The sequence below is a fragment of the Centroberyx affinis genome, unplaced genomic scaffold, assembly GCF_046629955.1.
Source record: "Centroberyx affinis isolate AG114_WGS23_722 - 3 ecotype Tasmania unplaced genomic scaffold, CSIRO-AGI_Caff_v1 ptg000063l_1, whole genome shotgun sequence".
Classification (NCBI taxonomy): domain Eukaryota; kingdom Metazoa; phylum Chordata; class Actinopteri; order Beryciformes; family Berycidae; genus Centroberyx; species Centroberyx affinis.
Window position 1 is genome coordinate 20,765 of NW_027278774.1, and position 64,678 is coordinate 85,442.

Here is a 64,678-nt window from a genome sequence, read left to right on the forward strand (position 1 = left end):
GATCCTCACGTGAGGAATAGTTTGATCTCCGTATAATTCAATGGAAATTATCCCAATTAGAGAATGTCTAAGAAATACTATTTGAATTACTATTATCTCCCCAGGTTACAATTCCCTATGGAAGCCCATTTCCGCCAGTGTGATGAAAAAAAAGAGATCCTGTAATTCATTATTATGAGAAACTTTCTCAAAATAATGAGTTAGTATCTCAAAATAATGAGAAACTTTCTCAAAATAATGACTTAGCATCTCAAAATAATGACTTAGCATCTCAAAATAATGACTTAGTATCTCAAAGATACTAACTCATTATTTTGGGAAAGTTTCTCATTGTTTTGAGATACAAAGTCATTATTTTGAGAAAGTTTCTCATTGTTTTGAGAAGGTTTCTCATTATTTGGAGATACTAACTCATTGTTTTGAGATATAAGTCATTATTTTCAGAAAGTTTCTCACTATTTTGAGATAAGTCAAAATATTGAGAACGTTTCTCATTATTTTGAGATACTAACTCATTATTTTGAGAAAGTTTCTCATTATTTTGAGATACTAACTCATTATTTTGATAAAGTTTATCATTATTTTGAGATACTAAGTCATTATTTTGAGAAAGTTTCTCATTATAATGATTTACAGGACCGTTTTTTTCATCACACTGGCGGAAATGGGCTTCCATACTATTCAGTACAAAAACAAACAACTAAAATCTTCCCATCTCTGCATAAGTTCTATTGCACAATGGATAAAATCAATTCTGTTATGCCACTAGAAGTAACAAACATGATCTGAGGGGATGTTCACAGCTTTTCATTTAACTTTGCAGCCCTGGAGAGATTACACATACTCTCTTAAGAATGAGGAAATTCCAAAAGTTGTTTCAACAACATGTAAATCTATAAGGTATGAGAGGATCGGTGAGGGGTGACAGGAAAAGTTTGTGAGGTCAAGGAGGGAGATAAATAATATATATTTGTTCTCTGCTGTGCTTGGGTTGAAAGTCTATCCACAGCTGAGTGGATGAGTTTGCATTTTTGTAGGTAGACTTGGTTTCTGCCGACTATATATTGTATGTATGATGTCATGTATGGATTCATCCCTGATAGACAGAAATATGGCTTTGTTTCATCTAGTCTCATGAACATTTTAATAAACAGATTTTTTTTAAGAAAATATCGAGCAAATTCATAGTTTTCTTATTGGAAAAAGTGTAGGATATATAAAGGGGCGTGACTAGAAAATGTTGGGATAAAAATAAAGTCTGAATAGCACCTTCTTACTGTGTGCATACATGCATGATAATCTTAGGTCACAGGGTAATATTGAATTGTTCTTGGTAGAAAGGACAAGATGGGTTTTGATATAACTTAATTTTAAGATACATTTATTTACATTTATTCCCTAAAATCTGTCGGTCTGTCTGTCTGTCTGTCTGCATAGTCTGTTTCTTCAAAGCCCCTACCAGGGACTTTGATATGTACCTTGATATTTTGTTATCTAGTCTGATGGACACATAAGCATATCTTGTGTTCATTCAAAGAGCCAGTTGGAATATAAGCTAAAGCTCGTATAACAAGTATAACAATATTTTTCACTATTATTGAGTTATTCCATTTAACACACAGGGAGGTTGCCAGAACCTTCTCCAAAACAACTGAAGTCATTGGGGTCCGGTTCTTTAAAGTTCTAAAAAGGACAAAAATTACCATAAAATTACTAATTATACTGCTCGTGCAACATAATCTAAGTTTTCTGAAGGCAAACGACCGCACGGTGAGTGGGAAAGACCGATATTTACACCATTATTTAGTGCAAATCCTCACAACTGCTGTTTTCAAAAATGTTCATGCGCACCCAGATCTCACGCGTTCATGTGAATCTTCCACACGTGTGTTTACACAGCTAATGCATACAGGTCCACGTCACACAAACTGAAGTAGCTCTGCTGAGAGTGGCTTACTTATCAGACTTTCAAACAAAGAAGAAAATGTCCAGTGACTTCAATATAGAAGAGAAACAACGGTTCTTTGCCTAGCCTTATTTATTTGAACCAGAATACACATACAAGGAACTCGGACAGATGGATGAAGCAGTAGCAATAGCAGCTCAGCCAGATCAAACCAGCTGGCTCTGTCCAGACAGTGTTATTGTGCTTTAATCGCTTTTTGATTCAACTGTTGGAGATGACCAGTTGGCCCTGTGTGTGTGTGTGTGTATTGGACAGCAGCGCTCCTGGCGACCTCAAAGTATGTAAAGCTCTACAGTGAGGTGATGTCATTTTGAACACAATCAGCAGTCATGATGGCAAAAAACTAGGAAAATACGGCCCAGGTTGCAAATAACCAAAATGATCTTTTATCGCCTATCGGTCTGATGACGAATAGACAGATATCTGCATATGAGACGTTGTCTTGGCCCGGATGTCCGCTGGCTACACCGGAAACCCCGAAATATTGGCCGTCGCCCCCAGAGTCTAATCGTCGTCAGACCGATAGACGCTGGGTTCCGAGATTGTGTTGAGGCGAGGAGAGAGAAATTCCCAATGAACACAAAAGTTTTGGGTGGCACCCAGGGTGGCCAATACAATTAGGCTCCAACTATTGTATCGCCCCCCACTAGTGAGTCACACAGACCATTGTCTGCCATGTCTTCTCAGTCCATGGTATCAACCCATCAAAGCTCTGAATGTTCATGGAATTCATCGGAGAGGCTATACCTGAGACTCCCATGTGCAAGACTCCTGTCAGCAGAACTACAGTCATTGTTCATTCTTGTCATTGAAGTTATGACAACATGCAGGCTATCACTGACACATGCTGGCAGTCTTTTGGAAGAGATATATTCCAGCCAGAGGATGGAAAGCTGGGAGCACAAACACACAGCTGTGCATCATCTTTCTGCAAAAGGCTGGAGAACGTCATCTCCAATGGTGAGCTCAGCAATGTTCACAGGAGCTCACCGATAACATCTACTATCTCTTGATGAGTGGATGGACCTATCAGATTCGTGGACACTGATCTCCTTGATGTCTGTTGCCTTAACTGACATCGAGGAGTTGTCCTCAAAGATGCTGATCAATTAAGTAAATAATAACTTGTCAGCAAGTTTAGAGGACAGTTCTGAGGACTTTGAGAGTTGAGGAATTATTCCCAGTGTTCTGCAACTGATAGCTGTGAATCTGGAAGTTCAGGGTTCCCAGTTTCTCAGCCTAGTCTTGTAGAGTCTGCTGCCAATTCGGCTTCACTATCATACTATAAAGCAAGCAAGTCCGTATGTGTGTCCTTTGCATATCTTGAGAACCGTTCGTGCAATCTACTTCACACTTGGCGGGTGTATTGCTGGGGACCCAAGGACATGCAGTGTCGGATTGGACACGCGACACGTTCAATATTAATAAACTTTGGATAAACAAGCGAACGGCGCTCTGTGCAGCAGCAGGGCTCAAAGCAGTGTCGAGTGTGAAGTTGTTTGGATGAGCGGTTCTTGAGAAAGCTGCAAGCAGCAATACCGGAGGCCAAGCAATCGGCCCGTTCCAAACAGACATGTTTGGAACGGGCACTGCACTAGTTTGAAGTTAATTTTTTTCTCTTGGTGGTGAACCTGTGGTCTGCTGTTGTTAAGCCAACTAAACACTGGGTGACACTAGGGTTGTTGCGGTGGGCGGTGTTCCCGGTGGCATACATTCTTGGAGTTGACAGTGGTCTTATTACCCCACACCGGGAACACAGTTATTTTGTAATTAATAAAATAAAAGCACATAGTCAGCGCTTCCATGTTCAAGATAGGCTTGTAAATGATGAACAGACATACTAACAACATACTGATCATTAATATGATGGTGGTTGTTGGTGGGGGTTAATTGTTCTTAGCTACAGTGACAGCAGTGTCCAGTAGAATCCAATGGTAAACAGGGGCAAAATGCCAGTCTTTGCACTGCACTCATGCTAACTCTCCGAGTGTTAGGCAGTTTTACACATCTCCATGGCATCTCAGGATCTGGCTTTCGATAATGCTGTTGTCAAGGCCTTGACAACTAAGCTGCAGATGGATACTTCTCCCATGGCTTATTGCTACAAGACTGATGGAACAACCTTCACTTTCCTGACTGGACTGAGAAAGCTCTGCTGCAAATCAAAGAAGGCCAGAAAAAGCAGCAGTGATGCTCCAACCTGTGGCCATGAGAAATTGGTCTTTGATAATGAAGCGGTCAGTCACAGAGAATGGCTCACCTCCCCTGCCTCCAAAGAAGCCTAAACAGCCTGTTATCAGGTTCTTCACGTCTGTGGCCAAAGCTTTCACCAAGCCCTTGGAAAAGGCTTGCAAGGTTGAAGCAGGTTTCTGATTCTTAGCCTCTTATTTGCAAGTCAAGGAAATTGAAGTGAAAGCCTAAATGTGTTTTTACCTTTGTAAAACATGCAAGGACACATTTTCTTTCACACTGTTCAGTCACTATAATCTTATCAGTATTATTAGTCCAGGATTTTGTCATTATTTGAGCCACAGATACAACCACAGGACTGCAATGATTAGAATAGCCATATTTAATCAAATCAGCACTCTTGCATTGGTTTGGTGCATGAGACCCAGGCTACATCATGTATCAATGGCCATGGCCTCGTTTTTGCTCAAGGATAGCCAAGCATGTGCCACAGAGAGCAAAGAGTCTACAGGTTTTCATTCCAACCAAAGACAAGAGTGGGTGATTTCACTTATTAAATTACCCACTGCAAACCTGCAGACTTGGCACTCCATGGCACATGCATTTCCATGACTACAACACAAAAATTCTATAGCAGGGCCATCCATCAGAAAGTGGCCAGTCTGTTTATAACACAGAACATCTGACATATTGGTGGTGCAATTGTGAGCACAATATGACATAACGTTGACGGTGTAAAAAAATAATTGGAATTTTCATTCCAATTCATTTTCCAGTACAGCACGAAATCTGCATTATGCCCAAGTCTATCTCCTAGGAAAGCAGACATCCCTTTTGACACCAAAGAATTGCAGTTTGCCATACCCCAAAACATTTAACTCTTAAAAAGCCTCTGTCAGATTGTTCACAGCACCATTATATGCCCCTGATTTGAGATAGAAAACTTTATCAGGCCAGGCTGGAACCAATACCCTATTGCCCTTTAATTTTTCCCCTTCACTTCTGGATGAGAAGCTACTAATTAGAAACCAACTTCAACCTTGTGATCGTGATCCTTTCCTCAACACAGCGAAAAGTTATTGTTATAACAACAATAACTGGACAATGTAATGTCTGGTGAGAATATGACACTACACGTTTTAGAAAGAGTCCATAATAAAATAAAGTTTTTATCCTGGAAATCCAGGTTTTTAGATGTATCAACCATGAAGATATTGGCAAATGCTCTGGTCCAATGCAACTTTGATTATGCATGCACAAGCCATAGCATCTCTAAAAATCTATGCAATAGATTACAAACAGTCCAGAACAAGCTTATCAGAGTGGTGCTGAAACTCTCCTTACGCACCCACCTGATGGCCCAACATTTTAAAGAGCTTGGATGGCTCACTGTAGAGGATAGAGTGGCCATGTTGAAGTTGAGTCTGGTTCACAGTGTCATTTTTGACACTGCGTCCAATTATTTTAGAGGCTACTTCACACGAGTCAGTGACTCCCATAATTATAGGACCAGAGCCAATGACACTGATGTGATAACCCACAGTTTTAGGACATTGATAGGAAAAAGCATGTTTGCTTACTCTGGAGCTGTTACTTGGAATGGTCTACCAGTGTCAATAAAAACCACAGAATCAAAACAGTTCAAATCGTCAGTAAAAAAAATATTTTTTGGAAAAACTGGTGCGATAATCTGCATTTGTACACAGGTGTTTTTTTTTCTCTAATATATGCATTGTTATGTAATGTATGCATTGTTTATGTATTGTTCGTAAGAGGACCACAGTGGAATTAAGTCGTTGACTTTACTGTGTTTTTATCCTCAATTGTTATTTAAATGTATGTGCTGGGCTTCATCTGGAGCAAAATGTGCATGTATTTATTTTTACTTTCAAATAAGATCAAAAGATCTCGTCATAATTTTCATTTTCAAGATGAATGCAATAGGGGCAGCACGGTGGCTCAGTGGTTAGCGCTGTCACCTGGAGTTTTGCATGTTCTCCCCATGTTTGCGTGGGTTTCCTCCCACATTCCAAAAACGTGCAGGTAGATTGGAGACTCTAAATTGCCCATAGATCTGAATGTGAGTGTTTATCTGTGCTTCAATCAAATTGTTTGCGCTAACTTTTTCCTGTGTCTTTCATTATCATTTGCAGAGTAATATTTGTGCAAGTCAAGTAAGGTAAAGGAGTCTGTCACCAGTCTGTCGCCACTGAGTCTGATTCAACCACTAGGTGGCAACAAATCACCATCACTGTTTTTGCAAACTCTTGGGCATTCCTTTGTAACCTATAAATACAGTCATTCACAACAGTGTATTTAGCTGGACACACACACAAAGCACAGATACAGACACCTGTGAACTTGCTGATATTGCTATTAGTAGCTTAGACCAGGGGCTGCTTTCGTGGACCTGGATTAAGCAAAGTCCTAGACTAAGATAATTGTCTCAGTGGAGACTTTGGCAGAAAGGAACATTGCACTAAGGGGGTTTCGTGTTGTCCAATTGCTTTGACTCTGTTTTCACAACAGAGGTTCAAAGTGCAAAACTCTTAATGCAAAGTTTGATAGTCGTAACTGTGGGCTCACAATCACACAGCATACAGGGATACATCAGAACTTCGGGTTTGCTCCTTGCTGAATTTTTGTCCTTGCAGCATTTTAAAATACAATGTTCATTAAATCATGCCATCAAGCAAAAAAAAAAAAAAAAAAATTCTCAAAATTTTTTTTTTTCAAAATAGCGATGAGCAAAAGGTTTTCAACCTCAGCAACAATAATTTGAACACATTTCAGATGGTTTTTATTTTGCTATTTTTGAAATCAATAAATCAGATTGATAAAAAAAAGAGTGTCAGAGTAGGTATGAGATGTATGAGATGCATAACGCTTGCTGATCTATATGTATTTACTTACACTATTAAAATCATTCCATTGTCGTTTAGGCCACAAAGGCCATTACATTCTTTACAATCTGATGAAGGCCTTTGCGGGCCGAAACGTCAGTGGATTGTGGAATGATTTTAATATTGCAGAACAAGTAAATATATTTAAATTTAGAGCAAGAGTGACACCTCTTCACTTGATTTATGCAGCTTTGTTTTCGGCTGCAGTACCAGTATGTGAGCGGAGCAATGCCTTCAGTCTGTAACATGGATGGTCTGTACTGTCACCGATTAAATGAAGCCCTGTCAAGTCTATTTGTAATGGGCGCACTTTTATCATATGGACATACTCTTCATTCAACTTCATTCCACAATGCTCTGCCACGAAGCCAACGGCTTTTCAAAATAAAAGTCGCGCGGTGAATTTTTAAATGCGGATCGAGGCAGAATAACACAATTCGGTGGTTTAGTTTTGGAGGGGGACATTTTAAGAACCTATATTGGAGAGGACATGCCCTCCCCCCGTCCCCGACGCCCATGAGTATCATACGTACAGAGAAGTGTCTAGAGAACCCAGATATTTGTAGCTGTGCGCAGAGAACGAAGCGTTCTCTGTTTACATGTCAGCCATGCTGGACTGCTCTGTCATGTGACCGCTGTGTAGTCCATGGGACAGGCTGACGTTGCCCATACTTGTGATTCTTCTTACAAGGGAATGGGCCGGAAAGAAGGTTGAGTTTCACACAAAACCCGTCCCATTTACCAAATAAATGTATTCGCAAAGGTAAACCATCTTGCACTTTATGTTAAAGATGAAAATTGCCAGGCGCAGACACGGTGAATGGTTGTTAATCAAAAACGGACGCAGTCGCTGTCCGATTTTTCCGTTTCTGCAGCGGCACTAGTCAGCTAGCGGCGTTAGCTTGTTGGCTAACGTTAGCATCGTAGCTAGCAAGCGTCAGTAGATGAGTTAGCTTTACCAGGCTAGCAAGCTGCCCAGACCAGATAATGACAACACTAATAGCGTCAGCAGTATAGGGTCTGAAAGTCATTCTCCGTGCGCATTTAGCTACTTTATGAGACGTTGGCAATTTGGCTACTGTTGATATATTGAGTATTGACTTCAGCTTGCAAGGCAATAATTATATCGAACGTTAATTGAGTATCCAGAGGTTTTAAATAGTCTCTATGCTTGCGGCATTACCTTCAGTGCGAGCATTAAACTAACCAGCTGGATATAGTAGCCTGCGTTAGCCTACGATAGCTAGCAAACAAACAGCTGTAAATCTTACAATCACTTGAAATGAGATTATAACATCACTCATTCAAACAGCACTGGATTAACTGTAACTGACTGGTCACTGACAAGACATATGAATGTTTATAAATGTGCAGTTCAATGCAAATTATGTTAGCTAACATAGCTAGTTAACAAAGTTAGCACTCTATAACATTAGGTATCCAGTTATCTTGACGGACAGTCAAGATAGTTTATTCTGTAGAGTGTACACAATGACAAAGATGTTACTCTTGTCAAAGAGGAACTTTGTGACAGTTGGATAACCCGAATGGACTCACAGTGTCGCTTTTATTCAGTTGTATGTACTAACACCTCTGAACAGAGTTTATGTAGCCAGGAGCCATTTGTCCTGTGTCAGTATTTAGGCTTTCACACCCTTTAACCACTAGAGGGCATTATACACTGGCTGATGGGTGAGATGGTCAGGTGTTTTAAGGTCACAGGTGACAGGAAATGAATCAATGATAAGTCGGGCTTTAGAATTTCAGATTCAAGAACTAAGTAGCTTGGCCTATATGATTTTTTTTTGTTTTTGCTATCGGATCTAGGGTTGACAGTGTCCAGATCTGCTTTAGAGAGAATTAAAGATTTGGCTTGGTGAAAAATGTCTTGGAGAGTCCACATTGAGAAAGTGAGTTGCAAATGTGAGAAAGTGATTAATACTCTTTTGAAGCTTGGCTCATGATCTACGAAGCAGGGATCAGATGTGCATTAGACTATGGATGCTAGTGATGGCATTGCTGTATGGGCCAGGAAAAGACCAGACAATAACTGACATTAAGCAGGCTTGGCTGCATGTCCAACATGAAACTGAAAGGTTTGACTCTGTGTTATGTGCTGCATGAGTAACTGTCCATCACACGACAAGTAGCCTATGTAGCTTACACAAATGAACAATAGATGCATGCTTTTAAAACTGCCTTGACATTCATCAGTGCAAAATGTATAGACGTATTATTAATCCCACCAGAGCTGGGTGGTAATATGTTACTCAGTAATGTGTTACAATAATAATTAAAGATGAGAAATGGTTGAAAAGTTCTCATGGTAGTATTCCCACAACTCTGATGAGAAATTATATAAAAGTTGACTTTCTGTGGGTGGAAGTATTCCCACTACTTAGATCTTATTGTGCAAAAGGAGGACAAGAACATTATATACCCAGCGCTGTTTGATTTCCCTTCATAATTTCATAATTATCTTTGTCATTTCTGAGGAAAAGAGGACGCAGTTTTGAGGGTGTAACGTAAAAGTAAGGAATAGTGTAACAAATTACTGTTTATTACTGGGAGTAATAAATCAAGTAATAATGACTTTTGAAATGAATAGGTGACTAATATATCATTATTTTAAAGACAAGCCGAACCCATTAAATTGCTTAATGCCTTATAAGCGATGTGTGCTTTTTTTTTTTGTGGGTTTCATGTGTGAAAGGGCCTTAGAAGTCAAGACAAGCAAAAATTAAATCCTTCATTCTATCTTTTTTGGTGATGTGATATTTTTGCCAACCATTCTGAAATCACACGGAATTGCAAATTTATCAAGATTATTTGCAATCCCACCTATTCACTCAGAATTGCTACTATTCTAGGCTTATTTCTGCCTGTAGTTGTCAGCCAATTTTAAGAAGCGTTCCTATGCCTTCTGGTACTCTGCATGTCACTTCCCATTCAGTACACAGCCTCTCTGCTTTTATTTTAGTGTCTGTTTAGTGTCTTTAGAGCAGCGGATTCCAAAACCCAGACCCACATTTTCAAAGGAATTTTTCTTGCCGTCCAAACGGATGTTGTGGCCACTGCCAGTTGGTGCACATAATATATACCAATATACTAATTGATTGTGTCATATAGCATGCCATTTGGTGGAGGCCTATATCCTAAGGCTAATGAGTCTCAATCTTTTTCGTATCAAGGACCCTAATTTAGTCCACATTAGAGCCACAGACCCCCATTTGATGAGATTTTGTCTCTCAGACCCAAATCTGAGAATATTTTAATTGTTAGATATGTTTTTGTCCAGAATTCCATGACTATCTGTACTGTAGTTAGAGAGATAACCGTGAAACTATGATGAAAACAGTCATTCTTCTACATTCTCTAATTGTGTTAACTCCTTGTAAATGAAATAATGGTGAAGTTTAACACTTTATCAATTTGCTGGGGACCCCCTGGAACCCCCTCAAGGACCCCTGGTGGTCCCCGGACCCCACATTGAGAACCACTGTCCTAAGGGCCTTGCAGTACTATGGACCTAGGAAATAAACTCTAAACCCTAGCAGTCTTAGTGCAGTGATATGGTTTGTATGCCCTTGGTTCCAATTTAGACAGCATACGTTTTAGGTTGCAATATTCTATTAAACTTAGCTTGCATTGCAAGGACTTGGGAATGATGCAGATGCATTCAGCACAATGTACTGTACTTGGTAGCGCCACATAAATTATACTTTTCCACTCAAAAGCCATCATTCTGGGTAAGAATCTGGGGCGGTAGGCAGAATGTTTCTGCAAAAATACACCTGGAATTTTATCTGCTCTATGGCCGCTAGCCTCACCTTGATGGCCACAACCAGCTCACAGCTGGCCACGCAACACGGCCCCAGCAACATTTTTTTATTTTTTATTTATTTATTTATTTTTAATTAGAGTCTTCAAATATACAACAAATTGCCAATGACAGTTCTTTCTATATCACCAGAGAAAGCTGAGTACAGTACATATGTGTCAAAGACAATAATCAAAAGGAAATAGAGAAAACAAAAACAAAACAAAGAGAAAATAAATAATAAATTAAAGGGGAAAAAAAACAAAAACAAAGAACAATGTATACATTCCAGGGGTTAAATTACTTTATACTGTGCAAATACAAAGTGTAATTTTTGGGCATTCATACTTTTCATACATTTTAGAGATTTGGAAAATGTTTCGAATTCGTTTTTAAAGGCTGTTAAACAGGGTTGTGCCTGTTGTGTTGGTTGCCCCCAGCAAATAGTATGCCCCAAAAATATCGCCAACATCATTGAAAAGCCAATTTCAGGCAAATGTAGGGATCTAAGCATGAACATGCAGGGTCACAGACAGACACAGACTGACATGGTATAATATATCCTGTAAAATCATTGCATATTGTAGCTTTAATATTGGGATTACTCAACTCTGGGTCACAGCTTATTCTAAAAAAAATACTATTGTAGCCCGTTAGCCAAAACTGTCATTTCACAGTCATATAAATCAGCTCTTTAGCAATATTAAAATTTTTTCTTCTGTTTTAGCTTCACTCGGAGATGTGGGCAATCCTGAACCAGACAGGATGAGTAACAAACCTCCTACCAGACCTGGCATCAGCTTTGAAGTGGGGGCCAAAGTAGAGGCCCAGGACTACTTGAAGAAGTGGTATGGCAACATTATTGCAATGTTATCACAATATTATAAATAGCATAACAATATAATCAGACATGGCATTTGGCAATGGTGCAAACAATGTTATCTCAATGTCACAATCTTATCACAACATAAGAAATAGAATGGTACAATTGGTATCGATCTCAGTATTTCTCACAGGCTGAGTTTACTTGGGTGCAGAGTGTTCGGGGGGGGGGGGGGGGGGTCTATATTCAGTTGGTTATATAAACATAAACATATGCAGTTTCCACATAGGCTAGGGCTGGGCAATATGGTTGAAATCAATATCATGATAATCTTAAGGATTTTTCTCGATATCAGTATATATCACGATATGGTTCATGTATGCAAAATCACGTTAAATAAGCAAATTAATGTTCATCTCATTGAACCGAATGGTAATGTTAGGTGTGATGTCAAACAAAACAGAAATATTCAAATAATATTCCTACCATTCCTCATTTTATGAGAGTTGTTAAGTAAAATTTGCTTGTCATCATCAATTCAGACAGCAGAAATGTGTGTCACGATATCAAAATATCTTCATATCATCACGATATGATTCCACTGAAAGACGATAAACGATAATATTGAATTATCGCCCAGCCCTAACATAGACTAAGACTGAGAAGTGTAAGAGTATGGATTATTATCATCGATTGATTTACTTACAGTTGCTTACAATTGTTGTTATTGCTACAGTTGTTAGTTGCTTACAGTTGTTGTTGTTGTTGTTGTTGTATATTGTGTAGGTACCCAGCACGTATAGAACAGCTGGAGCCTGAGGAGGGGAGGCTGCTGGTCCACTTTGACCGCTGGAGTCATCGCTATGATGAGTGGATATCCTGGGACAGCGGCCGACTTCGCCCGCTGGAAAGACCCGCCATCTGCAGAGAGCCACTGCAGGAGGAGGACCACAGTGCTGTACGACACACACACACACACACACACACACACACACACACACACACACTCCAGTGTATCCCAGTGAGAATTCATCTTTGCTCGAAAACCCCCAGGCAGCCATCGCTAAGCAAGACCCACACACTCAGAGCATATAGAGCCACGGACACACTCGTAAACCAAGGGTGAATTTTGAGGCCGATAAGGAAGTGGCTGAAAGTCTGCTAAATGCTGACTCCAAAAACACTCCAAATCCAGTCCAACTCCATGCAAGTCAATGGGACCACAACCCAACTTCTCACTCAAAATATAAAGTCAATAACATTTTTTTTTTTTAACATAAATATAAAATAAAAGCCATTGTTTTCATAGTTCACAACCAGCAAAAAGTGGCCCTGTTACAGGATATCTGAACACTTTATTTACACAGTTGACAACCAGAGGCAGAACATTTCAGCCTCCTATTTTTCATTTTATAGATTTTATAGATTTTATAGAACTGCTTCAGGCGCTCCTTGCAGTCCAAGGACTCCTGGTCCGGTCCATTAATTGCCACCTTGCAACACACATCCAAGTGCCTCTCCTACAGTCTATTGTGCAGGGGTGTCTTAACCTTTAAAAAAACAATGAATGCATTAAGAAACTTTGTATTAATCTGAAACAGAAATGAATAATAATAGTGTTCTCAATCATACATTACCATCTTTAGTGGTGAAAATAGGCTGTCCACATCTGTAGTCTGAACTGAGGCTGTGAGGGCGATTGCAGCTGCAAGGCTCAGGGTGGGATAGAGCTCAGAGGGCTCTGGAGATACAACCTTAAGACTGCTGGTCCTATTGCTGGTAGAACCAGAAAATTGTTCTAACAGTCCTGGGCCCTCATTTATCAAGATTGCGTAAGTACAAATATGTGTGTAAACCATGCGTACGATAATTATTAATATAAAATTCCATAGGCTTCAGTAGTTGAGAGTAAAAGTGCATGTTATACCACTCATATACAATTTCGACAGTGCATATTGTTCAACTATATTATCTAGTCCATTTAAGCATACTGAATTAAATCGATTAATCGTGATTTTAATTATTAGTATGGGTGATGAAATTCAGGGTATAGGCAATCATAAAAGGCAACAATAAGACATTGATAGCTGTGTGCGTAAAATGGCTCATCTTGCTTTGATGGATGATTTGGAGCATTATGCATTATGCGCATGGAGCGTTCTCAGAGAGCGCACCAACTTTTTAACTGAAAGCGATGAGGGGCGACTCAGTAGATTTAGTTTTATTGGACCTCTGCCCCACCTTCTCCTTCAGGGAGGACCTGCAGGCTGAGAGAAATATATTCAAATGAAAATGATCCGGTGTCCGGAGTATCCGGTCCACATGAGACAGGCTGGTCTCAGTCTGTCCTCCGCCTGTTGCAGCAATGTCCCTGTTGTTGACTATGATTATTTTGGATTCAGGTCAAAACTTTTTTTTTTTTCTGCCACTGCTCTGCTGATAAAAATGTTTAATGCCACCGCTCTCACCTGCTGACAGGCTGGATGTTTTCACTTGTTTATCAGTCTACCATCGAGTGTTCCAGAAAGTACTTTGTGGTGCCACAACCTCGGTTATTTTTAATAATTTTAATAATTCAATGTCTGCATCTGTAAATTCTTCCTCCTGCGTTCTTTGTCTGAGCCGTGTTCAGCACAGAAGAGATATCAATGACATTTCCTGCTGCATTTAAAGGGAAGGTTGTCACCATATATGGTCAGTTGGGGGCGTAAATTTATGTTAATGAGTGGCTGTGCACGAGCATGATGGTGGTTTAGAACGTGTGGTATTTATCAAGGCAGGTTACTTACAGGTGTGCGTACGCACGTTTGATAAATACCAATTTTTTTGTACTTATGCACATTCTAAATTGTATTCGTAAGAGAGAATTTAGAACCTTTTCTACGCAATGTTGATAAATGAGGGCCCTGGCATATTTGGTGAGGTATGGTACTCCCCTCTGCTCCTTAAAGGATAAGGCTGGGGTTTTTTAATGCATTTCTTACCGTCAACAAATCCTATGAAAATAACAAAATCAGCAATGAATTTGTTTTGCTAACAAGTCTCGTCCATGTAGCCGGTGCCCAATAAAGCCATGTCTCTAGCCATAGAACTCCATTATATTAAAAAACGATTAAAAAGACGTCACAAGGCCATGCCGTTGCTCTGGCAGCATATTTCATCATCACCATGCTGGCCGACTTTTTCCTCAAACAACTTAATAAGTCGGCTGTAAACACGTTTTCCATCTCAGGAAAGTAGTTCTGTAGCACCGAAAATAGTCCCTGGTGTAATGAAGAATTTGTTCCATTTGAATTTGATTTGGTAATAACTATAGCCTGACTTTTCATGGTAACAGTTAGCGATTTTTAAAATGTAAACTATGTCTTTGTGAGTTGTATTTAAAGGTATTTAGCTTATAATTGGAGCCAATGACTTCCGGTTTGGAGGCTAAAAAGGGAATGTGGGAAGTCGGAAAGTAATGAGAGTAGAGCAAACGCATTGTTGATTTTGTTATTGTCATAGGATTTGTTGACGATAAGAAATGTATTTAAAAACACCAGCCGTATCCTTTAATACAGTCAGACACTGATAGATTGAGGCAGTGTGCCACACATTGCACGGTTATCGGGCCAGGGAATGAGCCCTGGAGTCTCTTTCCAACTCCATCTTTTCTCCCTAGGAAAATGAAATTATCACTATGACAATCTCACCAAATAACTAAACTAAAGGTAAAAGCAAAAGCGACAACTCACCAATCATTACTGAGGTTGCTGCATCCCCAGTGGACACTTCACCCAAATACAGCACTTTGTTTGTTTTTAGTACAGTGCTTCCTGTCAGGTCAGGTTCCAAATAACTATTTTAAAAGAAACAATATTCAGTCAAATTAATTTTAATCACAACATACACATCAGTTTTATTTAATTATAGAAAGTAATCTCACCTCACTAGAAGACCCAGCTGCTTGGTGACAGAGATGTCAGTGGGCTCATCAACCATTAATCCCCACACTGGGATTTTGACACTTTATGACACTTCTGCCACCAGCTGGTCATCCAAAATCCACGATCTCACCATTTCATCAATGATGTGGCTGCTTGTGTATTTGGTGTTGGTACTTGACAGTAATGTGGAGATGTTCAATTTACAATCATATAAGTTTAGCAGGGAGAGGGTAGAGTAGGCAGGTCATATGTTTAGACTAGAGGTATGTACTTATTTGGGAGGAGACTCTTTCAGAATGCATGGAGTATGCAGGTGTTCTCCAAGGCTTCAGGTGCGCGTTCCAATGAGGGATCAATACCCTCATTAAGTAGTAAACTAATAATTTTGTCTCTAATGTGGCCCAATTTGTGATTTTTGTGTTCCTGTGTCAAATAGGAACTTAGGGTTGTTTTTATTGCCATTGATTAGCTCAGAGAATGAAGTAGCCAAGAGCATATGTTTGTAATCCAGCAGGCTCATCATCATTCCATGCAAGACGAAAAACCTTACATTTGGACGAGCACCATTTATGTAAGTGATTGTGTGTGTTTGTTTGTTTGTTGTGTGTGTGTAGGAGTTGCAGGATGGTGAAGAGGTTCTGGCTCGCTGGACAGACTGTCGCTACTACCCTGCTAAGATCGAAGCTGTTAACAAAGAGGGTGAGTACAGCTATACCCACAAATAGTGCTATCAAAAAGCATTTTCCGGATTATTATCAGATCATCAGGCAAATATTGTAAGTTAAATGATATGACAAGTTTCAAATTCATGGGGTTGATGTTCATAGACAGTTTAAAAACAATGTTCTTCTTATTCCTCTTTATTTGGTTTATTTGCAATGTGAAATGTGACCAATTTTGGAAGCCAGTACATATCGACCACATTAATATATTTCAAAACACCAAACTGCATGGCTATAAAACAGAGCCCCAATCCATGTGAGGATACTGCATATGTTTCACATCATAACGGGGTTCCTACGCAGGTCTGGAAAGTCTGGAAAAGTATTAAAAATGAATTTGAACATTCCCGGGTCTTGAATAGTTTGGGAATTTGAAAAAATGTCTGGGAAAAGTATGGAAAATGTTGCGGCTCAGGTCCGATACACACGTAATTCTAGCTTTTATGTTGTTGTAGAGCCACTTTGAGTCCACAGTTTTTGTTGATGTGAAGAATAATGTTCAGATAGAGGGACGCTCTTATTACCAGCCGCTGTCAGCATGCATTATATCAAATACCCACCAAAATCAAATCCGGTCAAGAACATAGGGTCTGGGAAAAATATGGAATTTTAGAATGGAAAGCGTGTAGGAACCCTGCCAATCATCTCACATATTCTGATATTTGTCGCTGTGAAGAACAATCTTCATCTATACAGTGATATGACCTAGTTAGCAGGGGCAAGATGTCTATCTGCGTAAATCATATTGAACACCAGACAAAATTTTCAAAACAAATCAAGGTAAAAAAGTATGGAATTTTTTAATTGAAAATGTGTAGGAACCCTGTCATAATGCTCAAAGACCTGCAAACCTCAAGAGCATGTTTGCTGAAATTTCTCAAATGAGTGCTACACAGCTTCTTGGAACAGACATTTTGACTTTCAAAGAAACTACCACAGAATTAAAGACCACAGTGGTTGCCAGTCAGGAAAGGCTTTGGGGAAGCAGAAATGCATATTGCCCTCCTAAAGGAGAAATGACTGCAGAGACAAACAGATGGATATTCTATAGGACTGCATTCAAACTCCAGAAAATCCTTGTAACTTTCAATAAAAAAAAATTAGATTGGATTGAAAGAAATTTATGGAACCAGTGGAATGATGGTGATGTGTGTGTTAAGCGAGTTTTATCTGAGGCACTTATTATTATGATTATTATTATTATGGAGGGGGAGTTAGAGATTCAGGGTGCAGGGTGCAGGTCAGGGTGCAGATTCTTGCTAGTAGAGTTTTATATTAATTTGTCACACAAGTAATTGCGATCAAAGCTTTAATCTGATTTTATCTGAATAGTGCAATTCTGTTCTGTCCGTTTGTGTCGGAAGGGTCGGGTCAGATACGCAGCCATTTATTTCAATGCAGCTGCTCCACTGGCTGCTCATCTAGCTATCTATCAACTAGCCGTCTAGTTTGCCCAAAAAGCGTCAATCTATGTTGGTGGACATTACATCCTCGACCCCAACGTGGCCTATCTAATCTAAGTGTGTGTGTGTGTGTGTGTTTGTGCGTGCATATGCAGGTACTTATCGGGTGCAGTTCTATGACGGCGTGGTGCGCTGTGTGAAAAGGATCCACATCAAGTCAATGCCAGAGGATGCCAAAGGACAGGTCAGGGTTTGATTTGTCTAATCTCACTTGGATCTTTTTTTTTTTTCTATAAGGGACCAAGCTCAAAACTACTTTGCGTCGGCTATGTGAATGTGCAAGTTATTCAGGGGGAAGTTTATTCGTTTGTTGCACAAAGTTGGCAGTTTCCTTTATTTACTGTGTATCTGATTTTCCTGTAGAATAATAACCTTCTTGCCAGCAGAGAAGAAAATGCCCAGATCTTACGTTTAGTTTAGTTTAGTTTAGTTTAGTTTAGTTTAGTTTAGTTTAGTTGAGTTGAGTTGAGTTTAGTTTAGTTTAGTTTAGTTTAGTTTAGTTTAGTTTAGTTTAGTTAGTTTAGTTTATTGGTTTATAATGTCGTGGACAGTCCCCATTAATTAACTGTAACAGTAACAGTAAATAGGGCAGCTTTAGCCCACATGGCTAATTTCCAGCTGTTGTCCCCGACCAGCTGACAAAAGGCAACCTAAAATAGATTAGTTAAAAAAACCCCCCAAAAAAACAGAACAGACAAAAGAAAAAAAAAAGAACATACTAATACTAATCACAATCACAGCAAGCACAAACAAAGGAGGCAAGACATACAAACACATGAAGGCAGGTAAGGGTGACACAAAGGGACAACATCAATGGAGTTCATGAGATAAAAACAATACAAAGGGGACAAGGGAACAAGGGAAGAGAAAATAATCACAGCAATCACACGCAAATGGGCAGGACATACAAACCTATGCAGGCAGGTAGTAAAGACATAGAGGGGTACCATCAATGAGTTCAAACAAGAAAACAAAGAGAACAAGGGAAGTGAGAAGAGAAAAAAAAAGATTAATGTGTGCAGTTGTTATCAGAGAGTCATGTTTTAAGGTGTGTTGTAAAGGTGGAGTATATCTTTGATGTGGGTGGGTAGTGAGTTCCAGTTTTGTATAGCTATAACAAAGAATGATAACTGACCAAATGTACTTTTCCTGAATGGGACGAAACAGTCGCCCCGTGTGGTGCTTCTGGTGGTCTGATTGGTATTTTTACGTTGGGTTATGAATGAATTAAGAGGAGGAGCGATGTTATGCAAGAGTTTATAGATTTACGAACTTTGGCGGAGGTCTGTGCTCTCCGAGTGCCCTTCTAGTTTAGACTGTATTTAGTGTCTCTGAACATGATTATCCTTTCAAACTTTTTCAAACTCTTCTCTTGCTAGAAAAACTGTGACCAGGTCCCTTAACTAGATTTTAATAGGACTTAGTGGGATTTTAGGACACAGGCTGGATTCTATTCAGAACTAGAAGGGCTCTTAGAGAGCGCAGACCTCCGCCAAGGTTCGTGCTATTATTGCTTGTTTGTGAGTCGGATCCAGATTCACTCCAAAATGTAATGGGTTCTTCCTCGGCCCATGATACACCCTTCCACAAAGTTTCATGAAAGTTGGGCCAGTAGTTTTTCCGTAATCCTGCTAACAGACAAACAAACAGACAAACTGCACCGAAAACATAACCTCCTTTTAATTATTATTATTATTATTACCTCCGGAGGTAATAAATAATCAAATTATTACGCCAATAATTATACAAATACAAAGAATTTTTACATAACTTAATACTTTTGCAAAGCACTGTATGTGTTTCCTTCTGAATCATATCCAATTTTTTGAATTGGCCACAACCGGACTCCCATCATGTTGTAAAGACATCTCAAGGACATTCAAAGGAATTTCAGTTGAATACACACTGTCTTAAAAAATGTCAGCATTTTATTTGTAGTCAAAGCCGCAAGATTTGTATTTAAAAATATATTATCAGCCTAAATGACAAATTGGTATGGCAGCATAGAAGACCGTCCCATTCCCCCTAATTGAGATACCGTGGTTTTGCTTTATTTGGCCAAATTTAAGTTTGGTTTCTTTGTACACTGCAAGTGATAAAATGAGACTTAAGAGTGAATTACAAAACTGTCTGCTAAACTAGGGCTGGGCGATAATTCAATATTATTGTTTAGCGTCTTTCAGTGGAATCATATCGTGATGATATGAAGATATTTTAATATCGTGACACACATTTCTGCTGTCTAAATTGATGATGACAAGCAAATTTTACTTAAAAACTCTCATAAAATGAGGTATGGTAGGAATATTATTTGAATATTTCTGTTTTGTTTGACACCACACCTAACATTACCATTCGGTTCAATGAGATGAGCATTAATTTGATTATTTAACGTAATTTTGCATACATGAACCATATCGTGATATATATTGATCGAGAAAAATCCTTATGATTATCATGATATTGATTTCAACCATATCGCCCAGCCCTAAATTACAAAACTGTCTGCTAAACTGCAACAAGCGAGCGCCTCATCCATAGAGAGCTGCCTTTTTTCACCATCTCCACCCCCCCACCCACCCATAAAGAAGAAGATATGTTGGTCTGAGGTGTGTGTAGTTTACTGACATCCAGCTACATGATTTCGGGGTAATGAAGTCCTTCAAGCTGTCAACAATTCAAACAGTTCCAGTTTGAATTTGTACAAATTGGTAAATAAGAAAAATACACTTGGACAAAATGGGTGATTGTGTTTCGATCAGTGACATCAATTTCCAATTTAATCCATTTGAATTGAGGCTGCAGCACCACAAAATGCAGAACAATTCAGGGAGGTTGCATACTTTCTGATGGCACTGTATAGTTTATATATATACAGTACACTATATATACAGTATAGCTCATAGCTTAGCCTAAACTGTAAAAATGTTACATGTGCACACAGCCAAAGCAACCACATCCAAAGGCACCGGTTAAACTATAGAGAGTATGAATATAGCTGTAACTGTTCATAATAACTGTAATAACAGTCTAACTCTAACAGGACTGGGTTGCTCTCGTGAAGGCAGCCACGGCAGCCTGGTCCGGAAACTCCAGCAAACCCAGAACCAGCAACAACAGCAGCCGCTGCCGACGGGAGGCCCAGGGAGAGGAGCGGCAGGCGGATGAAGAGGAGACGGAGGAGGAGGGGGAGGAAGAGGAGGAGAGAGAGGGAGGAGAGGAAGAGCAGAAAGAACCCTGTCCGATCCAGGTAGCCGACCCCTCGAACATGACCGTGGTCTTTGTGTGTGGAAGGCGGAGTCAGGTTTTGAGGAAGTCACAGAGTGGGCTCAGTAGTCACTCTAGGTCAGTGGTTCTCAACGTGGGGTCCAGGGACCACCAGGGGTCCTTGAGTAGGTTCCAGGAGGTCCCCAGCAAATTGATGAATTGTTAAACTTCACCATTATTTGATTTACAAGAAGTTAACACAATTAGAGAATGTAGAAGAATGACTGTTTTCATCATAGTTTCTCTGTTCTCTCTTTCTGGACAAAATCATATCTAGATTGATCCAGATTTGGGTCCAAGAGACAAAATCTCATCAAATGGGGGTCTGTCTCCCTAATCTGTACTAAATGAGGGTCCTTGATATGAAAAAGGTTGAGAACCACTGCTCTAGGTGACATGTTCAGTGGGCTAAGTGCTTAGTATTTGCGCATTGCTTCACTTACTGTCTGTAGGCACTTCATTGACAATTAGCTGAAAACATTTTAATGTGCTTATTCAAATTGCCAACATTATCACCTGATCGTCAGGCTAAGTAATGGCAATAGTTTGAAGAGTAACTAAACCCCACCCAAATCTGTGGTGAAGCCTGACACCTAATGGTGAAAAGTAGGGTACTGAACTGGCCAGCTGCTATTGGCTGGTCTTTGTGCCAGGTGATGTCACTTTCTATAGAGTACAACAGGTGGTGACATCACCTGGCACAAAGACCAGCCAATAGCAGATGGATATGGCTATCAGTACTAATACTAACATTGTAGTCATTGTTTTTCTTTATCAGGCATCTGTCATAGTGTGTTTCTTTATTGCGTTAATATGGGTATATTACATTCCTTTTGCATTGTTGACATTTCTTATTCAGATCTATGACTACTGCAAGCCTCAACCTGTGGTGTGTGCATGTCCCTATCAGGAGGAGAGCAGTCCAGCAGTAGACCCCAGTGTGAATGCTGGGAGTCCAGCAGGGGAGGAGCCTCAGTCAGCCTCAGAGACCCCGCCCTCCACAGGAACAGAGAAGAACAACAATCATTCTGGTATGTTACTATGTTAACTACAAAAATGTTACTATGTTAACTACAACAACACTGCTGTTAACTACAAAAACAACACTGCTTTTTTTTTTTTTTAAAGCATTTATTTATTGGGATTTTTGATGAAAATTAAATCAAGGATACAATGTAAAAGTTAACATACAATGTTGACAATTGCCCCTTCCCTCCCCCCTAAACATCTCATCCAGGAAAGAAAAACAAACAAACAAACAAAAGAAAAACAGGAGTGACAGCTATGGTAATGAGATAAAAGATACAGTGCATTTCCATTTAGACATTTAAAGTACAGCGAATGTGCAGACAATAGAGCAGTAACAACCAGAGGAGTATCATACAATATAGAGCATAGCATAAGAATAATAGATATTTTCAATACAAATGTACATACTATAGTATCAAACGCCTATATAGGACTAGGCAGGAGAGGATTCATGAATCCAGAAGGTGTTGCAGATCTTCAAAAAACAAAAACAACATTGCTCTTAACTACAATAACGACAACACTATGCTAATTACAACAACAACAACACTGCTATGTTAACCACAAAAACAACAACCCTAGTATATTAATTGCAAAAACACTAACACAAAGAGGTATACTATGAAGATAGATTATGGAGTTAGCGAGGTAACTTCAGGTGTAACCTGGAGTTTCCAGTGTCACAAAGGTGGCCCAGTCTTAAGTGGGGTACATCACCACGGTAAATTAGGCTGCACAGCTATCCTGCTCCAGAGGTATAGACATATAAAAAGTCCTCTTCAATGCACTGCTGTAATAATGTCAAAAGCGGCGGTATTATATATGCAATGATATTTAACATGAATAGTGAAAAAGCGACTATTTAAAAGAGCTTACAGCGTTCGTTTGAGAAGCGCACATATTGCTACAAAATGTAGCATGGTGATATAAGCATGTAAATGCGGTTCAAACAGTAGAGCTAGAACTTACTTAATAAGACAGAATGTCTAGTTTCTTCTTCCCAGGTTGTATGCAGCTGTTTACCCATATTGGTGTCAATAGTATGGCATTGAGCACCGGTTCCAAATTGCTTAATTCACAGGAATCGATAAGCCACCGCTGTAACGATGCCTCTTATCGATCATTAAGAATGTTGAACAGCTGGATGCTTCTCGAGTAGCTGCGGTAAGGATGTCAGTGGTTAACCGTTAATCGGTTAACCACCGAGAATATTTTTGACCGGTTACGCATGTCGGTCTATAGGTTAATTTGCATACACACTCTGCTCAACTAGCAGTCTGAGCAGGGCTGCCAACTCTCACGCATTGACCGAGAGACTCACGCAATTGACACTTTTCACACGCTCTCACGCCACAAGTCCATTTTCTAATGCAGTGAAAAACAAATTCATAACTGATAACGTAACGTAAAGAGACACTGACAGCAGAACAGACGAGACAGAGCAGCACCGTGCAGCAGAGAGTTATTCAGACCATCAGGGGGAAAGCGAGAAATATACACAGATCTATTATATTGTCATTTATTCCCATGCATGCTGCTCAGAGTAATCAGGACGTCTGCGTCTCTCCCTCTCCTCTCGCACCGTGCGCACGCAGGCAGGAGTGAGAGTGAGTTGCTATGGTTACAGGGGCGCTGTGTGTCTCTGTCGCTCTGAAACTTTCTCGCGTCTCCCAATAATAGGTTTTTAGGTTAGTATGCCTATGCAAAATCATGAATGTAAGTTCCTCAATGCTGAAATCTAGTAATATAACATAATATAAAAAGCTCATTGAGTCAATGGAGCGCCGGACTAAAAGGAAAGCGCCACTTTCTTGTATTTCACGTCATTAAGTGTTTTTTCTTAAAAATTACTCCCACTACCAGCCCACCCCTGCAGCCAGAGAAGACGCTCACAGCGCCTGGCAACCGGCTCTGACCTGACCTCTGACCTCAGCAACCCAGAGCTGTGCCCGTCCCATCCCAGCCCCTCCCCACCACAGGGTGAGTGACAGCTACAACTGAACCCGGCTCCGTCCGAAACGAATAATGAATAATGTTTTCATTCGTACGAGGGAAATTCTCTTTTCTTTTACCCCGCTTCACAAGGAGTCGGTAGGGATTCGGTGTCTTGCTCAAGGACACTTCAGCAGGATGAATGCTTACTGTCAAGGGAAGTCTAACTACTAGGCCACCCTGCTGCTCAGACTCCCAGACTTGCCACACTGCCGTCTGCGACACTATTTGCAAATCTGAGAATAAACCCATAAACCCCAAAAAAAAGGTAAAAATGTCACATGGGATAATTGGTACCATGGTACAGATTTTGTCCCTGATTTGCAGCTGCTGAAACCACCCATGCAGACTTCACAAGAGCTCCTTTCCACTCATGGAGGCTACAGACTGGCTGAGGGAAAAAGTTCTCGTAAACTGAATTGTTGTAAACTGATGTGTTATTTCAATCTCCATCTCATTGCAAAGCCTGTAGCTGCAATCAGAGGAAATTAATAGAAGACCTTTCCTACTGGTTATTGTCAGAATTTTTGTCAAGTGGGGCAATTTGTCTAGTAGTAAATTTTCAATTTGTGAGTCTAATAATATAATCTGATCTGGTATTATTTCAACTTTGAATGGACTTTGTAATTGCAGTTCAGAAATTTTGATATTGATATGGCATTTATGCCATATCGCCCAGTAGGGCTGGGCGATATGGACCGAAAATCATATCTCGGTATTTTTAGGCTGAATGGCGATACACAACATATATCTCTAAATGTTCAGTTCTAAGTAGGGCTGGGCGATATGGACAAAATCAAATATTACAATATTTTTGACCACATACCTCGATATCGATATTGCAACAATATTGTAGGGATGACTATTGGTGCTTTCACAAAATATTTACACAATGAGATTTTTGATAAATAATCATCAGTAATGTAGATTTAATGACTAAATGGGTAAAGGCAAATAATAGAACAGCTAGAACAGTCTGTTAAGTTCAGAAAATGACATCACTTTACTGTAATGCAGCCTTTAAAACCAGGAAAAGACACTTATGCCATATCACGATATTACGATATCCAAAATCTAAGACGATATCTAGTCTCATATCACGATATCGATATAATATCGATATATTGCCCAGCCCTATACTACTACTTGAGTTGAAGTGACCTTATACACTGTCTGGTGGGAAGACGTAACAAAATGGTACTGTGCATCCCGTTCTGATTAACCATAGTGATAATCTTCTCCAGGTAATTTGTTGATAGCCTTACCCAGAGTGACATGCAGACTGCATTGAATGCAAACAGTAGATTAATATTGGGGTGGGATACTGACCTAGTGTTTAGAGCAGTGATCCTCAACTTTTTTCATATCAAGGACCCCAAATGTAGTCCACATTAGAACCACGGACCCCCATTTGATGAGATTTTGTCTCTCTGACCCAAATCTGAGAATATTTTTATTGTTAAATATGATTTTTCCAGACTTCCATGACTATCTGTATTGTAGGTAGAGAGATAACAGTGGAACTATGATGAAAACAGTCATTATTCTGCATTTTCTAATTGTGTTAACGTGTTGTAAGTTAAATAATGCTGAAGTTTAACAATTCATCAATTTGCTGGGGACCCCCTGGAACCCCCTCAAGGACCCCTGGTGGTCCCCGGACCCCATGTTGAGAACCACGGGTTTAGAGAGACATCCTTCAGCTGGAGAACCGGGGATCACACCCCATGGTGTCAAGTGCTGATCCTGCTGAAGTGTCCTTGAGCAAGTCACTGAAATCCCTAGCAGCCTGCCAAATCCCTACCAACCTATCAGGTGTGATGTTCTGTAGCTGACCCTGACCTCTGACCTCCCTGTGCAGGGGGTCAAAAGAAAAGACTATTTCCCTACAGGGAGCAATTACAGGGATACTATGGCAATTTAACACATCAAAATAAGTCTTTTTGTCACCGGGCGGGTAGTGCATTAGAAAGAAGCATCTCAGGGCATCCTTTGAGAGCAGAGAATCTGACTTAGGGCTGGGCGATATGGACCAAAAATCATATCTCGGTATTTTTAGGCTGAATGGCGATACACAATATATATCTCGGTATTTTCTACGAAGTGGGCTAAATGTTCAGTTGTAAGTCAAAGCCACATGTGAGATGTCACAAGCACTTTCATTAAAACAAGACTGTGATCAAAATAAAATGCAAAGACAGGGTTTCCTTCCCTGTTTTAGAACAGTCTAGTAAGTTCAGAAAATTACATCACTTTATTGTAATGCAGCCTTTAAAACCAGGAAAAGACAACACTTATGCCATATCACGATATTACGATATCCAAAATCTAAGACGATATCTAGTCTCATATCACGATATCGATATAATAGGGGAGAGGGGAAAGTTCCAGTAAAACCCAAGGAAGACACATATTTTCTTTAAGTTACAAATCAATCTCCGTAGCATAGGTGCATTTAACTAAACACAGCTACGGTGACTATAGCTGAATGTAACCAAATGTGTCAATAGCTGGCCAATACGGATGGGTCATGATTTTTGAATTTTCGAATAGTCATTCAATTATAACAAATCGAATCGTTTATGCGACTATCGTCTTGTCTTAAAAAGTATATTTTCATAGCTTGCTATAGCTATGGCTTGATTAGCCCCGAACAGGTCCTTCTCTCGTTTTAACGTTAAAACTCTTCGGTCGAATAGTTCCCAGTGAATATCGAATAGTATTTTTGCTTGAAATGCCCATCCCTACTGGCCAAAAACATCAAATTAGCATAGAAAATAAACATCTGATCTTTCTATATACATTGCAGCCAGACTGACCACATCAGCCAATGATTGTGAGACACCAACCAAGTGGCTAGATCAGTCTGCCATATCATAACTATCCTGCCAAAACCTTATATACAATTTGGGGACCAGAAAATTGCTATTTCATTGTAAAAAAAAAAAAAATGTCACAAATACATTTACATGGACCTCAGCAGAGAAGTAAACCAGTTTTTCTTCAATCTCTGTAAAGTTGACTTTTTGAAGATTGAAAGTTCAGTAGAGAAGTGATAAACTGAGAGAATAACTGAAGTGTCAAACAGAACTTAAGCTCTGTGTTCAGTGTTTTGACCGGAGATTATCGTGGTCACAGATGAAGCGGCAGAAACGGAGACGTCAGTCCACCATAGCTGCTGTGCCGGGGTCCTGCCCACGACGCTAGCCCAGCCAACCGCAGAGTGGAACTCGCTGACAGACAACCCCTCAACCAATCATACAGCCCCAGAGGAAAAGTCTCCGCCCCTTTCCACAGGTAACGCCGCATCTGCTGCAGTGGAACAATAGCATGAGTTCAGTTGTAATAAATGGTAATAAACTTAGTGTATGACGTTACTCAAAACACATTTATTGAAAAGGCATAATAGTAACATTTATGATTAAACAAATCAAATTAAAATTAGAATTTAAAAAATGCAAGCGTATATGTCCCACATATATTCCCAATATGTGGGAAAAGTTGTGGTAAAATGATATATAATAAATTTGCCAAAAATTCTAAAAACTTTTTTTCACCTTGTCATTATGGGACATACTGTGCAAAAATGTGGAAATAGTCATCGGGGTTGAATACTTCCTGAAAGCACTGTATGCTCTGCAGTGCTCACATGTTTGAAATGGTGTGTGCTAGACTGTAAGTTAACGCTTTACTTAAATTTCCTCAAATCTATTAGGAAGGTTAAATCGACAGAGGTAGGCCACCACAGCACAAGCACTACCACTCACTAGTATAACTAGTGATTCAAAATACTAGTGACTAAACATCTGTATTCTCTTCTCCAGCTGTTGGCATGAAGAACTCTGCTTCCAGGACTCCGAAATCCAACAAACACACCAGAGAACCCAGTATGTACAAACCCTAACTTGAGTCAGGATTGAAACTTGTGATTTTGTTGGGAGTATGTGCTTCAGATACAGCTAGCAGCTAGCAGATACAGCTAGCAGCTAGCAGATACAGCTAAGTTGACTGTCAAAGCAGCGCGACTAAGAGTACAAGTAATTTATTTTGAGTACTTGCCAATAAGGATTGAATCCCAACATCAGGGATCAGGGGTCATTCGTGCTACTAGACATGTAGAAAAAATTTGTTAAGAAAATGTATACAAAAGATAATCAAGAAAACTAACAAAAAAATATAAAGGTATCTGGAGACATCAGACATATATATCCATTCATAAATCCGACATCACAATAGTCACTAAGTTTAAGCATTACCACGTTCATATGGAAGCCCTAACCACGAGGATATAGCATATTCAAAGTATGTATCCAAAAACATTCCCTTTTCAATAGAGCATTTTCATGATTGCCCCCGCTGTGATTCAACCTTACTTCTCAATCCCAGTTTATAAACTTCATGAAGAAATCCATTTAGAAGTCATGAGCATTTGATTACTGTAGCAAAATTTGGTATGCTGAAACGGGATGATAGAGTGACCACATAGGTCATCTTTTTTTGCTCTTGATTGGCCTATGGCAGCCAAACAATTTGGAGTACCAACAATCTTTTGACAACTTTTAGTCATGTGAGTCACGGTCATGTGACCATATTTGAGGAAGGTTGCATCATCAGTCTAAGTGGAGTTTGCAAAAAAAGATTTCTCAAAAAAATCAAAATGGTGTACAGAAAAAACTTGCAGCGAGCAAAAACACTGTTGTATATATCCAGCATGAAGGAGAGTAATTATACGCACATCAGGTAGGTGCAAGGCTGTCAGAAAACTGTGTCAATGAAAGAAGGAGTAACGCCTGCACACTCGCTCCATGCCACAAAAGTTTAATAGTGACGTTTCGATCCCACTTGGATCTTCGTCAGATCAAAATGTTTGAAAAATGGAAACCACACCCATATTTATACATCATGCACACCCATAGGCTGACAAGCTCTATGATGGCAGGTGTGATTAACCATCCAAACCACCCAAAATATCCAAATATCCAAAAATAATTAACAATTCAATAAAGTACATAGAAAACAGATACCTAGAGAAAAAAACAGTAGTACAAAAGCCATACTTCAAAAATATCAAACATACATGTATATCTTATATATAAGCATAAACATAATATCAGATACAACATCCCATATATAAAAATCTTAATCACCTACGTTCAAAAATATTGTATTAAGTTAGAGGAAAAGAAGAAATCTTAAATTCATGTAAGAAATTGGGTCTAAACACCCTTCTATAAAAAGTCAGCTAGATCAAATCACAATAAGGAAAAAATCACAGTAAGGGAAAAAAAGGAAAAAAAACACACAATAAGGAAAAAAGACACACCTGTTGTATTTATATAATATATCCAGCATGACCCAGAAAATCAGGACTTAAATCAAACATGGCCACCACTTGAGTAAAGTCAACTCAGAGCTTTACTGACATGATATGACCTGTTTTACATTGCTGAGCAGACATAACAGCAATAATCACATCACAACAACAAAGTAACAACAACAAAAAAGAGTAGTAAATAGTAGCATCAGCCACCACTCTTTGTCAGTGCCTTTTTTTTTCTCATTCTACTTCCTTCCCTTGTTCTTTCTCTCTCCACATTGCTGTAGTCATGTCCTCCCTGCATGGTCCCGGCCCCCCCTCATCCACCAGTGAAGAGCCCAGTCAGTTCCAGTGCTTCCTGCCTGGCTGCTCCAAGGCCTTTCGCAAGGCCAAGCTGCTGGACTATCACCTCAAATACTATCACAGCACCTCCGCGGGCCAGGCCCAGGCCCAGGCCCAGGCCCAGGCCAACGCCACCCCCCCCGTCAGAGTGGGGCGGACCCGGGCCACCTCCACCTCCCTTCCCCCCTCTTCCAACGCCTCCGCTCCAGAGCTCCACGAGGGCAAGAGAAGACGAACCGTCTCTTCCTGCTCTTGTAAGTGTATGCCTGAAAGTGCTCGCACACACACACACACACACACACACACACACAGATACACACATTGGTCAAGTAGTTGTTATAGAAATCGATTATACCCAGATGGCAGCACTGTTTGGAAATTTTGGACTTCAATACCCAGAAATCTTGTATAGTGACCTTGTAACAACGCATGTGTAATAACACCACATTATGTAATAACTTATCAAAATGTAATAAATGTTCACTTCATTATGTAATAACACCCGCATTTTGTAATAATCTGCCGCATTTGGTAATACACAGCCTGAACGCAATATGCAATAAATTTCCCCGCATTTTGTAATAAATTATTACATATTACGGTAAACCGTAATACCATTATGTAAAACCAACCAAAATGGATGTCTTCATCTGTTCACATGTTATATTTTTAACAATTCAGCTAAATTAAACTTGCAGTTGCCTAAAGTTGCATTGACATGTAATAAGCTAAGGAATACCGTGACACATGTAGTTTTGACCAATGAAAGATACTAATCTACTGAACTAATAGTATCTTTTTAAAATGAATTTTGAGTCAGTATGATTCATGCTAGAATGCATAAAATAAACACTGTTGTTATAATGTTATGGTGATATAATATGGTGAATTATTACATAATGCACCATATTATTACATTTTCATCATAAAAAAGTGCAACTCCCGCATTTTGTAATAACCACCACAATATGTAATAATTTTTTACAAAATGCAGGGAAATTTATTACATATTGCGTTCAGGTTCTGTATTACAGAATGCGGCAGATTATTACAAAATACGGGTGTTATTACATAATGATGTGAAAATGTATTACATTTTGTCGAGTTATTACATAATGCGTTGTTACAGACCTCAATAAACTACCACAGCCCCGGCCTGTCTGTAGAATACCAAGGGTACCAAAGGGATGAGAGAGTCAAAAGATCTAATGCTGAGGAGTTAAATGGGACAGAGCGCTCACTTGGTGCCGTTAAGGAGACACTTTTTGATTTCAATCTGAAGTTTTGATTCATCGCTCCCTCTGTGGAGAAAATTTCCCACCAGTGACAATATGGACTGTAATTTAATTTGGTCAAATAGGATGAATCTGTGGCATCTCAATTATCTCTGTTGCAGCCCCACTTTGAGAGGTTGATAAGGTTGATTTTTACATGAACATCTTGCCAAGTGCAGTTTTAAACTTTAATCTTAATTTGTGTGACTACAAAATGTGTATGTACATGTATGTTTGTGTGTGTGTGTGTGTGTGTGTGTAGCTCTGTTCCCCCAGATCTTCCAGGTAGAGGCAGTGCGAGCAACAGCCAGGTCTGGGAAGAAGAAACGCTCTTCAGCCTCTGTGAGCTCCGACAGCACTGAAGTGTCCTCCCTGACTCCCATCCCCCAACCCTCCCTGGTGCTGCCTCCCCTTTCTCCCCCCAGGGAGCTGAGGCTCGAGCCTCCTTACCACAGTCTGCTGAGGAGCCCTCTGGAGCCAGGTAAGACTCCATCGTGGAACTGGGATGGGCATCGGAGGTTTTAACGATCTGCCAGCCCATCACAGCATGCCTTCTAGTTGATCGCTGGATTTTTTTACAGGTTCCATATTGTGGAAAACGGGATTTCCCTTGCCTCTTTGATTATGAAGGAGTTGGATGTGCTGTCTAAACATGGTGAAAAATGGTTAAAATTTTGTCTGTATAATAATGAAGGTATGACGATTACAAAAATCATGTTTGTTTATGTAACTTGCAGTTTAGGAGGACAATGCTGTGGGATCACAGTCAGTTTTTGCTATAAACAGAGGGGGGGCGACTTAAGGTACCAGTGTGCAAAAGATTTATCTCACTTTAACTCACAGCCTGTCCTGAAAATGTATGTTTTTTTTTTACAAATTTTTGAAGTGTTGATTTTAATATTTATGGAGATTTGGTTATCATGTCATAAACCCACTTTAATCTGTCATGGCCAAATTTAATAAGTCAACTTGGACATGATCATGTATACAAAATTTTGGTCAATTATGAGAGAACGTTTTTGCATTTGTAGCACCCACTAGTGGTAGAGCTCAAAATGCTTTTGTGAGCATGTTCAAGCAACACTCCTCAACATGTGTTTCAAATTTTGGTTTCGGGCTCCATGTTGGTGTCATATATCACATGAGGTGGTGGGGTGTCAGACCTAGCAGGGCGGAGGTCACAATTTGCACGTCCCGGAACTCCTTGTTGGCTTTTGCCGCCATCTTTCTTTGGGCTTTGAGGGGTCCTAAGGGTTTCCTTCCTCAGGGGGTGCTAATCTGACCTGGAAAGAGCCTCTGGGGGTCTTACGTATTTGCTGTTGGAGTCAGTCAGCAGCACTACTTGTGGGGCCGTCTCCTGGGGCCTGGAAGCTTTGTAAAGATGGCTTCAGAGTTTGGTGCAGACTCTGTTGCTGGGACAGGCTGGGTGGGAGTGGGCTGGACAAGGCTGGGTTCAGAGGTGTGTGCAGGCTGTGTTGTTGGGGCAGGCTAGATAGGGCTGGGCTCAGAGCTGGGTGTTGGCTATGTTGCTAGGACAGGCCGGGGGATAGAGCATTCAGGAGGCACCAGTAAGTTGGTTTGCTGGGGGGCCAGGTAGGGCTGGGCAATATATCAATATTATATCGATATCGTGATATGAGACTAGATATCGTCTTAGATTTTGGATATCGTAATATCGTGATATGGCATAAGTGTTGTCTTTTCCTGGTTTTAAAGGCTGCATTACAGTAAAGTGATGTCATTTTCTGAATTTACCAGACTGTTCTAGCTGTTCTATCATTTGCCTTTACCCACTTAGTCATTATATCCACATTACTGATGATTATTTATCAAAAATCTCATTGTGTAAGTATTCTGTGAAATCACCAATAGTAATCCCTACAGTATTGTCACAATATCGATATCGAGATATTGTGATATTTGATTTTGTCCATATCGCCCAGCCCTACTTACAACTGAGCATTTAGCCCACTTTGTAGAAAATACCGAGATATATATCGTGTATCGCCATTCAGCCTAAAAATACCGAGATATGATTTTTGGTACATATCGCCCAGCCCTAGGGCCAGGCAGATAGAGTGGACCAGAAACATTGTGGGAACCAGCAGATGTGTCTTTAGAGTCCTCTTTTGAAAAGTCTCATTCACATAGTCCAACTTTTTTCATTACAAAGTCTGAGAATGTTTTAGGAGCTCATCTTAGATGTTCTGCTCTGTGGATGGAACTGTGTATCTCAGTGAAAAACAAGCCAACAGTGAAAACCACATCAGCAGTTAATAAAATCCTGCTGGAAAATATGGGAAAGTCAGTCAAATATTTAGTCAAATGCCATCTATTCTTTATTTTTAATAAGTCCAAAGGTCACTTGACTTCAGCTTTTTTAGACACTGGTCACTGGTGTAAAAGTGTGATTCTGAGCTTCCCATTGATAAATAATTACACATTGGTTTCTGTGTTCATTTGTTTTGAATTGTAAAGATGAATAATTAAATAATAATACTTAATGAAGTAATTTTGTTCTTTCTTCCAGGCTTCATCAAGATGGAGAAGAGAATCAAAATGGAGGAGAAACACATCAGCATAGGTCTGACTGTTGTTGGCTTGCTTGAGTTTTTGGTTGTTCAGTCTACTGTACCATTTATATGTCTACCTGCCTGCCTATTTGTCTATCTCTATCTGCCTGCTTATCGATCTACCTGTCTGTCTCTCTGCTTGTTTCCCTATATGTCTTCCTGTCTGTCTGCAGGGCGGAGGGAAAGGAGAGAGCAGAGAGAGAGTGACCCCTTCAAGGTCAAACTAAAGAAGAAGAAGAAGAAAAAGAAGTCCAAGCAACACTGTGAGTAGAAGACAGAGAGACTGGATAAAAGACGTCATATAAAAGTAAAATATAGAGATTCTGGAACCACCAGAAGGATCTTAGGCTTTAAATCATAGGTAAAAAAAAAAGTATATGATATATCTTGGAGCCACATCTAACCAACCATTAAAAGTGATCAGTAAAATTATAAAATCAGTCCTAACAGATAACCAGTCAGTGATGCTATTTGGTCTGTTACTATCAGTTAAAATCCTACCTGCTGCATTTGGAACAAGCTGGAGATGTGAAAGAGAATTTCTGATTGATATCAGAAAAAAAGAGTTACAGTATTGTAAATGTGAGAAGATAAAAGCATGAATGACCTTTCCCAGATTACTAAATGAGAAAAAGGCTTAATTTTGGAAATGGTTTCAACTGAAGGAAAGACTGCACCACTCTCTTTACCTGTTTATCAAAGCTTAAAGGATAAGGCCGGTGTTTTTTAATGCATTTCTACCGTCAACAAATCCTATGAAAATAACAAAATCAGCAATGAATTTATTTTGCTGACAAGTCTCATCCATGTAGCCGATGCCCAATAAAGCCATGTCTCTAGCCATAGAACTCCATTGTATTAAAAAACGATTAAAATCACAGAGCCATGCTGCTGTTCTGGCAGCATATTTAATCATTGCGAAGCACCGGGCCAGCCGACTTTTTCCTCAAACAACTTAATAAGCCGACTGTAAACACGTTTTCCATCTCAGGAAAGTAGTTCCGTAGCACAGAAAATAGTCCCCGGCGTAATGAAGAATTTGTTCCCATTTGAATTCGATTTGGTAATAACTACAACAGCCTGACTTTTCATGGTAACAGTTAGCAATTTTTAAAATGGAAACTATGTCTTTGTGAGCTGTATTTAAAGGTTATTAGCTTACAATTGGAGCCAATTACTCCCAGGTTGACGGCTAGAAAGGGACCGTGGTGATGCCAGAAGGTAACGGGAGTAGAGCAAACACATTGTTGATTTTGTTATTGTCATAGGATTTGTTGACGATAAGAAATGTATTTAAAAACACCAGCCGTATCCTTAAAGTCAGCATCACAAATTGCTCTCAAATGTCTGGCAGCTGGTTTCAAATTGGCTGTCAGCATGCCTAGTTCATAATGAAACAATTCAAATGTGTCTGAGGGTCCAAATAAAACTATTTTTATTTTCATTTCACTGCACAGTTCTGATGAGTACAGTTGGACTGATCAGGAAAATGCTCTCCTGCCTCTTTCTGACTTCTTTTCAATGTTTAAAGTGCAACTGCTAAAACAATAACTGCTCACAATGTAATTAAATAACCCTCTAAATAGGAGTAAAATGTACAAAAACCACTTAATGTGATAAATAGCCAGGTAACATTCTCACGTGGATATTTTAATATTTTTTTTCCTGATAATATGATACATTAGTATTATTGGTTTTTCTTTACATTTTCTTGAAACAGCGTGTGGATGATAGAATGATTAACATGAAAGTGACAATTCAAATATGAACTAATGCAATCTCTCTGTGTCCAGGTTACCATGACTACGGTGACCTGTCACTGTCGTTCATGGAGCGCACGTCTCTTCACCATCACTATGGCAACTCCTTCTCCTTCCTCCCCTCCTCTTCCTCCTCTTCCAAACACCTCCTCTATCCCCGGGCGATTCTGCAAGTTGACCTCACTGGGGAGAGTAAGTGCACATTTAGAGGGTTCATGGTGTTTAGCAGCACTGGTGGTGGTTCCATATCTAACACCACTTCCTAACATACTGCAAGCAAGCAAACACCCAACGATATTGCTTTGGAAAATGTTTGACAGATCCTGAATCAGTCACCTTTCAGAGTTTATTTTAACTTTATTTTGCACTCTTTTCCTGTCTTTTTCCTGATTCTTTGAGTAAATGAGTATCAAAACCATTATTAGAAATACTTTGTCAAAATATATTCTTTACCATAATGCAATCTAATTAGGGCTGTGCTAAAAAATCGATACAGCTGAGTATTGCAATATTTTTTTCCATGATACTGTATTGATTTTCCAGCCCCTCGTATCGATACATTAAAAAAAATTATTCATGTTTTAAACGGATTTAAAATGCCCTTAAATGTCCCTCAAATCCCTTTGAATTAAATAGTTTTGACTCAATTTGTCCGCTGAGTTATCAGTATAATGTGATGTACATATTAGACTACCCAGGTGGTACACAGCAAGTTGTATTTTCAGCTCTATTTTTAAATTTTCAGTAAATTATGTACGATACGATACATATTGCAGTGTATCGCAATATGTATCGTAATGTATCGTGATACAATCGTATTGGGACCCATGTATCGTGATACAATCGTATCGTGACCATGTATCGTGATACGTATCGTATCGTGACCATGTATCGTGATACGCATCGTATCGTGACCCATGTATAGCGATACAATCGTATCGTGACCATGTATCATGATACGCATCGTATCGTGACCATGTATCGTGATACGCATCGTATCGTGACCCATGTATAGCGATACAATCGTATCGTGACCATGTATTGCGATACGCATCGTATCGTGACCCATGTATCGTGATACGCATCGTATCGTGACCCATGTATCGTGATACGCATCGTATCGTGACCCATGTATCGTGATACGCATCGTATCGTCACCATGTATCGTGATACAATCGTATCGTGACCATGTATTGCGATATGTATCGTATCGTGACCCATGTATCGTGATACAATCGTATCGTGACCATGTATCGCGATACCTATCGTATCGTGACCCATGTATCGTGATACAATCGTATCGTGAGGACCTTGCCAATACCCAGCCTTAAATCTAATGCTCTAAAAATTAATAATGAATCAGTTCTGATAACATAAATAAATAACAAATTATCCTACCAGCCACTTGACAAAACATTAGCTAGCCAGCAGTTTTATTAATTGTAAGGTTTGGGAATACATAGAAAAGTAAAGTAGAGGAAGTATCAGTCTAGTTTTGCAGCAGCAGCCACAGTTTTTGGCTGAAATAGAGACAAGCCGACATGCGTTTGCTTTATTGAAACAACTGGTTACTTTACCATTTTCATGCCGTTCTGCCATTGGGTAACGACAACTCTGTATGTTAGGAACTGGTGTAATAAGATCAAGTGCATGTGGAAATGTTTTGTATTTGTGGCTATCTGTTTGTCTTTATAGGTGTTTTCTATCTGTCCATCCACCAAGATAGATTTGCAGCTGTTCAAAATAGAGCCATGAAACAAATAACATAATAAAAAAATAATAATAATAAAATAATTACACAAACTTGAACATGCCTAGTATCAGCTAGTAGGTGTCTGCCAGTCTTGTATTATTTCCATAGATCTGCCACAATAAGTGTTTCTAGAATATTCCACCACAGAATAATTGCTCTACTTGCTCTGATCAAATATTTGCCCTCTACTTCTCAACCACCTAATCATTCTACCTCATAGATGCTTTGCATTTTCATTACAAATCTCGGTACACTTTATTTGATTGGTCCAATGTTGATGCAGACTGTGACCCTAACCCTGACCTTAGCCTAACCCTACACCCAACCCTGACTCAATTTTTCCCTTAACCCTAACTTGACCCTATTTATAAACCTGACCCCAAATCTAAAAATAATAATAATAATAATAATAATAATAATACTTTATTTGTATAGTACTTTTCAAAACAAATGTGCTTCACACAGATGAATCAAAAGGTAATAAAAGCAAGATGAAGATAAAACCTAAAACCATAGTCACCAAGTTCATTCAGATAAACTGTCAAGTAAAACTAATTCACCTAAAATGAAATATAATAAAATACATTAGAATAAAACTAATAAAATGAGTAAAATAGAATAAAATGATTTTATGGTTCAAGACCAAGAATGCTCAAGAATGCTTATAGAAGAATGCTTGCAGCTGGAGCAAGTGGACCACATTTTTTAAAATTATTTTCCCAGATTAGTAGATACAAATGTATTTTTTGAGATGAGTTGGAATAATTTAACAATGTGCAATGAGCAATATGGCTACAATTTAATGATAAACTTGACACGGGCTAATACAAAATTAGCCATAGCTAATCAACTAATAATAATACATTGTATTTGTATAGCGCTTTTCTAAATACTCAAAGACGCTTTACATAGTAAAGGAGATATGAAACACATAACAGACAATATCAATGAATAAGACAGATAATAGAACATTTCAGATGGGGAGAAAGACAAGAAAGTTAAAATGTGCGTGTCCAATCTTCGTGCGACTTGTCTGTCTGTTTACCTTGTTTGCCTTCTGTAATGTTTTTTCTGTCTGTCTGTCTTTTCAAAGTCTGATTGGACCCTTACAATCTCAGCTTGTTTCTCTATAGATTTATCAGGAGAGGTTCTTTAAGATGCCAGCACAGCAGCTACACTAGGTCGTAACTTCAACCTCTAACCTTTGGCCTCTGACCTTGTTCTATCCCCTGAGCTATCCAGATCAGTCAGATTGAGGGTGTCAAGAAGATTCTTTACGCTCAAGTGATCACAACCTTAACTTCTGCCCCCTATACTATCATCTGTCCAGATCTTTCAGAAGGAGAGTATCTAGAAGACTCCACGACAGAGTCACTGCCCTACAGTGGGGAGGAGCTTGAGCTGGAGGAGAATGGGCCAGCGGAGGACTTGAGTGAAGCCAGTCAGGAGATTGTCCGCTGCATCTGTCAGATGGATGAGGAGAATGGCTTCATGATCCAGGTGAGCCAAACCCTGAGCTTGCAACTGGCACTAGTTCATCTAGTAGTGATTTACTAACTACAGTAGTCTTAAAATAGTTTAAACTACAAGACACAAAGACGGAGCTATATTATAAGCTGATGAAATGAAAATGTAGAACATTGCAATGTTCAATACAAATACAGACTCACTCACTCACTCGCTAGTTTTCAGATGTGGCAGGTTTCCAAGATGTCTTAGGAAATGTGGATCTGCAGCACCCGCCTTACTGCTTTTCCAAACCGCCATCTTGATACTAGACGTGTCAAACACTATTCCATTCCAGTGTCCTCATGCTAGTGATGCACAAGTAGTGCATTGGGTCAACAGTCAGTTACAACCGGGATTAAAGGAATAGTTCACCCAAAAATACTCCCCCTCATGCCAGTTGAAACACAGGTGAAGTTTGTCCATATAACACACAGGGAGGTTGCCAGCACAACTCCATAGCAGCCTTCTCCAAAACAACTGAAGTCAGTGGGGACCAGTTCTTCAGAGTTCCAAAAAGACCTACAGTATATTTACACCATCATTTAGTGCAAAACTGAACTACAGCTGATTGATTTGCAACAAATAATGGTGTATAGGTCTTTCTATTCACAGTGTGATTGTTTGGCTGTTTTTGTTTTGGAACTCTAAAGAACAGGTCCCCATTGACTTCAGTTGTTTTGGAGAAGGCTGCTACCAAGTTGTGCTGACAACCTCCCTGTGTGTTATATGGACTAACAAATTTCACCTGTGTTTCATTTGGCATGAGGGGGAGGAGATGATGACAGAATTTTCATTTTTGTGTGAACTATTCCTTTAAAACACCCAGCTGGTGTAAACAGAACGTAAATGGAAAGTCAGTGAAAATTGGTAATGGTAATTTGAAGTTTGTAGATTAGAATAGATATAGAAGATAGAAGTATGAAGAATTGTTGCTGTATTTCCCGATTAGATTTGATTAGGAAAAATGAGAGGGAACACTATTGGGCTACTTCATACTAACTCTCCCTTTATGTGTGTGTGTGTGTGTGTGTGTGTGTGTGTGTGTGTGTGTGTGTGTGTGTGTGTGTGTGTGTGTGTGTGTGAAGTGTGAGGAGTGTATGTGCTGGCAGCACAGTGTGTGCATGGGCCTCCTGGAAGAGAGTATCCCCGACCAGTACATCTGTTACATCTGTAGAGACCCCCCAGGTAATAGACACACACACACACACACACACACACACAGACACACAACTTGTTTTTAGTTATCTGTGCTGTGGGGTCTTGATGCTGTCAGTTTGATGCTCCTAAAAACCTGCAGCGTGGAGTTTTTTGCTAACAGAACATTTTTACTGCCTGGCACGGATAAAACAATTTCAGCTCTCTGTCAGTTGCTTTCAGGAATGTGCAACATTATGACCAGTTATGATCCATTTAAATCAAATTCAGACCAACTTTAAATATAGAAACGGTAACACTTTACAATAAGGGTACACTAAGTTAAGGGTTAGTTAATGCTTAATAAGCATTAACTAACCCTTAATTAACAGTTAACTTATGTGTAATTTAATAATGGTGTTCATGTTAACTAAGGTATTAATTTCTACATTATTTAATAGTTTATAAAGATGACTATTAAATAATGTATAAGTTAATACCTTAGTTAACATGAACACCATTAGTAAATGATTACCAGACACATTAGTTAACTGTTAATTAAGGGTTAGTTAATGCTTTTTAAGCATTAATAGTTAATGTACCCTTATTGTAAAGTGTTACCATAGAAACCCATTAGGCCAAACAGTGAAGACCAGCACACAGTGCTAAGATGCATCATCCATCCAAGTTTTGTCAAATCAAACCAGTGGTGTCTTGTCAGATGGACAGACAGACACAGACCATTGTGTCATTGTTGATCATTGCGTGGGGGACAACGGACAGGAAAACGTGATGGCCCAGCTCAATCTTGTGTTCTACTGCACCTCATTTTGCAACTGTTTTTCCCGATAGTGCTACAGTTTTCTCTGGGCGCACCAGTGGCAGTAGTAAAATCAGCAGAGTCTTTGAAACTTTGAGTCATTATTTTCCCTAAGAAATAATGCTGAATCAGATTTTTCTTATGATAGAGGGTTCCCTCAGGCCTTGAAAATCCTTGAGAGTTTGTGTATTTGAAAAAATGAATGGATGGGCTTGATTTCTAATTCAACTAGAAGGGCACTCGTAGAGCGCAGACCTCCGCCAAGGTCTGCTATTATTGCTTGTTTGTGAGTCGGATCCGGATCCGCTCCGAAATGTAATGGGTCCTTCCTTGGCCCATGCTATACCTTTCCACGAAGTTTCATGAAAATCGGGCCAGTAGTTTTTCCGTGATCCTGCTAACAGACAAACAAACAGACAAACAGACAAACAAACAAGCAAACGGCACCGAAAACATAACCTCCTTGGTGGAGGTAAATATAACACCCAAATTCATCAGTATGCCTCAAGCTCTCTAGATCAACGTTCAATCCTGAGGATCCTGTGATGGAGATGTGCAGTTTTAAAATGAATGATGCCACCATGATTTCTTGACTAAAGGTCAGGATCTTACCCCAAAACATACCAATTTTGAGTCCTTGAATTTCACCAAACAGGACCTTGGAAATCATTGAAAAGTCCTTGAATTTGTTGTCCAAGTGAGTATGTGAACCCTTCTCCCTGGTTCATTCTTGCTTCCCCTGTCAGAACTCACTGTTGTTGCTCTTGGTGAGATACATTCTTCACAATGTGTTTGATGAATGTAGACAACAAATAGAAAGTTGAAGTGGTTTAGTAAAATTATAAAAATTGCAAAATTGTACTAAATTAAGCTGCTACATACATTTAATCAACTACTGACAAGCAGATAATCATTTGTTTTGCTTTTGCACAGAACAAGATCACACTGAACACAAGCCTACTGTATACACATGTGGTCCGCTTGTAACAAATATTCAGTAGCATACTGCAGCAAGTAAATCATTTACTTAAATTATTCAAGCATGGAAAAAGGTTTTAAAGGCGCTCTCATCGGTGAGACATGATGCACATAGATTGATTTTGAGTCTGTCGAGAAAAAATAGGCTATACAACTTTGTGATCAAGGTGAGGTAATTGTGTAGGTGTTTTCTTTGGCATTCAAGTACTTCTGAATCAATTTATGATTCAGTGTATGAGCATATTGAGCTTTCATTCATACAATGCAAACTGCTATGCCAGCCAATGCTCTAGACTAAGCCTGATCTCTGATACCATTATCTTGTGTGATTTTAGTGATTTAAGTGAAATTAGTTTTTCAGTCTTGTTTTATACAGCAAGCCATAGTGGTGGGTGATATGCTATAGCAGTAGTTTCTAGATTTCAACCATGCATTAAATACTGGACTATAAAATTGTCAAAGATTACACCTTTGGTCAACAATCGTTCTTAAGAGTACCCAAAGTTGTTACCACTGTTTGTAAATAATAGTGGAAAATTACACATCATTCAGATGGTTCAGTGGTAGGGCTGCTGCAATAACTGAATAATCCAGTAATCTCAATTATAGAAGCCAACCTCAAGTATGAGGTTGGAGGAGTATGACTGCTATTGCTGTTTTGTTTTCACCTTAAGAACTTCCCTCTTCCATATTAACTTTCCAATAAAAGCAAATGTATTTACAAATTAATCAAAATTTATATCTACTCGGTCATTACTATTTTAGGCTGTAACCTGTTCTGATGAGTCAAAAATTAATATGCAATTGTGTTTTCTATATGCAATTCTCACAATGTGTTCTATAAAAGTTACTAGTTACCTCATCAAAATTGTAATCAGAAACATAATTCAAGATATTATATTAGCTCTCTGTCATGTACTGACTAACAAAGAGGAGCAAGGATCCAAGCAATAGAGTTATGTTTGGTAATGAAATTAAAGGAATAATAGGAGTGAAAATTCAGTCACTATCTAAGATAATGACTGAATTTTTTCATTTTTGGGTGAACTATTCCTTTAAAGGCTTTTGCAGCACTACCTATAACATGTTTCATTTTGGTAATGCATTTTGTTATATTTTAGTAAATTGAATCAGAATTTAGGCTATCAATATTGTATGAAGTCTTTTATGGAAATGTAACATATTTTTTTCCTAGCTTGGCATTTATGCACACACACAACTCTCCTCTGCTATATGAAACCTGGTCTTTCTTGGAATTTTTCAACTTATTTGGTTTATGTCTCCTTGCTCTATAGGCCAGAGGTGGAGTGCCAAGTATCTTCACAACCGTGACTGGTTAATGAAAGGACACATGTTTGGCTTGTCCATCCTGTCAGAGAACTACTCAAAGCAGAACAGCCAGCGAATCGTCTCCACCCACCAGCTTTTAGCAGACCTCTTGACGCTCAAGCACATCCTGCATGGACTGATGTTAAAGATGGATATACTTCAGTAAGACACACACACACACACACACACACAAACATATTTCTCTTAAATAGCTTGTTCTGACCATCCCTGTTATCTAAACAGTTTTATCTACACAAGGGTCCAGCTACAGACTCCACCAGCTGCAGCATACAGCAAGCCAAGTGAAATATTTCTCTTAAATAGCTTGTTCTGACCATCCCTGTTATCTGCCCTGACTCTATGCTGTACTGCTCAACACAGGGCCATCCCGTGCTTTTTGGATACCCTATGGGGGCGATCACACCGAGAAGCGTCGCTAGAAACTGAAACCATTGTTTTCCTATGGTACAGCACGCCTGGCACGCACTCTTCTGTTGCGACGCGCGTCACGTTTTTCTGGTGGTTTTTAGGCGCGCATAAGAGTTTTAATATTTTCAACTTTTCACCGCGGAGTCGCACCGCTCGTCAATGTCACACTTGGGCCAGGCAACCAATCAAATCAAGCAGAAGGCGGGCTTTCCTTCCTGTTTTGATGCCGTTTGATGTGGTAGGAACGGTGGGACAGAGGAAAACACAGATGAAAAGCGAGTGATATTAGCGGTCTTTAACCCGGTCACACAGCCCTGCTCCACAGCTGTTTTGCCCGACCCGGTCTGCCTAGGCCTTTTTGAAGCGGATGTGCCTGTAGTGACACTTCTCGGTGTGATCGCAGTGTGATTTGTTAATCGTAAAAACAAACTGTGATCCTATAGCATTGCCCTCCTCATACCTTTATTAGTGAACATGTGAAAAATTGTAATGATTTCTCACAAAGTGAGCGTACGGTACATCAAAATGTCCAGCTTCAACTGGGCCAATGCCTTACCATGCCAAATGTTCAACCACATCTCGTCCGCCACAGATCCTTCGTGTGAACACGATGACTTGAACAGTTTTTATAAGAATCTTTTCAAATTTGATATGGACATTGATGACCCCTAGAGAGTGTTTATGGTTATAATAACTATTATTAATTAACTGATTACATTAAATAAAGAAATATGACCCCCATCGGCCTGATGGTGGCGCTATAATTAAAGGTAAAAAATAAAACGTTTAAAGTACTGTGTCTCCCACACCGTTTGTCCAATTTACATGAAACTTGGTACACATGTCCAGCTGACCGTACTCTACAAATATGCCATATCTTGGTTATAGATTGTTGATATCTACTGTAGTTTTGAAGATATTATCTCTTAAAGTTGTGAAGGAGGCATGGCCTATAAGCTAAATTATAAACAGCAGAACAGGAATAACATATAAGTATGTATGAGTGTACAGCTAAACACAGTAAAGCCAATACGAAGTTGGATATTGACACATTTTAATTTGCTATTACATTCTTCAGTATCAGAACTTGATAGCTTGGGGCCTGATGGCTCAACAGCCTAATATGACAAAAGTGACAGTGATCTTAATGCAAACTTCCACGTTTCAGCTCTGGCTGCTGTACTGGCATGAACCCAGCCATCGCTGCTAGTGGCTATATGTAATTAGTTACATTTATTATGGAGTGTTAAAAAATTGTTAAGGTACATACCCTTTATTATTTGGGATACAATCCCTAGAGGATTATATCCATTCATTTTGGAGTGTTTAGGAGTAATAATAATATGATTAACTTTAGATTAGCCCAGAAGGATTTTTTTTTATTATTTGGCGAAATAAAAATAGTTGGGACATACAACCAATATAATTGGTAAGATTAACCCTGGAGTCTCATTGTGTGATTATTGAATGGCTTTTTATTACATTTGACTTAATGGGGCCTTCGAGGATCGGGGAATCTCAGGGATATACCTTTGTTTTAATCCTAGTTTTAATCAGTGATTGGATCGGTACTTGGCCGATCACACTGTTAAAAAATGGAATCGAATCAACCTCAGAAAACCTGATCAGTGCATCCCTACTTTTTAAGGTCCAGCTGCTCATACTTTCTGGGTAGTTAGTTAGATAGTTTGTTTGGGTCAGACCAGTAGGCTCATAGTTAATTTTTTGTGTCCAGGGACCGACACAGCCCCAGCCTGCAGCTCTGGGCTCGCTCCTGGGTCAACTCAGACGAGCACCAGCCTATGGGAGGCCTTCCCGACTGCCTGCACCTCCTGGATCACATGCACGGCTCCTGCCTCGCCTCCCCTCCTCACGGCTCCCTCCTCCGCCTCTACGCGTCTTCCCCCTCTGACCCCCCACTCTCTGACACCTACATCACCAGCGAGCACAGCTACCAGAAACCAGTGGACCCAGGCGATAACCTTGATACAGAGCTGTGCTGTAACCCCGATCCCCACTCCAGCCCCAGGCTACACAAGGGTCCAGCTACAGACTCCGCCAGCTGCAGCATACAGCAAGCCAAGGTAACTAAACATGCTTTTATGTGTGGTGGTGGGTGAAAGATGCACAGATGCATAGATGCATTGAGTCATCTATCTCTTGCTGAACTTTTGCTGTCTCTTAAAGCCATTGTAGGTAGGGCTGGGCGATATATCAATATTATATCGATATCGTGATATGAGACTAGATATCGTCTTATATTTTGGATATCGTAATATGGTGATATGGCATAAGTGTCTTTTCCTGGTTTTAAAGGCTGCATTACAGTAAAGTGATGTCATTTTCTGAACTGACCAGACTGTTCTAGCTGTTTATTATTATTATTATTTATTATTTGCCTTTACCCACTTAGTCATTATATCCACATTACTGATGATTATTTATCAAAAATCTCATTGTGTAAATATTTTGTGAAAGCAAACCAATAGTCATCCCTACAATTTTGTCAATATCGATATTGAGGTATTTGGTCAAAAATATTGTGATATTTGATTTTGTCCATATCGCCCAGCCCTACTTACAACTGAACATTTAGCCCACTTCGTAGAAAATACCAAGATATATATTGTGTATCGTCATTCAGCCTAAAAATACAGAGATATGATTTTTGGTCCATATCGCCCAGCCCTAATTGTAGGTAGGTTTTAGTAGGTATTCAGTATATAATCTTCATGTTGGGTGAACATAAACGAGCAAGATAATATGTCAGAATCCCAGCAAAATTGATACCACCATTTTTCTGCTATTTGCTTTCTAAGTACATTTTGAGGCTTGGGTATCTACTCACACTGTATAGGCACCTAGCACTTTATGTGGTGTGTGGATTGTTGGCTTGTGCTGTGTGGTATGAATTCACTATTGTTGTCGTTGCTGTGTTGTTGCTGTTTGTCTAACACCAAGACAAATTCCTAGTAACCATCTCTTGCATGGCAATAAAAGGTTTTTATGATTCTAATCTGATATGGTCAAATTCAGTAGGGCTGAACATTTGATCGGGGCTCATGCATTCGTCTTCCTGGTCTCCTTAAGAAATGTACCTACTGCAGCTTTAAAAGATATTTCTGGCTGTTTTCAACCTGGGCCTTGTTTTCCTAATGTTTGCCATCATTACGATGAATTGTGTTCAAAAATTCATGGCTTACTTCACCAGAAAGTGAATAAAACCTGTCCTTTCAACACAATAACACTCACACTGCCGTTATCACAACATTTCAGTTAAAATAGTCCACTTGATACTTTTTTAGCATTAGCATTGTATAAAGTAGGAAAATGAGGCCCAGGTCAGAAATAATCAGAATTATGCTTTCATGAATATTAATCACTAAATGTATAAATGTACCAAATGTGCTATTCCCTCGTGAAATATCTGAGTCAGACTAACAACTCCATAACAAAAACTGTTAAATGTAAAAACTGTTAAGTGTACTTTTTGTTCTTATTTAGAACGGTTTGTTTTATTTCTATTACAGAAATATCCGTTAGTATTTTATTGACTGTTATCTTCTGCACTGTTTTTATGCTCTGGGTTACTTGTATTTAACTTGAATGTGTCCCTATTGTATTGTACTGTACTGTGTTTTTACTGTTTTTTCTGTCACTCAATTTTTATTTTGCACTGTCTCGTTATTAGTTGCTGTAACGCCCTGATTTCCCTTCGGGGATGAATGAAGTACCTATCTTATCTATCTATCTATCTATCTATCTATCTAGCTATCTATCTAGCTATCTATCTAGCTATCTAGCTATCTATCTATCTATCTAGCTATCTAGCTATCTAGCTACAGTGCTGTGAAAAAGTATTTGCCCCCTTCCTGATTTCTTATATTTTTGCATATTTGTCACACTTAAATGTTTCAGATCATCAAACAAATTTTAATATTAGACAAAGATAACCCGAGTAAATACAAAATGCAGTTTTTAAATGATGATTTCATTTATTAAGGGAAAAAAGCTATCCAAACCTACCTGGCCCTATGTGAAAAAGTAATTGCCCCCCTTGTTAAATCATGAATTAACTGTGATTAACCACATTTTTTGGAAAACTGAGTTCAATTTCACTAGCCACACCCAGGCCTGATTACTGCCAGACCTGTTGAATCAATAAATCACTTAAATAGAACCTGTCTGACAAAATGAAGTAGGCTGAAAGATCTCAAAAAGCAACACATCATGCCGAGGTCTAAAGAAGTTCAAGAACAGATGAGAAACAAAGTCATTGACATCTATCAGTCTGGAAAGGGTTACAAAGCCATTTCTAAGGCTTTGGGACTCCAGCGAACCATGGTGAGAGCCATTATCCACAAATGGAGAAAACTTGGAACAGTGGTGAACCTTCCCAGGAGTGGCCGGCCTACCAAAATTACTCCAAGAGCGCGTCGACGACTCATCCAGGAGTTCACAAAAGAACCAAGAACAACATCTAAAGAACTGCAGGCCTCACTTGCCTCAGTTAAGGTCAGTGTCCATGATTCAACAATAAGAAAGAGACTGGGCAAAAATGGCATCCATGGGAGAGCTCCAAGGCGAAAACCACTGCTGACCAAAAAGAACACAAAGGCTCGTCTCACATTTGCCAAAAAACATCTTGATGATCCCCAAGACTTTTGGGAAAATATTCTGTGGACTGACGAGACAAAAGTTGAACTTTTTGGAAGGTGTGCGTCCCGTTACATCTGGCGTAAAACTAACACAGCATTTCATAAAAAGAACATCATACCAACAGTCAAACATGGTGGTGGTAGTGTGATGGTCTGGGGCTGCTTTGCTGCTTCAGGACCTGGACGACTTGCCGTAATTGATGGAACCATGAATTCTGCTCTCTACCAGAAAATCCTGAAGGAGAATGTCCGGCAATCAGTTCGAGACCTCAAGCTCAAGCAATTAGGGGGCAATTACTTTTTCACATAGGGCCAGGTAGGTTTGGATAGCTTTTTTCCCTTAATAAATGAAATCATCATTTAAAAACTGCATTTTGTATTTACTCGGGTTATCTTTGTCTAATATTAAAATTGGTTTGATGATCTGAAACATTTAAGTGTGACAAATATGCAAAAATATAAGAAATCAGGAAGGGGGCAAATACTTTTTCACAGCACTGTATCTATCTATCTAACTCACTTTCAAAAGGGCTCATTTGATAGTTAAATGTATTTGTTTAATTTCTTCATGAGTTAAGGAATGAATCCAAGTCAATTCAAATTCCAAGTGTGCGTGTGTGTGTGTCTTCTCTCCAGGAGCAGCCTGTGGTGGTTATCTCATGTCCATTGGAAGCCAGTAGAACACCTGGAGGTCCTTCAGACTCCTCAAGAAACCCTATTAGCCCGGAAAGCCCAGAGCAAGCAGAACACCAGGCCAGAACCAGGTAGGCTCTTCTACAGTCACAACAGAGGTTCCCAAATTGGGGCTCGGGGACACCCAGAGGTCTTTAAGCGGGTGTCATGTAGTCTCTAGCAAATTCCGAGAGAATGTATAAGAATGACTTTTCCGATCAGAGGTTTTACACTCTCCCCTGGATCTTTATCTTTTATCACCCCATGTACTGTATAGACAAATAACAAAAACCTTTGATGAGAGTTCCTGGGACAAAATCTTAATCAAATAGGGATGTGATAATTCAACAGTCTCTCGAGGGAAGGACAATGGAAACAGGCCTCCAGATCGACCATGTGTCGCATCAAATAAAAACGAATACAACATAAAAAAAAAAATCCAGTCCAGAAGGGTAGATAGACACACACACACACTCACAGGGTCCACACTAAGAATGGCCCGCTAGCTCTGGACCAGTAAAACTCAGTGGGCCTTTCTTTTCTTTTCAAAATCTTTTTATTGAGATTTTCAACAAAAGTTCCCAGGGTTGGGCAGGCATATTCCACATTGTTACAAAATATACATCAATGTAGTATCATATCAAAATAAAAAGTGATAATAGTGACAGTAATAAAGTGAGACGTCCCTACCCCCCCACCCTCCCACCCTCTTGATTAGTGGGCTTTTAACCAGGGGATCACTGGTTCAAATCCCCAGATCAGCTGGGAAAATGTTGCAGGGGTTAAAGATCCAGTGCACTGACTTTAATTCACTCCAGAATAACCAGCTATGGTTTTCTTTTGCGAGGAGTGTAATTTTTTTTACAGTTTTTGAAGATTCATCTACCGTAAAAACTTCAATTAAATTAAAGTCCCAATCAGTCAGTCAGTCACATTTGCTGATCGCCATGGCGGCACAGAGAAAAAAGTACGACCTGAAATTAAAGCTGTCAGTTGTCAAATTTGCTGAACAAAACTCAGGAGACGCAGCAGCAAGACATATATATAGAGAGCTTGTATATTCTCTCTCTGTCTCTCTCTCTCTCTCTCTCTCTCTCTCTCAGTGCATGAGGTTGGCCCAGATGCGCTGTCTCTCGGACCGAGATCAAATGAATGATTCGTAATTGATATGCTATTCGATAGCCTAATTTTTATACAAGTAATATTCATACTTGTTTAAATAAACACTTTGATAGTATTTCCCATCTTTGCTGAGCAAGAGTTTTGTGCGAAAGGAATTAAAGGCCTGTCCCATATAGACGCCTGTCCCAAATATAGGCCGGTTGAGTTCAGTGTTTGAAGCAAATAAAAGCCCGGGCTATTAATTGAAGTTTTACGGTAGTTTGTTATAACTGCGTTAGTGGCCCTACTTCTCAGTAGGTTGAGGGTCCCACCCACATTCTTAGCAACACCCATTTCCAGCTCCTATCACCAGCTCCCTCGTCAACTAATCTTAATTAATCCGATGAAAAATAGCATACATGTTATTTAAGAGGAGGATCGCCTTTCTTCTCGCTCTTTCACAATGTTAACACACACCGCTCTATTCAGTGAACATAAACAAGCCTGATTATTAACATGGCAGACGTATTGCGTTTTATAAGGCTAATGCTAACAGACAATTTTAACAAATACCAGGGCAAGCATAGCCCCGATATGCCAAACTCCATTCAAAAATCAGGCAGATTTCTACTTTTCGAAGAACAGTCAGATTGTATGGCTTTAACCACTCTTCTGGCAAGGAGACTGATATCATTGAATTGGCAGCAAGCTTCCCCTCCATCTTTTAAACATTTATATCTTTTTTTGTGGCTTTTTTTGCCTTTCTTTGATAAGTCAGGTACGCGCTCTACCGGTTGAGCCACTGGGGTGCCCCAAACATTTATACCATCACTTGTAATTGTTTCAAATGAAATAGTCAATAAATTAAAATAATGGAAAAAATACCCGTTTTTTTGGTTTTTTTGGCTTATTAATAAAGGTACAGACCTGGTAGAACATGACTGAAGACATTTAATCAATTGTTAGGGTCTTCTTGCAAATTACGAAAATAAGTGATCTACTGAGCAGCACTATATTTCAATAAAATCCAAACTTTTAGAATTAGTTGCTCACTACCGCCCTCCGCAGTGTATTTTGGTGGAAGATGATTGCGGAAATTACAGCCAAACCACTTCATAAAGTTGAAAGTGCTTCTTGGTCTGTTGCTTTGGTTATTAATTCCGGTCCTTGAGGGCCAGTGTGTTCATTATCTACCAGGGAGGAACAAAAGTCTGCAGGACACCAGGCCTCGAGGACTGGAATTGATGACCCCTGGTCCGTTGGATCTATACCAGGGCCGGGCAACTATGTGCCATTGAGGGCCAAGAGTCTGCAGGTTTTCATTCCAACCAAAACATGCACCAGTGAAATCACCTTAGTCTTTGGTTGGATCACTACCAGACTGAAGAGTGCATCCTTTCAATTCAGAAAATGTCTGGAAGGGGAATGCCACCCATTTTGCAATGAACAGGGCGGTGACTTTGTTGACCCAGAAGATTTTTGTTTTGCTTTCAGAAGATTTTTGAGTTCTTGCACCCAAATGAGGTTTACATTCTGGTTCATACCTGTTGGCAAAGCTAGAATATGAGCTTCATTTTGAGGTGACAACTCAACTTAGCATCTTACGGCTGCACAAATTCAGCACCGCCTTTCATTGTCTATGGAGCATTTTCCATCCCAATGACATCACAAATTCTACAATTTTCTCTCCAATTTTAGGGAAAAGTGGTACAAATTCTCAAACATTGAACTGCCCTGCGGCACAGAAAAACATGAATTCTTCAGGCATTCCCCTTTAAGTCATGTTCTACCAGGTATGTAACTTTGCCAATAAGCAAGGCTTGCCATATTTTTTATGGAGTTTGGCATGACAGTCTTTCCACACTAGAGAATGGTAGGTACCAGGGAAAGCAATTGTTGCTGTGCTCACACTCAAAGCTCACTGCCTCAAAGTTAACAAGCACTCAGTATTACAGTATGGCTGACTTTGAGGGCCTTTCATGACTTGGGCCTAAATGTTAGTGTGTAGTACAGAAAGTACAGGTCTGCAGGAGTGTTTCGACATAGAACTTGTGCAGTTACAAAGAAAGAAGGGTGTCCAATTTAGTCAGAAAATGTCATTAAGTGTAATATATGCAGCGTTTATAGTTAAAAATGGCACATATTATGGCATTTTTCATTATTATTATGACATCAAACATTAATATGGGTGCCCACTTATTGAATTTGATGATTAAATACAAAGTAATTGGTTTTAAACAGTATTTCTACCTGTTTAAAATCTTGCGCTTTTATTTTGAAGGCTAAACGCCAAAACCGGAAGTCTGATTTTCTTGTAATTCAAGCTATCTTAACGCATCTATAAAAGAAATCGGTGATGGTTTCTCGTATCTCATAATTACAAGATAAAGATCTTGCAATTACGAGATAGTTTTCGCATAATTATGACTTAGTATCTCATAATACTGAGTAATTACAAGAAACCATCTCCGATTTATTTTTCCTTTGATGAATTCAATGCGCTTCTGTAAGTATCAGTATCAGCAATGAAAGAGTGGTATCACTGCATCCCTAGTTTTATAAAAATGCCTGTACAATTTGTGAAAAGTGAAAACTGAAACTAATAAACCCAATTGACCAAACAGGACCAGGACCTGTGTTCAGTGGCAGATGAACTTGCTGACCCATATTGAGGATGTGCAGAACCAGTTGGCCTCCAGGATGGACTTCATAGAGAAGGAACTAGATGGTAAGGAGTCAGAACTTACCATGCAACCATTATTGTAGTTTAATTGAACTCCTTTCAGAAGACGCTTCAGTGTGTTCAGGCTTTTTTGGTGGAAACAATTGTTGCTATTCATTCTAAGTAATATATTAAGATATTCATGACGTTATTTTATTACTTTGAATTTTTTTCATTTTTCATTTTTTCCCCAGTGATATTTTGTTTTGAATTGAAACTGAGATGCAGCATTGTTACTTTATTTTAAATGTTATTTCAGTTACTTTATATTGGCATTGTAGTAGGCTTGGGCCGATATCCGATATTATCGAGTATCGCGATATTTCGAGCATGTCGCGATATTCCCGTGATATAGAATATCGCAGTTGGTCTGCTGTAATTATTATTATTAACAGCCTAGAAATTGGATGTAATTTGGAAAAAACAACAACAACAACCGCGATAATATCGTATATCATGATATTTTGACAGGACAATATCGTGATATAAAATTTTGGACATCGCCCAAGCCTATACTGTAGTAATAATGTTGTTATCATGTCACCCTCTGTGTGTTGTCCTGTCTGTCCAGTCCTGGAGTCCTGGTTGGACCTGTCAGGAGGCCTGGAACATCCAGACACCTTGGCCTGCCTCCCACAGCTCAAGCTCTCAATCAAGCAGCTGCTGGCTGACCTCAGCAAGTTGCAAGACATTAGTACACTCTGCGCCGTCTGACACACACACACACACACACACACAACAGTCTTTGGCCCTGCTCTGGGGAACCAGGCTAGCCGTGTTTGGCCCTGTAGTGGAATTGGAAATAAGGCCTTGACCCTCCTCTGTTCCTGGGCAGCTAGAGGCAGACCTGGCTTGTTTTAGCAGACACTCAGACCAATTCAAATTCAAATATCTTTTTCAAGATACGGTAAAGTAAGTGCTTCGCAATGTTTTTTTTTCAAGTATTGTTACATGTATTCAGATTAGAGGCCAGACATGAGGCCAAGTAGGTCCAGCCTGAGCCCAGTTCCAAGCCACACCTCCGCAGCATTTTATTAAGACACAACATAATGTGAGAGTAACACTTCTGACAGTGTCTTATTGTATTGTAACACCACTGTTTGAGTCTTGGAGGAAATAGTGGCGTTCCTATGAATATGAATACAAACTGTTGCTCTGCCAACAAAGGCTGTATAAACCAAATCTGATCTGATCATGCAAGAATTATGAAAAATTAGAACCTTCGGTAACCAAAACTCAGCAAGTCAGTTGAGCTTTGGCCGGGGCTGGAGAGTCGCAGTTGGTCTGCTGTACGCCTCTCTCACAGGGACACACACACACTGACTGAGACACGTGCACACATAAACACTGACACACACACATACACACATACACACATACACACAGTTGTATTTTGTGACAGACAGACCGGTCCCTGTGTGAGTTGGTTGCAGTCTGATGTCAAACTGGTTGTAGATTAAAATGTATGTACAGTTTTCTAAATAGAGCAAGTCGAAAGTATGGAAACAAACATGGACAAAATCTATTTGAAGAAAAAGCAACCTGTTAATTTAGTATTTCAACGCCTTGTATAGACTGCGTTTTTGAAGTATTAGCACATTGATTTGCAAATACAGCTGTATATTGATAGTTTTATTTAGAGGTCATTCTTATGCAATTTCATACCTGCACATGAGACCAATAAAAACTATTCTGGGTAATTCCTTGGTCCTGTCTTCTGTGGCTGCACCAGAGTCCTAGAAGGGAAGCAAGAGGACTCAATTCAGTTTCTGCTTTGACAGGTTTTAAGAGATGTATTGCATTTGTTTTGTCTGTCTGTCCACCCAGATGTCTTTGCAACTATTCAAGAAAAAGATATGAAACAAAAATAAGAATACTCGGTGTGGCCGACAGACTAATGGGGATTTCACACCAGAAGCAGCAATACGTATATTTTGCGCGAGGTAGAGCGCAAGCTGGAATCTTGGTAGGCTACAGAAACATATTTTTACCTTTCCAGATGCACTAGTGGAGTCACCAGCAGTTTATTCAACAATTCCAACAGCCTATGGGTTAGTTTTCTGTAAATAGTCCCTTTGAAATGGTGTAGATAGATTTACTAATGACATGAATAATGTGCTACATTGATGCTTTAGGTCTTAACATCGTTCAAAGCAGCTGAAATAATTCAACAATGATGCTATCTAGGCTTCTTTCGAATATGTAAATAACGCAATATATTTTTTCTAACCTGGTATCCCCATGCTTTCGGATATTATCTACCATAGCTATGACTTTTTGGCCAGGTTCCAATATGTTTTTAATGTGGAGTAATTTTCCTTGGTGCTCCGGTACCTACAAAACTTCCGCCTCCTGTAAATGTCGGAATGCTATTGGACGCCTCGTAGAGGTTAGCGCATTTGGAGGTTAAAGTTCAATATAGTTGAACTTTGGGCACAACACCTGGCGAAAAATCAAGGTGGTGCGCTTCGCTTTCAGCTGTGCAGCTGTTTAGGAGAGCGCGTCCTTCATTGAAAACAATGGCTTTGCTCTGCGCAATGCCACGATTGCGCATTTGGTGTGAAAGCCCGATAACAGGACTTAATAACTAACTATGATGTAACAAAAAGAAATTCATTCCAGAATTTTTGGGCAAACCTCTAACCACAAGACACTGTAGTTATCGTACAGTTGTTGGACTGTTGTACTGTTATTGCATCATCACTGCACTACCACTGTGCCGTCAGCATTTATATTCATAACACTCACGCTCCTGGTGTTGTATGTTATATTGTATATTGTATTATAAATTGTATTGTAGTGTACGGATTGTATTTATTGCGTATTGTAGTTCTTATATTTTGTACTGTATTGAGTAAAAACAGGACAATTACAGTTACTACATTTCAAGATATAACTTGTAAGCCTAATTCTGAGGAGAGTGGGCAACAGAAATATATGGTCAATCTGTCCTTTCATTGTCCCATACCAAAATGCTTATACAATTTCACTCATACTTCAAGTATTTCATATTGGGTCAGTCAGCAATCACTGACTGACCCAAGGGTGGAACTACATCACTGGTGGGGGACAACATGTTTACTATTTGCTTGTTTTTGGATTCTTCTGGCTCTTTTGGAGCTTACACCGGCTGAGAAGGTAGTGTGTCTGAGAAAAAATAGTTCCTATCCAAATAGAACACAACTATTGACAGAACGCTTGGTTGTTTAGATTTTTTTCAGGATAACATACTGACACCGGTATGATTATACTGAGAGCGTTGTGTTTTGCAAAACCACATTTATCATAGTTTTCAAAGACTGTTGCACAGTCAGTGGCACTTTTGTGAACTCAATTACCTTGTACCACAAGATAGGATGATTTATTCAAAGCTTAAAATGAACCCCATTATGCCAGAAACATAGTCAGCCAAGTAAGCTACTGCTAACAACAAGCAAGGATGCCAAAAAGGTATTCTAGTAAGGAAAGAAAGTTTGAATTTTTTGATAGGTACAGAACCGTTACTTTTTTAAATTTTTTCTATTTTTTTTTAAGATTATTTTTTGGGCTTTTTGCCTTTATTGTGATAGTTTTACAGTAGATATAGACAAGATAGATTAGGAGAGAGAAGGGGATGACATGCGACAAAGGTCCTGGGCCGTATTCGAACCCAGGATGCCCTAGACCACTGAGCCACCAGGACGCCCCAACCCGTTACTCCTTTACCTTAAGTCCTATATTGAAGAAAGAGCACAGTAAAGACAAGGAAATGACTGATGAAGAGGAGGACATCTCTAGGCTTTTATTACATAGTAATTGTTCATGGCTCTTCCCACTTGGAAAGGGTTTATTTAACTTGAATGCACTGTACTAATAAAGTGTTTTGTTCCCATGGTATTACCAGGTTGTTACCATATCCTTTATCGTTAGTTATTTTTTAAATCCCATTAAGACCGGCATGTTCTCTGTATGTTCTGCAAAGGAAGTAAAACATTTTGATTTACTTTGTAAGAAAGCTGCAACTGGACTGTAAGAGGAAGCAACCAATGCCCTACTCATTGTTACAACGTAAAGCATTACAATTTTCACTGTAAGTAAATGGGAGATGAGTTGTAAACAAAAGCAATATTTAATTCTATCATATTACAAACAACCAAGAGGGCAACAGAACCACGGGCCAAACAGAACCCATCCCTAAATGTGAAAACAATATACATTTTTCCATTATTTGTTCTTCCTTAGCTGATTTGTGCATCTAATCTCTTCACTTTATTGCATTTTCCCTTAAACTTGAGAAAGATCCCCCTTCTGAATCTCATCCATTTCTTCATTTCCAAAAATCTCCCCAGAAATTCATTTCAGTAGATTATTTAATTTCCAGTATCCTCTGATTCTGCTACTTTTGTCTTCTGAACCATTAAGCAAGGGGTATCAGTTTATGATCTGACAAAGGGGGAAAAGAATGTGAGACTATAAATGAACAGGTAATAACACCCAAAGATCATGCGGGAGAAAAACCTTCATATGGGCCAGATGTCGTCAGGTCTTCAACCACACGTCTTCAATCTCATTACAAAATAATTCAAACAAATGCAATAGAGTTCAATATGATAGAGTTTACTGACAAATCAAATTCAGACAACCCGAGCTGGTTCCATGGAAGCAACCGAACTATATTAAATGAATCATCCTGTATATACCTTAATATGCTCCACCTTTTGGTGGGGCTTTAACATAGGTACCACCTCTCTGCATAAGTACCTAACTTTTTAATTGCTGCTTTCTCCTCTTCTCAGCAAAAATAGTGTCAACATGACCTCAAACATTGATAAAAAATAATGATGTATTTGCTATGTTATGTATCAAACTTGAACACTATGCGAGCAGAGTGCATGTCTGCATAACAAAATCCAGTTTCAACCGGACACTCAAGGCCATCTCTGGTCAGAACCTTTGTTTATCACAAACAGGTGGAGAATGGAAAATGACTGAAGACAGAGACAGCTTTCAACTGAGAAATGTATCATGCTGGATACATGATGAACAAAATGGCCTGGTTACAGATATTATTATGCTTATTCATCTCCACTCCTATATATTGAGTAATATACACACATGTGGGCCTTTAAATGAATCAAAAAATCTCCCACATAATTCCCTCCTTTGTGACTTTTTGAGTCACACAATCAAACCTGCAACTACCTGTGATAATGGAGTCAGTCTCACTAATAAGCAATGAAGCTCAAGTGATCGGATGTCCATGCAAGTCATGGTTCCCATCCCGAGTGAGGTCCACTATCACAGTCGCACAGTCCGGAAAACCTCTCCACCCTGTTTGGCGGGGTGTGAGTAAAAGCCGTACTGTGCCTATCTACTCTGACTGAAGCATGAGAGCAAACCTCTGGACTTTAACGAGGAAAATCTCCCAAATTTCAGCCGTCCATCTACAGTGCTTTGACTATATAGATACTGTAAAACATGTGTACCTGATTACACATAACACTTAAAATGATATATACCTGATTACACATTAACATTTCAAACAATGTATGCCTGAGTTCAGGACATATATACCTGACTTCAGTATGATCATTCTAGACTCACTTAATCATTACTAATATCACACCTTATTGCAGAATATGCTGTTTTTGTGGCCTTCTGGTCATTGGCATAGCAAGCTTTACATAAGTGATATCTGATACATTACACCACACGCTATACTTATGGAACCAAACTCGGAACAGTATTGCATATTACACAAGTCATATCATGACTGGGATACAGTATATCATCAGTCCTTTACACATATGGTTATTGTCTCTGGCATATCTTGATCCATTAGAGCTTCGTCGCCGGGGGTTACCATGTGCACTTCTGGTCCTAAAAACACCAGGCTACTGCAGTGCCGGACCAGAGTGACAGGTTGTCGTGTCGTGGCAAATCCTCTTCGCATTGTAGTGGCACATCCTCTTCACGCTACAGTACTGTGGTTGTGTCATCGGAGTCGGATCCCTCAGCTGCTGTACTTGGCATGTCACCGCTGCAAGAATCGTGCCAAGGGAATCGGAGCAATTTGGCCTCCATAGCCCGTGGAAGATTTGACCAGACTACATTTTCACCTACCATAAATTTGACAACATCAACTGTCTTCCGCAACCATGTTACCAGTTTGGTGCCTAGGCAATTAGCGGTCCACCACCCGTAACAAGGGTCAAGAGGTCTGTGGTGTAGCAGGTCATCGAGCATTTCATCCGTAAAACTCATATATGTAAGTACTAACCCATCGATCAGTTCATCCGTAGAATCCATATATGTAAGTACTAACTGTCGTTTCAGCGAATATCTAGTGGTTGTGACAGTGATTTCGGGCACTGTGGGCGTCTTAGGTTCACACTCAATTTTTGTTATGTCTGTGATCCATGTTTCTGTGAACCAATGACAAGGTTGCTGCACAGATATTAGTGGTATCTGAAACTGAGGCTCCAGTTCCCATTTACCAAATTCATCATTTAAAAACTGTTCTTCTGTCAGATCAGGAAACTTATCAGGATATATGTTCCGCTGCTGTTTCTGATCTATGGCTAATCGCCTACAGGCCATGTTGTGTTTTGTTCTATCTAGCAAGTTACATGGATTGTTGCCCAATTATCTATTTTGGATCTATTCCTTCTGAAGTGATGACATATGGGTGTATTTCACTAATCTCTGTGTTTCCCACATATATGCCGTCAATACGTCTCCTTATCAAAGTTTTCTCTGTTATTGTAAATGGAGTATGTCCTGCTTGGTTATGAACCACCAGGAACCTTGTTCTGTTTAATACTATTTCTTCTTTGACTTTTATACTGAGTACTTCAGTCAATGGTATGCTGCGGTCTATGGTAGTAGTCAATACTTTATCTCTACTATCCGTTTTCTCTATTATCTGATAGTTGTTCCTCCAATTTGTGTAACTTGACATACTTATTTATTTTCGGACCGGTGAGATATCTGTACTACATCAGTAGTGTAGGATTCTCCTCTGCCTACCTGACAGCCTGCTACACAAATAGCATCAAATCGTTTGGTTATTTTGAATTTCTCATCTATTCGGTATGTCACTGCATTCCAATGTGCTTCCCTTCTAACATAATCATCATTCGATTGCCTATTGGTCCTGTTTTCTTGAATTTCACAAGCTGGTGATTGTCTACTTTGGATAATATATGTAATTATTCTTATCCAATTTTCTTCGTAAACTTTTATACTAAAAGGTTTATTTAGTGGTACTTCCTCTTTAATTTTTGTACTGCGGTGAAAATCTTGTGGGTATTTTACTTTCAAAATTTCATGTCTTTTTCTCCAATTAGGATCCTTTTGACATCGATGTATTAATGAGACCTTAGTTGATCCCAACCATACCTCACCATGGCGTGGGGCAAACATTAATCATCAGCTGGCACATCCCATGCTGGTCCCTCACAGGCTGCCAGGCACTATGCATTACTTCATGGACTGGGGCATATATCTGGCCCTTCCCTTCTGGGCTGGTTCCACCTTCTTTTAAAGACCTTAACGTACACCCAGTCTCCAGGCTGTATCTTCTGCTGTTCTTCTGGAATGTCACTTGTCCTTCCCTCCGTGGCACCTTTGACCTGTTGGAAATTGCTTTATGTACAACAGTTAGGTGCTGCACATATTTGGACAATTCTGCCTCAAGCTGTTCAAGCGGAGGCCCATTGTATGGTCCTCTGAGATAGGGCACTGGCATTGGCCGCCCAGTAAGCATTTCATGCGGTGTTAAATGCGTGATGCGGTTAGTTTGCATTCTCATGCTCATTAGTGCCAACGGCATAGCTTCCACCCAATTAAGCTTGCCATCTGCGCATATTTTTGCTATTTTTGCTTTCAGACTGCCATTTGCTCTTTCCACCATTCCTTGTGATTGAGGATGATACACGCATCCTAGTCTGCGCTTTATTTTTAAAGCCTTTGTTATTGTAGCTATTACCTGAGCCACAAAATGTCTTCCATTATCTGAACTGATCTTATCTGGTATGCCAAACCTCGGAATGACTTCTTTACACAGGAATTTAGCAACTGAAGCTGCATCTGGATTATTTGTAGCCACTGCTTCCACCCATCTACTATATCTGTCTATCATGACTAAGATGTATCTTTTGCGTCCAACTCTCTGCAGCATATCCACATAGTCAATCACGATATGTCTGAATGGTCCATCTGAGGGTGGAATGTGTCCAATTGGTGCAGAGAAAGCCTTTCTGTTGTTATATGCTGCACAAACCTCACAATTATGCAATGCCTGATCCACCGTGACTGTTAAATAAGGGGACCACCATGCATTTTGAATTCTCTTTATAACCTCCCCCCTTGCACAATGGTCCTGGCCATGTGCATCTCTTATCAAGGTGTGTAGCACAGAGGTGGGAGCTAGAAAATGACCTGCAGGCCCGCGCCACAAATCTTTATGTGGACCATCCTCTTGTTTTCTGGCACCACGCCTTATCCAAACACTTTTTTCATACACGCTGGCTGCGTTTTGGGCCTGTATCAGTGACTGAATATCAGCCGTGGGACCCGGTTCTTCAGCCAGAATGACTCCTATGACTTTAGAGCCTACAGAAGCCTGTTTAGCCAATTCATCTGCAAAATTATTTCCCTTTGCTACCAGTGTATTTGTTTTCTGATGGGCCGGACATTTAATTATTGCTACTGCTTCCGGCAGTTGCATAGCTGCCAATAATTGAGAGATCGCTGGCCCATGTGTGATGGGAGTTCCATCTGCCCTTTGAAATCCTCTTTGTTTCCATATACTGCCATAAAAGTGGCACACGCCATAGGCATATGATGAGTCAGTATAAATGTTGGCACGCCGTCCTGCTGCCAACTTACAGGCTGCAGTCAGAGCTTTTATTTCTGCCAACTGTGCAGAACATGGCTGATCGAGCGATTGTACCTGTACCTGAGAGAAGGTAGTACCATTGTCATCAAGTTGTGCAATACCATAGCCTGCATGATTCCCTGTTTCGTCCCTAAAACAGGAGCCGTCAACAAACAAAGTAAGAGGGGCCTCTATTGGTTCATTGTGCATGTCAGGACGAGATTTTAGAAAAGATTCAGTCTGTTTTGTGCAATCATGGGAAACACCTTCGGTGGGTAATACCATTTTGGTTGCTGGATTGATTGTTGTGCACCTTTGTATATTTAATTCAGGTGCTGCCAGAATTACTTCATAGCCTGTCTTCCGGGCCTGATTCATTACAAACCTAGGGCTGGTCAAGAGAGCATGAATTTGATGAGACGTATGCAGAGTTACTGGATGTCCCATAGTCAAGGTCGATGCCTTCTGATAAGCGAATGCTGCAGCCGCCAGCCCTTGATAGCAGGGCGGCAGGCCTTGTTCCACAGCATCCAGTTAAGTACTATAATAGGCTAACGCTTGTTTGCCCGTTGGGGTGTCCTGCATTAATACTGCACTGTAATTTGGAGAGCCTAAAGCTGGCGCTGTTTGCAGGTCTCCTTTAATGGCCTGAAATGCTCCTTCAGCATCCTCTGTCCATTGTAATTGGACAGTGGATTTTCACAAATCCACTGTCTACTGTAACCCGCCATGCCCAGAAATGAAAGCATTTGTTTCACTGTCTGTGGTTTCGGGGCCTTGGTTACAGCCTCCACCTGCGAGGGCGCTATGAATCTCTTATCACCACTCACACAGTTTCCTCCCCAAATACTCAACCTCTTGCTGGCACAGTTGCAGCTTATCTTTACTCACCTTATGACCTCCCTGAGCCAAGGCTGTGAGTACAGCTAAGGAGTCTCTCTCACACTTTTCTTTGGAAGAACTGCAAATTAGCAAATCATCCACATACTGAATCAGTGTGCTTTGTATATTCAGATGCTGCAAATCTTCAAACAACACTCTATTAAAGACTGTTGGGCTTTCAGTGTAGCCTTGTGGCAGCCTGGTATATGTGTACTGCTGTCCCTGATAGGTAAAAGCAAAAAGATATTGGGAATCAGGATGCAATGGAACACTGAAAAATGCTGAACATAAATCAATCACTGTGTACCAGCGAGTTTCGGGTGGAATGTTGGACAGCAGAGTGTGTGGATCAGGAACCACTGGGGTTTTGGCTTTCACTACAGCATTAACTATGAACAAATCGTGCACTAGTCTGTAGTCATTAGAGTGAGGTTTTTTAATTGGGAAAATTGGTGAATTGCAGGGACTTCGGGTTTTTATCAATACGCCAGCCTGCAACAAACCATCTATAGTAGGTTTTATCCCAGCCATTGCCTGTTGTGTGAGAGGATATTGTCTGCCTCGTGGCAGTTTAACCTCTGACCTAAGAGTGATCTGTACTGGTTATGCTGATTTAACTAGGCCAACATCTGTCTTGTGCTTTGACCAGAGACAGTCTGGGACCTGTTTCATGAGTTCTTCCTGCTCTTTAGTGCATACCATTTGAGTCACTGGTCTATCATCCAACACTATTTTCTCTGCTGTTCCCTGATCCCCTGTTTTGTTTGCTATTCTGATGTACTGCTTATCTGCTGAGACGTGAATATTGTGATTGTCTGTCTGTGTCCATGTTTGCACTTGCAGCGCTTGTTTCATCATTGGTCCTAAGTCATGTGATTCATGGCCTTTGCTTATCATCAGGGTCACGTGAGGCACTGAGTTTTGTACGTGGAACCATTCTGACACAGTCTGGGAGTTTAACAGCAGCTGCTGCTCCTTGTGGTCCCACATAAATGTCTTCCACAATCATATGGAACTGTTTTTTGTTTATCATTTCATCCCAACATTCCTCATAGTCTTTATCTGTTTGATTCGCATCAAAGTTCAGAGTACAATGAAATGGTAGTGTTGGTTTTGCTGGTTTATCAAGTTGTGCATGCACCCAGGACTCCCACTGACTCCAATAATGCTGCAACATTGATTCTTGGGGCATCAAACGTATCCAGTATGCCATTGGCTGAGATTGTTGTTGCTCATCTTCTTCTTCTTGTGTCAGTACTGGCAATAACAGGGCTGAGGAATTATCAGATGAGTCTGGAAAACTGATATGGACCTACATCTTGTGTGCATATTATGTTAGCTTTCAGTGAACATAATATGTCTTCCCATTAAATTAATGGGAGTTTGTGTTGAATAAAGTAATGGTGCAATTACTTTTTTTTTCTTCCTCCAATTAGCATAGGCACAGGCTCTGTAAGAGGTGTTATTTGTCGTTTCCCAGAGAAGCCTACAGTCTTAATGGATGACTGTGAGAGGGGGAGATTAGAGCCTTCTTTTCCAATGCATGAATATGTTGCACCTGTATCAACCATAAAAATGTGTTCTCGTTCATTAATCAACACTGGTATGGTGGGTTCTTCATTGGGATTTATTGAGATAACAGGTAACATCCCCTCCCCCTCTAGCTTCCCTGCCAGTCTACTGCGTCTGCGGCTGGCCACGGATTTACAGGACAGTCTCGCCGCCTGTGTCCCACCTGATCACAACCCCACATGTTGTTACCTGGCATTCTTGAACCTGCTGCTTGTCCTTGCTGATTAGCTGGTGATCGACCTACCCCCTGCTGATGAGGTAGGGGTTGGTCATATTGAGCTGACTGGGGTCTTCCTCTCCAACCCCCTCTCTGACCTCTGCGGGGCCATTCTGACTGGCCTGTCATATCCTTGAGGCATTCCATAGTTCCCAGCTGGCTGATTGACATGTACATGTATGGGTGTGAGTTGTGACGCTTGAGCTTCCACTCGCTGTGGGGGAGTGGGGTTTGCCACTTGTGTTGGCCCAGCTGTTACCACAGGAGCCTGAACTTGGATTGCTGCCTGCGTTCTGACCTTATCTTTCTTCTGTTTGCCTGCCAATTCTCCCAACTGCAGTTCAGTAAGCTTATTGGCTAGTTGCCTAGACTGCTCTTCCCGGCTCCTTTTCTCTTTTCTATATTGTTCTACATGGTGGACCATATGTTCTGTGAACATTTCCCAATCCATTTTCATCAGTCCTACCACATTTTCTAGGCGTTTCTGTACTTCTGCGGGCATGCTTTTCTGTATCATCATTTTAAAAAAGTTCTCTGTTGTCTTGTTAACGTTCCAGGCACTCCCAGTTTCCTCTTTCCATTTTCGCTGAAAAGCACGCAGGAATTTGGATGGGCATTCATCATCTTTTAACATTTCTCCCTCTAGTTTAGCTGGGTCCATCCTTTCTGGGTATT

At 39.8% G+C, this 64,678-nt stretch overlaps 1 protein-coding gene across 2 annotated transcripts; it reads left to right on the plus strand.

The window, feature by feature from the left end:
- Nucleotides 1-7,761: 7,761 nt before the first annotated feature.
- On the plus strand, nt 7,762-54,164 carry phf20l1 (PHD finger protein 20 like 1). Of its 2 annotated transcripts, none has more exons than XM_071520163.1 (22): nt 7,762-7,822; nt 11,607-11,727; nt 12,489-12,660; nt 16,243-16,327; nt 17,909-17,997; nt 20,857-21,063; nt 21,940-22,111; nt 23,973-24,089; nt 27,240-27,398; nt 27,926-27,988; nt 29,706-30,014; nt 31,297-31,515; nt 33,565-33,618; nt 33,781-33,870; nt 35,401-35,559; nt 38,451-38,620; nt 39,715-39,814; nt 42,857-43,052; nt 45,055-45,403; nt 48,614-48,741; nt 52,375-52,478; nt 53,044-54,164. In XM_071520163.1, the coding sequence occupies exons 2-22, from the start codon at nt 11,645-11,647 to the stop codon at nt 53,184-53,186; spliced, it is 3,168 nt and encodes a 1,055-aa protein (XP_071376264.1). In that variant the 5' UTR covers nt 7,762-7,822; nt 11,607-11,644; the 3' UTR covers nt 53,187-54,164. The 2 variants fall into 2 exon arrangements, with proteins under 2 accessions (XP_071376264.1, XP_071376270.1); XM_071520169.1 differs by having other exon boundaries at nt 21,991-22,111.
- The last annotated feature ends 10,514 nt before the right edge of the window (nt 54,165-64,678 follow it).

Coding starts and splice junctions, on each gene's coding strand:
- phf20l1 (XM_071520163.1), top strand. CDS start 11,645: ATGAGTAACAAACCTCCTACCAGACCTGGCATCAGCTTTGAAGTGGGG. Junction 16,328..17,908: donor CGAAGCTGTTAACAAAGAGG/GTGAGTACAGCT, acceptor GTGCATATGCAG/GTACTTATCGGGTGCAGTTC. Junction 27,399..27,925: donor GTCTCCGCCCCTTTCCACAG/GTAACGCCGCAT, acceptor TCTCTTCTCCAG/CTGTTGGCATGAAGAACTCT.